This window comes from Carya illinoinensis, chromosome 12 (genome assembly GCF_018687715.1).
Source record: "Carya illinoinensis cultivar Pawnee chromosome 12, C.illinoinensisPawnee_v1, whole genome shotgun sequence".
Classification (NCBI taxonomy): Eukaryota; Viridiplantae; Streptophyta; class Magnoliopsida; order Fagales; family Juglandaceae; genus Carya; species Carya illinoinensis.
This window is the reverse complement of record NC_056763.1, coordinates 21,019,649-21,070,912: the sequence shown is the minus strand read 5'-3', so window position 1 is coordinate 21,070,912 and position 51,264 is coordinate 21,019,649. Positions and strand designations below refer to the sequence as shown.

Below are 51,264 nucleotides of genomic sequence, written 5' to 3'. Positions count from 1 at the left end.
GTAAAATTAAAAATTATAAAATAATAAAATAAAATTAATTGATTTAAAATAATTATAGGTATATTGTTAAATTTTCCGTCATTTTTTTAACTAACGTTAAGTTATATTATGTCCCCCAAATTAGAAAAGTTCCTTTAATTTGAAAAGTTTCTACAAATATATTTTTTTATAAAAAATTTTCTCTTACCATCTCAAATCTATTCCTCTAATTTTAAAAACTCTTTAAACAGTATAGAGAAAAAATAGATAATCATAAATTATTTAAAAGAAATAACTTTTTCCTCTCAAATAATCTGTTAATCTTAATTATTGGAGCCCACAAATTATTGTCCCACATATGGGTGTAACTAGTCCGGTTCGGTTTGATTTTAAACATATTTTAGAATTAAACCGATATACACCGGTTTGAAAAATTTAAAAGTTGATATAGATCGATTTATCACCAAAACTAAAATTTTTGATTTTTTGAGTTCAGTCTGATTCAATTCAGTTTTTTCGCTTCGACTAATATTAATAATTTGATATTAATATTTGTGTTCAAAATTAAAATTTTGTATCAAAGTTAGCATATAATATATATATAAAAAAAAAAGTATGGTTTAAACCGATTTTTAGAACGTAAAAATGGAACCAAATCAAAAGTGTTTTTTTTTTTTTTTTTTTCATCCCTAGTCCCACGATTTAGGGAAAGAAGAAAAAAGAGAATGACATGCACGCATGGTCCAAAGGTTCTTTTGCATGACTATATTTTTGTGCCTGCATCTTCTTGCGAGAAAGATCAAGACGAGACTTTTAACATACCAATAGGACATGGAAGTAAGTGAATTGTTCCTAAAAAGAATAAGCTGCTTCTTTGCCTCCTTGACAGTCCTTTAGTCCTACAACAGCTCTTTAATAGTAAAAGACCATCAATATTAACCTTAACCATAGAAAGAGTAATTTAAAGCAACCAATAGTGTAGATGCATATGACATTCTATTGAAAGTTTCAAAAAGATGTTCATATTATGAACATAGTATGATGGCGATCGGGAAAGTATGCCCCATCATCTAGCGATTTAGGCAGTTGGGATTCAAATTCTCCTGAAGATGACCTTATAGTACGCATGCTTTATCCCTGAATCAATTGAAGCCGAGCATGCAAATCGAGTCTAAGCATATTCAAATAATAATTATAATGTGAATGAATCTCTTTCATTTTTCACCTTTCAAGACAAACACAACCATGCTAAAGAAATGCCAATAGTTTAGCTTGGCTTATGAGTCCTAGAAAACATGACATCAACGGTAAAGCATGATAACACGTCATGGGCCAAACATTACATGGAGATATGCCTAACACCAAGTCATGTACCAAATGATTTTCATATATATGAGCCATAAACTCGATAATATATCGTGAGTTATGATCTGAATAAGAATATGAATGAAAATAATTTTACAAATTGACTTGATTTTATCTGATTTATTAAATTTATTTTATAATAAAAATAAATTTATAATCAGATAAACTACATAATCCATCTCTCATATCTTCTCTATTTTAAAATTTGAATAAAAATTTTGAGCATGTGAATCATAATTTCAAATAGAGTAATATTATATACAATTATTTTTACATATTTTTTACATATTTTATTAATATGATTAATTAAATTATTATTTTTTTAATACATAATTAATTATATTATTAAAATATATAAAAAAAATTTATAAAAATAATTTCACATAAAATTTTTGTTTCAAATAACACATGATACGAGGTAGAGGCCAATAAAATATGACGTGAGCCATGAGCATGTTGGAACATAAATGGCCCAATTTATCGACTACTTTTATCACATAAGTTGGTGCCACGTGGATACGAGTTCAAAACAATCAGCTGAAACAGTCCCAAGCAGCTATCCGTTGGCATCAAGGGAAGCAAACAAAATAATCAGCGTACAGTATGGGGCCCTGCAGAAATAATGATTAGGGTAGGCTTGGCCTCGCTCTCCACTCTCCACCAAAAGTCTTTGAGGCAAGCCGCAAGATTCCTTTTTAATAATTATAAATTGGTAAATAATATTTTATTAAAAAGATATTGTGCTCAAGAATTAAGAACTTGAAAAAATTTTACATAGATAATATATTTAATATGATAAAAATGTTTTTATTCAGAGAAATAGAAAAAGAAAAAAAAAAAAAAAAAGAGACATGACATGAAATGTGAAACACAATGTCACATGCTTTATCTTAAGCATCAAGCTCTTGTACTTTCCTTCTCCTGGCTCACAAAAGTTGAAAGCAACCAACTGGGTAGGCAGGCAGTCCCCCATTGGCCTTCTCTTCTCAACCCATTGTAGAAACAAACCCTAAGTTTGGAGAATAGAAAAAGAAAATACTAAAAAAGCTATAAAGTTAACTTAGAAAACCCAACAAATCTTAAGCTCCTCTTGGTCCCCCCCCCTCCCCTTCCCCCCATTGGAGCTCCTCACATACTTGATACTTCCTCACTACTGAGCTATTCTGCTTAATATGCACAGCCTCAGCTTGTACTAGCTACTTCATTGATTGTAAATGCTGCAATCCTTGTCAGTGAATGAGTGGCTGGAAAGAGCTAACTCTTCTTCTTTTGCTGTGATTGTCTGTAAGTATTCTCTGTCTTCTTTCTCTTGTTTCTTTATTCTAGTTCTTACCCTTGTTTGCAATTTTTCGTTTTTTTTAATTAAAACGAAACTCTCCGTTTCTGATATAGTTTCTTGTATTAAACTATTTTTTTGGCCTTTTATTTCAGCAAAAAATGGTGAAGTTTCAAAGATACCTTTTGCACTTCTAGTTTTGCGGCTCTATTTATAGTTGTTTTAGATTTTATTTGTTACTTTCTACTGTTGCTTTGTTTGAAATTTGACACAAGTTCAAGCTACCCCATAAAGATGTATGCAAATTCATTTTTGTCATATTTTTCGATTCTTTGGGTTCCTAAAACAATGCTTATTTCACAACTGATTTGCAATTCTTGACTTGTTGCTTTTGTTTCGATTTGATGCTGTTGTGTAATAATTTCTTCACAAGGCTGACTCAATTTCATAGTGGAAACAGAAGCTTTAAAGGTTGGGGAGATCAGGTGTGCGGAGAAGTAGAAGAAATCTAGAAGTGAGAGTTTGTATGGACTGGCACTTGAAAGCACCTTGGGGTTTGACAGAACTAGAACAAGAAACATTTCCCAACACACAAACGGTAGGCGGGTCAAGTAGCTTTGGTGGTCACAGGACCAGTAAAGTGGAGTTTTCAGTAGATTTGAAGCTTGGTCAGTTGGGTAATTCGGCCAACGAGCTACTGAATAAATGGAAGGAGCCCGAAGTCTCAAAAATATCATCTCCAGCTTCTGGGTCATCAAAGAGAGCAAGAGCAGCTAACAATGGTAATCAGCCAGTGTCATGCCTAGTTGATGGGTGCACTTCAGACCTCAATAATTGTAGGGACTACCATAGGCGCCACAAGGTCTGTGAGCTCCATTCGAAGACTCCGCAAGTAACCATTTGTGGCCATAAGCAACGGTTCTGCCAGCAGTGCAGCAGGTACTATACGAGTGATGGTATATGTGGTTCCAGCTTGTGTAAGTCACATCAGCTGTGCAGTTGATTAATTGAATTCTGTTTTAGGAATGTGTATTCCTTTGGCTAATGAGTTATAATCTGCTTTTTGCCAATTGGGTATTCTTCCTTTTATGGTAGCTTTTTTTGTCCTTGTCTATCATTCAGATCTAGAGTGTTTGCTAATTAAAAGCATCTGAACTTATCTAAGAACTTCGACCAGTTACTTGAGGCTTATTAAAAAAAGCATCGGAACTGCACCTTGCGGTCTCTTGCCATCAGGGATATCTGGTGTTACTTTCTTTGAGAGGTGTATCTTAAGCAACAAGAATTGGACAGAAGCATCCTTTCTGCATATAAGTGCTTGATAAAGAGTAGAGTAGTATATGGAGATTGCTAACTTAAAGAAAAATATATCTATATCATGTAAAAGAGTTAACCACTGAGGAGTTGAATTTATTTATATATATATATATATATTTTCCATATTCTATGTCTATGAGCACTCTCACATGGCCTTAAAACCTTCGTATTATATGGAAGCTGTGACTTCTCTTTAAGGCTCTTTATCTATCATGCCTATAGATGGCTCATCTAACAAAAGGTCATCCTCTAGCATAAATTATTATTCAATTTTATATGCTCAAAAGTAGAGGCAATGACAAAGGAAGCTGAAATTAATGAGAAACCAGAAACTTCCTATCAAAATTTTCATAAGATCTTTGCAGATGACTAGCCTGGATTCTTCCTGACAATGTTCCTCTCATGCAAATGTGATAAATATAAATTTTAGACGATATCTCAATGATGCTTCATTTCTTAAGTTATTATGCATAGAAACCTTCTAGACTGCTTAATTACTCCTTGCAAGCCTAGTTCCTGAGCTTCCACCACTCTTTTCATAGGTTCCATTCGCTGGAGGAATTCGATGAGGGAAAGAGAAGCTGTAGAAAACGTCTTGATGGACACAATCGAAGGCGGAGAAAGCCTCAGCCAGAACCCCTGTCTCGATCTGGCAACTTCTTGTCCAATTACCAAGGTTAGCTTTGACAATAGATGATTGAACCCATTGTCAGCACTGAAGTAGGGATGTGTGCCGGTATGCACGCACATACATACACAATTAAGCTTTTGGGACTAATATTTTCCTCTAGAACTCTTATGAAGGGGGGGGAAAAAAAATCCTCTAGAACTGTTTGTGTTGAACATCCACTCAGCTGAGTGCTTACTGATGGTAAGTTGATGAGCTAGTGGCCACTACAGTTATGTCTAAGGGCCTATTTCAATCTCTGCTAAGACAGCTATTGTTTTCCTTTTCTTGGTAGAGAAATTATGATTATTAATATGATTTTCAAACTGCACAGTAGCTCTTTTAAGCTACTTCTAAAGGCAAAAAGTTCCCCCATTTTGGAAATCATTTTAACTGCAAATATTCAGGAATTTATTCAATCCAGCATGACCATGAAATGCACATGGATATTTAGCATTTAACTTTGTTTTTATAGTTGGTTCCTCTTCAAAGTTGCTTCAAGTTCAGCTTACAAACGAAGGTAGTTCTAATCCCAAACTGATTTTGACCGGTGGTTTACAGTCTATCAGGAACCTATACTATAGTAATGTTGAGAAGAGCACCAAAAGACTGTAGATGATCTTAACAATATAAACTTATCTCAGTAAATATATTTATTCTTTTCTTTTTTCTTTAATTTTTTTTCAGGCATCCAGTTGATACCATTCTCCAGTTCACATGTATATCCCTCCACCACCATGGTGAGCCCAGCCTGGGCTGGAGTTCTCAATACTGCAGCAGATGCCAGACTTCAAAACCAGCAGCAACAATTATGGCTACTAGATAAAGAAAAACATTTTCTTGGATCCTCCCCCAGTACTTACAGCACCAATCATCTTGGAGGGAAGCAAATGTCTTTCTTGCAGGGTGGCAGCACCTTGCTAAACCACCATTCATCCCTTGAAGCTCCTGTCTGCCAGCCACTTCTGAAGACTATTGCTTTATCAGAAAGTGGTGGGGCTAGGAGCAAAATGTTTGGTGACAGGCTAACGACACAAGTCCATGATTCAGATTGTGCTCTCTCTCTTCTGTCATCACCTCAGGCACAATCATCTGGGCTTGCTTTGAACCGCGAAGTGCATCCTAACTCAGTCTCCCTGGTGCAGCCCCTAGGCTCAAGTTTACATGGAAACAGCTTAGACCCCATGAATTCAGTTCTGATGTCCAGTGGCAGTGACAGTAAGGTTCATTGCCGTGGAAGGTTTCACATGGGATCTGAGGAATCACAAGTGAATGAAACCCCTCAAACATTTCCCTTCAATTGGGAGTAAAGACATTATTCTGATTTTACCTTCTTGCAATATGATTCTGGATGCTTTTGTGGTCGATCAATTGCAGGTCTCTTCTCTCTAAATGTTAGATGTTTGTTTATTAAATTCCTTTGATCCGTGAAAGTAATTATACTATCCTTATGTTTATGTGAGTAAATACCATGGCTCTGCGTTTTGATGCTGAGCTGATTGTGTGGAAAGTTCAAGCTTCCTTTGTTTTGTTTTTCCCCTTTTTAAAGTTCCATGTTTACTCGCCCATGTCGGCAACATATTTGATCAAATCCTGTTAGTTGTATAATTCTATAGCTCCCTAATCCCATGTAACATGAGATTTTGACTTTTGAGTTTCCTTATATAAAAGAGTAATGCTACTCATCATTCTTTTTATCATCATCCTTTCATCATCTCATTATGTGGTATTAAACATTAGAGGCTATTTATTAAGTTTTACTTGTAGATCTATCATCTAGTACTACATTAAGGAATGTTGAGAGGATGGTGATAAAAAAGATGATGAATAGATTTTTCCTATATAAAATATTAATCTGCTAACAAGAATTCAAAGCAGTGCTATGATATGGAAAAACCTGTATGCTATCATATAAACATCATCCACAATGTTGATTCAAAACAGTTGCTTCAAAACAGTTGCTGGTACAAAAAGCTCAACTTTCTTGATATGTCCTATACTGTAGCTCATTTACCTAGTAATAAAAATGGCTTAAACAAGAAAGAAGAACGTAAAAAGAAAAAGCCAATATGTTGTGTTCTGATCTGAGCCACACTATTTAGGCATAAAAACTGCGGAATATTAAGATATGTTTCTTCTCTTTTTAGCATGTTCTTCATCACACCTTCATCCCCGAAAGCACCATTTAACTCATTTCTAGCCCTTCATAGTGGCATACAATTCCAACATCACATTCAAAGCAAGCTGTGTATTCCTTTCTGATGCTTTTCTGATTCTGTGCTAATCTTTTTCCTCATTCCAATACCCACTGTTGTAGCCTTTCTGAACCCAAGTTCGTGTTCAAGCTAGTTTAAATTGTGTGCAAGGTACAAACAAAGTGAATAATTGGTAAATGAGGATGCCAGGTGCTCAGACAAAGCAAAGAGAATTCGAAAGTCTTTTTGGCCAAAGAAAGCATCAAAAGCTAATCATTTCTGTTAAAAGCATAAAAAATCGAACAATAGGCCAAAAATGGATAATGAGTCATTATCGGCCTGCTATGATGATTCGGGTCTCGATCGATGTGGTTTGGAGTCCCCGGTAATGATTTAGTGCAATTGTATAATGTTGGTACGTACATTCATGGCAGAGAAAAGAAAATAAAGAGTGAGGAACATATGAATTTACATAGTTCGGCATATTGCCTACGTTCACGGGTATTTTCAGAGGGGAAATCCACTATAACATGAGTAGCTTACAGCTTCTCATAATCTGTCATTTCTCATTGTTCAATGGAAGTCGGAAATCTATTTACTAGAGAAGATGTTCTCGCTGTAGCTCTTTTCGTAAGGTTGAAAAAGCTACTGAAGAAGAAGGCCCTTTAGCCGTCTGGCTATCCCCTTTTATCTTATCCCTCTTTTCGCGTGCCTATTTGCAATGATAGGCATGATCACTATTTTCTTTACTTGTCTGATACCCTTTCCTCCTTTCTACTTTCTCCCTTACTTTTCCATCATTTTATCCTAACACCCTCATTTTCCTTATCCCCTCATTATCTTCCCTTTTTATCTCTTCCTTTGTCCTCTAATAATAGCTATTTGGTGGGCTTGGCACAGACTGCCTGGGCTTTGGATATTTTATCCCTTACAACTTCATAGAATGGAAAACTATGTGATGACATTATGCCATGGATAGTTTCTTAGAAATGTAGAAAAACTTCCACTTTTGAGCAGACAGACAAAAAAAAGAATGAGAACAAGGATGAACTAATAATTTCAATGAAAGAAACTGAGGACTTGCATGACAATATTTGTTAGGAACAATTTGACGTCTGATGAACTCGTTTATTGCCCATAAATGGGTTGGCTCTCCCCTTTCACCTTCGGATATGGAGGAAAAGTATGGGGTTTTTAATTAAAGGTAAACTGTTTAACTATTAGATTTTGATGTACAAAATCTAGTGTGTTAATACACCACTTATAGTAGAATTTATTATAATTTAAAAAAAAATAAAAACATCAATAATTTTTTAACATAATTAATGTCGAAAGTTTCCACATCAGTAGTGTACTGGATATGTAAAAAATAAGGTTTATAAATAAACTTTTCTATTAACCATTAGCTAATTCACGTGTGGTAAAGAAAAACGCTTCAATGACCCAAAAGCATGGAAAGAATTATGATAAAGGGAAAAGCTCACAACCAGTCAAGTGATTTCACCCTTTCTACACCGGTCACTAAGAATTTGCCATTTAAGAGACTCACCAAACTATACTTTACACCCACTTGTACTAGATCGCACTTTTAGGCCTCATTTGATTACATAGTTCAGATGAGATGAAATGTTTTGAATAGTAATGAGATGAGATGAGATGAGATGAGTTAAGATGATAAAAGATAGCTTATAAAAAAATATATGTTTTGATAGTAAGATGAAATGAGATAGTTTAACCTTTTGGAATTTGATAAAATTGTGGGTCCCACCAATGATTTAATAATTATTGATTATATAATAATGAATATATTAATAAAAAAAAGTAATATTGCTGAGTAATTAAAAAATAATGTATAAATATTCTGTTTAAATTTCAAAATGGCCCAAATTACTGTATAATCCAAAATATATATATATATCTTTTAAAATATATTAGCCTAATTATGACCTATTTATTGTTTTAAAATATAGGAAATTCGGATTTTTTTAATTATAAATTAGAATGTTATTATGACCTATTTATTTTTCTATATATAGGAAATTCGGAATTTTTTATTCTAATTATAAATTAGAATAATTTTGATTATTGTAATAGATAATTATATATATTAAAGTGTTGTAGATTTTTTTTCCCAAATAAATTAGTTTCGAATTTCCTAATAAAACTTCAAATTGCATAATTGAACAATAGTCACAAAAATATCAAATACATTGTACTAGGTGCAATCTTACGAAGTGCATATTCCACAAACAAAATTATCTACCTCCAATACAAACTACACTATTACATAAATTTTTTAATAACTAATGTTCAATTGTCACCCCTAGTTGCCCACATCAATAATGCAATATTATCCCTAATTGCACCCATGGATTGGGCTAATGTACTTGTTGTGTCTGGTTGGTGGGATGATGATGCTTCCTCCCTTGCCCAGTTGACTAGTTACGGCAGATCCACATTCTATCTGCGTCTGTGAACAACCAGTCCTATGGCGTTGTCATTCTAATGAAATTATGCAACGTACAACAAGCTATGATGATGTGTCCTTGCTCCCAACAGAGTAAGCAAGCATTAAACTTAAAATTCTGAACCCTTTTTTCATCACACCAATTGTGCGCTCAATAATAATACGCAGTAAAGAATGCCAATAATTAAAATAATCTCGATATCCACTGAATATACACTGACTATGCTAGTCACTTTTATGATACATTTCTCTTGGGTATGGTGACATATATCCAAGAGAAAGTGAAAATTCTGAATCCACAAGGTAATAGCAACCTATACATATTTGGCTGCAAAACAACAATGTAAAGAGGCAATGTAATAAACACTATTCTACATTTTAAAAAAATTTTGTATGTAAAAAAAAAATATTATTCTGGTTGGAAGTTTACTGGGGGGCGGCATTGGAAAATGAATATTGGACTGAGTCAACGCATTAATTAAGACACAGGCATCATGAGATATACCCTCTCATCCCTTGTACACAAATGTGAACTTCATGTTGAAGTCACATACACATAATACATTTTGTGCAACTTGTCATTTCCTGTTTCGGAATGCCTTAAGTAATTGGTACAATAGCATCAATCATCGTTCCGTCTATCGCCCCAATGCACTCTTGCAACACCACAAAATGTCAATCAAATGCCACGACTTTTTTTAACCCTTTATTTGTTTCATACACATACAAATCAATAACATGAAAGTATAAAAAACAAAAATGTGTTGCTTACCTCAAACCATGGCATATTCTGAGAGTTGCCCACAATATAGGAATGAGATTCACCTATGTATGTTGGCCTAATAATATGTCTCCCAAGCTCACATACTGCATTTATGACTGCACGCATATGGCGATTAATGGTTTCACTGTTATGCTGAAACTTGTCCTCGACAATGCGTTGCCTTTGTGCATGTTCCACCAAAATACAAAACATGAATACTTCTTTCTTTATGAAATTTCCTAGGTACCCTTGTAAAACTACAAAATTGTCTACCAATTTTTTTGAACAAATTGGTTAGATCTCAATATTATGATTATTAAACGAATCAAATACTTAAAGAAAATAAGTAAACTTGCATAACACAGCGATTAGTTACAAAGGGAAACTCTTTAATGAACTCTTTAAAGGTAAAACCCTATGGGATAGCCAAATTCAAGAAAGTCAAACTTATTATTTTAAAATCAATTACAAAACCTTTGTAATTTGACTCTCTTACTTGTCCAGACAAATGACTCATTTGTCTTCTACCGCAATAACAGTCAGAATCTCTGGCGATTTTCAAATATTGATTTTCCTCCTAAAACTCCAATAGTTGAAATCCAATTAACGATCATTCATAATTGAAGCACGATCATACTCAATGAGAAATAAATATATGAAATTTCTCTAAGGAATTTTCTCACCAAAATATGCACTAGAAAATACTCTAGAAAATATGTATATCTGAATCTCTACAACTCCTAACCAATATGATCTCTTAAATAGACAATCTAGAAAGAGTTCCAGTTAAAGTAGGATTTTGCTAACAGATAATATCTGTCACGAGAACATCTCCTGACAAATTAGTAACATTTTTCGATAACTTTTCACTGCAGTGACTAATTTCTGTTTAGCTTCTATTATGGATAAATGCAGATCCTTATAAACTCAAATTTTACTTAAATGGCTTATCTAAACAATTTTTAAGACTCTTAGATAAACTTAATATTGTTTAAAGATAAAGTCAATAATTATTTTATATTCATCCAAAAATTACAAATATAATAAGATAAACCTTATCAATAAGTCATCTAATCCTAACCAACTTTTGCATTTACATTTTACATTGACCTCACGTCTAGAATCCGCCAAAAATATTTGTCCACGCAAGGTCGAGCATAATGCCCAAAATGTGTCTACCTCTAATCGAAATAAATATTTACAATTTGTTAGATTACGATTTAAAATTTCGTAAACATATTAATGGACATGCAAGATAATAATGTATTTGGGCATTCCAAGATTAATGCACATTTCGCCACACACAAGTCGAATAAGCATGATGATCGAATACGTCTTATGCTTGAAGTCTGAACTACTAGAACTCATGGGTAAGTAAGAATTGACCACTTATCCATTAGTGTCGTCTTATACTATCGTCATCCGTTGACCAAGGATCCATTGACCGATCATCACTATCCATTGTCGAAGTGCTTCTTTACTGTGATGGAAAATATGTTACCAATTGCAAGGTAAAAATAAACTATAAAGGATGTTGTATGCCAAGTATAATCCAATGCAGAAATTTTCATATCAATGTCATGTTAGCTCCACCAACAGCTTCAAACTTGAGCTATTTTCAGATTAAGTACAAACAGTATCGACTCTCAACATCCCCACATATTTTTCCTGGCTACTAAAGGCTATGAAAAAATTTAAAAAAAAATGTCAATTTCTTGATAAATGTAGTAAATACTGAAAAAATTATCCATTTTAATGTGTTTATATTGTTTATATGAGATATTATTTTCTTTGATAATTAAGGATGCAATGTATCTAACATGTATCTAACAATATGTAATATTCACAGCAGATAATTTTTTTTTCTTTCAACAATAATATGTACTAAAAATAATATATCCCAAAACATAAATATGTTTCATAAAATTCACATGATAGCAAGTATCCAAAATGTTACAGTATTAGTCCAATAGGTTCGTAACATAAAGAGTATTGGATGTAGCGCTCCATAACCATAATCTGGGAATAAAAACTATTGTACTAATTCGCTAAGCCATTCACATAGCTCAACCATGATATTTAAATTGATGTCCAGAAAATGGGGGTTAGGCTCTATTAACTCTTTATCTGCTACACATTCTATTCGACCTCGTCCAATCTCTCATGTGTGGGTTCTCCAAATCCTGACACATTGTCTACCATTCAGGGACAAATAGTAGTTGGAACTACCAAATGAGATTTGATTATAAATCTTAGTAAGTTAACAAATAACTTAAACTAACAGTTTAAATATATATGCATGGCAGTAAAAATATTAATGTATATATGATCATAAATAAGTTTGACGTGACTTGACATTTAACAAAACGTGTACTAACATGACTTGAACTGACATGAACTAAACACGACATAAAGATGGACATGAAACTGAACATGAATTGAATTCGAACTAAAGGTGAACTAAAGTTAAGTTGAATATGAACTTAACTGAACTGAACTTGAAATGCTAGCTCGTGTAACTGAAATTATGCATTCTAATTAAGAAAATGGGATTACTTAGGTAGCTCCTACACCTTCACTATGAGTATTATTTTTATATCTATGACAGATTATATTCATTCACAGTAGTATCGGGCAGTACATATGTCTTGATCGTAATACCAGGAAGATCATATATTCCTTGATGGTAGTATAATTAACTGATAACAAGAATTCAAATTGAACGTGAATTAATAATGCATGAAACTGAAACTTGAAATTGACTTGACTGAGATGAAAATATTGTTTGCAAAACACTCTGTACTCGAGACATGATATGACATGAAGTGAAAGAATAGATGACCTGGCGTAAGATAACATGATATTTACATGAGATGAATGACATGACATAACATGAAACAGACAAACATTTCATCACATCACATAACATGTAACAAACAAATGTTTCATGATATGGCACAACATGCAACAGATAAATATTTAGTGACATGACATAATATGTAACAAATAACACTATATTATATGACATAACGTGTAATAGATAATATTATATGACATGACATAACATGTAATAAATAACATTACGTGATAAGTATATTGTATAACAGATAAATATTGCATGATAGAATATATTATGTGACAAAAAATATGTCGTGACAGAATATAACATGCATAATAGAATACATTAGCATGTCATATATGATAATACGTTCATAAATAGTAGTTTACTTACCAACATAAATGGTAGTTCTTACATAGTAATTTGACAGTAAATTAAAAACTAACTTATAGTGATTGTCGTGTTACAAGAAATTAAGCACGAAACACGAGAAACTATAAATATGAATTCTAAAAGTTAGAAATTTTATAACTAATAACTTAGTAGAACGAAAAATGCTAACTTAGAGTAAAATTGTCATTTTATCACTACATGTGAAAAAATAATCATTTTACACATAACTTAAGAATTTCATATTTTAGCTCCAAAAATATCAAAATTTACATTAATCATGTAAATTTTGTCCTAAACTTAAATATTAACTTAGAAAAATTAAAATCAAACACAACTATGATTAAAATCATAGGGCTGAAACTTCCAAATGCCATATCTCTTATTTTTGTTGAAATTTATTTCATAATTCATGATCAAATTTAAATATTGTAACAAATATCCTCCTATCTTAAGATTAAAAATATTCTTAAAATATCCAACCAAAATCTACTTCACGTAATTACAAAACTTTTTAGTAAAATGATTCAAATTTTTTAACTAAAATATAAACCTTTGAATTTCAAGGTCTTGATCTTTTTCAAAACATCTTCAAGAACTTTCAAAAATTTTAAACTTTCCTCTAACATGTTCATAACACAATCCAAGAATTATCATGCTTTGAATCAACGCATAAAAGTTACCAAAAATCACAAAATCTCACTGGAAGTACTAAGCTCCTACACTTTTAAAAATTGAATTTATTCTCAACTTTGATTTGATCAAATACTTGATCCGAGACATACCATGATAAAATCTTCAAACCAAAAAATCATATGATTTAAAAATGTCCTAAATTAGATCCAATTATTAAGCTTAAAATCACATGACTAAAAACAAACCAAAACATGGATCTAACTGAAATCGTCAAACTTTTAATCTAACTGAATATTCTCTTGCATTAAAATCATATCTTCAGAAATCAACAGCTAAAACCTTCGAACCAACATCCTAACATGTAAATAAAAAGCTTAAGATCATCAAGTAAAACAAAAACTATAAAAGATTAAACTATAAAATATCCTAATTTTCTTAAAGTAGAAATTGTTTTTCTCCTTCAAGTTTCTAGGTTTCTAGATTTGAGAAAGTTTTCATCAAAAGCTTTTATCAATTAACTAATAATTAAAAAATATTCATATAAACATGTTTAAAACAGTCCATAAAAATTTTGACCAAGATATATCCATTAGTTTGGTCAAAAATTTCAAAATATAACATACCATCCAGTTTATTGCCCAAAATGACCTCTTCATGGTTAAAACAACTTATAATCAAATGACAATGAAGTCAAACAAAAAATATACCTATAGAAACCAGACTCAAAGAAGAACAATTTTTATGAAGGAATCATTGTGTAAAAATACTTACGAATGTTTCCAAAATGGCATGCAAAAAGATTTCAAAACCTATCCAAGAGAGCTTCTAAGTGTTCTTTTCAAGAACAGAAATGAAAAAGGATGAAGTGAGTGAAAGGATGACTTTTACGCCTAATAAACTTCTGAGAAGTGAAGTATGGGCTTGAGAGACACCTTGATGGATGGTGATTAGGTCACAAAAAGGTGTAAATAGTGAGTAGTTTTCAGCCAACGAAACTTCCAAGAGAAGGGTGATGGTGATGTGGCCTTTGGCCTTCACATCATACACAACTTTGGGACTGTCATGAGCAATGGATGGTTAGCATTAAATGGGTAGAAACTTCCTCAAGAAGTTTTGCCAAGATGGCCAAAATTTGTGGGTTTTAAACAAGTGGACTTCATTTTGGGCTTAAAGAGGGTTTAGTTAGAGTTTAAGATGCTATCAAGTCCAAATACAATTTTTTATGGTCCAATCAAATTTTCAAGATTTAAAGGGTTAAATAATGATGTCATAACATGAATTTAAGAAATTAATAGCATGTAAAAGTGATTAATCAAGTGATTAAACACAATATTAGAAATCAAATCCAATAGAGTTTTGAAATCAAGTTTGGGGTTTGGGGTAACTATTTAGGGTTTCGAATTCAGCTAAGTTTTTGAGATTTTAATTAGATTTCAACTATTTAGGGTTGAAACCCTATTTGGTTTGAAACAATTTAGATGGTTGGATGCAATAGGATTTTACTTAAGTGGCATGACCTCACACCTTGATTTCTTTCACATTTCCATCTCATGGTGCCAAGTGTCCAATATTATTCATCAATTATAGCTAATATCTTCTCAAGTGTCTAATTAAAACTTCTCTAACCTCATATAGATATTTCACGCTATGATTTTGAAAACACTGCACTAGATGCTATTATTGAGATTACTATTCACACCAGGAAAAGCAAAAACAAACTTTGTACTATAAAATCCTAAACATACACGTTAACCTAACTATGTAATTCATTTATCAAAATTCAATTTCGAAATACCTCGAAATAAACAAAACGCGTTTTCGAACAAGTGTTTCATCCAAAAATTAAAAATGAGTTTATTGCGCCATAAAGTCCTAAATAATCGAGTCTATTGGCATAGATCATATTGCATCCTGACACTTCTAATTATCTTAAATAAATAAAATCGTACTTCTAACACCATAGTGAGTGGTAACATTGACTATGCTGGCAGATTAAAACCTACGCAATTGATCGATTTATAAAAACTTATGGAGTTTTCACTAAATTCCTAAAACCTATAGAAATCCCACTATTGAATTTCTAACAGACTGTTATATTGACCAAGACTCTTTGCAATCAGACTCAAGCTAGTGTTAAATGACATTATCCCAAATAACTAGAGTGTTTATATAATAGGGAGGCCGATCTCAAACAATGTAATAGCAACTTATGAGGCTTTGCACTCAATGAAAACAAGGTTCAAGAGTAGAGTGAAAACAAGGTTCAAGAGTAGAGTGAAAACAAGGTTCAAGAGTCGAGTGAGGAGTATGGCATTGTAGCTAAACATTTCAAAAGCCTATGATAGAGTTGAATGGGCTTACCTAGAAGCAGTAATGGAGAAGATGGGTTTGGAGTTAGGTAGATAAAGTTGGTTATGGATTGCATAGCTTTAGTTACATATGCTGTGTTGGTAAATGGGAGGCTTGCTGAGGATATATGTCCTTCAAGAGAATTAAGACAAGGGGATTCCTTATCCCTTATCTATTTCTTTTGTGTGCTAAAAGATTGAGTAGCTTAGTAAATATGGTGGAGGTAAAAGGAGAGATAAGAGTTGTTGTAGTTGTAAGGGGTGGGGTTAAAGTGACACACCTCCTGTTTGCTGATGATTGTATAATTTTTGAGAAAGTAAGTTAGAGTGAATAGAAAAAAAATAAGGCATATCTTGAAAGTATATGAACAAGCTTCAAGACAATGTCTGAATTTACAAAAGACAACTATTATGTTCAGCTCAAGTTCTAAAAGTGCTGACAAGAATCAGATAGTGCAAGACTTAGGAACAAGGGTGCAAAGCAATTGTGATAAGTATCTGGGATTATCTACAATGGTGGGAAGGTCTCGTTATAACACATTTAAAGGGATTAAAGATAGAATTTGGCACAAGATTAACAATTGAAAAATTCAGTTTTTATCCCTTGCTGGTAAAGAGATTCTACTCAAAGCTATTATTCAATCTATGCCCACATACCATATAAGTGTTTTCAAATTACCAAAGAGGTTATGCAAGGAGATATAAGGTGTAATGGATAGATTTTGGTGGAGGCACAGAAATAATGACAAAAAAAAAATATAGTGGACCAGTTGGTAGAAGATAGGGTATGCAAAAGCTGTTGGGGGTTTGGATTTTAGAAAGCTAAAGAGCTTAGTATAGCTCTTCTAGCAAAGCAATGTTGGATAGTTTTGACCAAGCCCAATTCTATTACTGCAATGATTCTAAAAAATAAGTATTTTAAGCACACTAATGTCCTTGATGCAAAACTGGGTAATGGCCCTTCAATGATTTTGAGAAGCTTGTGGATATCTTTAGATATATTAAAGGAGGAGCTTGTTTGGAGGGTGGGAAACGAGCTCAATATTAAAATATAGGAAGATAAATAGCTTCCAAGTCAATCCTCTCATAGAATCTAATCTCCAGTAAAAAATTTCAGTGCTAATGTCAGAGTGGTGGAATTGATTGATATGAATAGTGGAAGGTGGAATTTTGAAATGGTGAAGGAATCTTTCAATGAGGAGCTGAAGCAGTTTGCAGTATCCCACTCAGTCAAACAAATTTAAATGATTAAAGAATTTGGGCCTATACTAAGAATTGCATGTTCAATGTTAAAGGTGTCTATCATCTTGAGTTGAGCAGGAAAAAGAAGGTTAAAGGGGAATCCTCGGATGGGGGGAAGTTTAAAGAAGGGTGGAAAATTTTGTGGAACTTGAATGTTCCAAGGGTGGTCAAAACCTTCTTATGGAAAGCACTCAATAATTTCCTACCAACTAGAAGGAATCTGTATCAAAAGAGAGTGGTTGATACTCCTTATTGTCCTATATGTGTAAGGGAGGAAGAGACAATATGTTATGCACTCTGAAATTGCTCAGCTGCTATAAATGTGTGGGCAGAGAAGGAGAGCCTTATGTAGAAGTGGAAATTGAATGAAGTGGATGTGAATACAGTTTGGTTGAAGATGGTAGAAAAAATTTCAAATGAAGATTTAGAATTGGTATCTATTGTTATGAGAAAAACTTGGCTGAGAAGAAATAGATACATTTTTGAGAAATTTATTAGTCCTAGAGTGCTCTTTAACCAGGCTAGAACCAGAGTTATAGAATATCAACAAGTCCAGAGTAATATAAGTAAGAGCTTAAAGGCCAATATAGTAGAGATGAACATGATCCGATAGAAAGCTCCTATGGAGATATTTGTGAAGGTGAATTGAGATGCTGCTTTTAACTCAAATAATAAAAGAATGGGGGTAGGTGTGGTCATCAGAGATGAAGAAGGGGATGTGCAAGTCTCACTTTATATGTCAAAAGATCATATTAATTTATTTGTTATATTTGAGAGCACTACTTTATAAAAGGCCCTATAGCTGTGTGCAAAGCTTAATGTGAAAAAGGCAGTCTTTGAAAAGGATTCTTTAGGAATTGTCAAGGAAGTAAACATTATGGAAGACGACCGTGAATGGCATGGGCAGTTAGTCGAAGACATTAAAGGAAATCTTTGTTAAAAACCTAGTTGGACAATTCAACATACATATAGGGAAGGGAATAAGATAGCTCATTTTTTAGCAAAATTTGCTTATGATGTTAATGAAGAACGGGTATGGATAGAAGATGTGGTAGGACCCCATGAAGAGAAGGGTCAGCCTAGCCCACCCATGGGCTCATGCATGCCATAGATCAATTTGGCCCCTGTAAACTATGTTATTGCTTATTATTAATTTTAATTTAATTAGTTATTTTTCAAGGGACCTATTGAGGGTTTTCAAGTTATAATCCTTATAAATAGGACCCTTAGTTTTTGCATTTATATCTTTCGGCAAATTTCCTATAGGAGGATTATTTTGTTTAGGAGATCAACAATCGGTGTTAGGCACTTGGACTTTTTGGGCACAATTTGTGAATCCCAAAAAGGGGATCACACATTGCAATTCGTGAATATGTATGATTCATTTATTTTGATCTTGCAACTTTGTGTAATTTGTGAATTCAAGTTGTTGTTATCCTTATTTTTATCAAGTTATCAATTCATGAGGTTTATTTCAACTATTGTATAATCCGTGAATTATTAGTTGATTTGTTATTTTTTGTTCATTCAAGTTCTTAAGTATTTCACTTTGTTCTCGAGTGTTCATCATTTTGTTCTTGGTGTTCATTATTCCATTGCTCATTTGATCCTTCCATACCCTCATTCTCGACCACTAAAGTTTTTGCCAATTTCCATAAATTCTTTCCATTATTTCATACACCTCTTGCCTTAGTTGGCAACTCTATCCACCATTTATCTAGTCTCACAAACCCTAGCTGAAACCACCTAGATTCCCATAAGGTAATTCCTACATTTTAGGAATCCTCATCTCATCTTCCAAATCTCATCCTATCTCTTCATCTCCATCTTTGGCTAACCACTTTCCCAAATTTAAACTCAAATTTCAATCCCAACATTTTAGGAAATCAAATCCCTAAACTCACTCAATTCCTAGAATTACTCAAATCGACCAAGACACTCTCCACTTGCCAAAACCGAAACCCAATCTTTCCTTGATAGATTCCTACAACTTAGGTATTCTCTCTCAATTATATCCATCTTTTCAAATCCTACCAAAGATCCTCATCCTTTTACCATATTCAAATCCTATCATCTTCAAATCCCTAAATTTTAGGAACAACCCTAGACTTATTCAAACACCATCCAACCTCATCCTCTTACCATATCCAAATCCTACCTTCCACATCTTACCTTAGTCAATCCCTAAAGTCAATGAGCAATCTATCCTACACCCAACCCTAATCCATCACTTTTCAATTTCGTAATCCCCCTTAACTACCACCCAAAACCCTAGCTACACTTTACCATACCCACCCTAAGCATCATTCAAGTGGTGCCAACATCAAGGGCAACCGTCAAGTCATTCCACATGGCATCAAGCGCACCAAATCATCATTTAGATTACCCGACTACTACATCATCATCATTTTCTTCATTTCATCACCCTTTGTGGAAGGCCAAGCAAGTTGGCAATGTCACTCGATCATCATCCTCACCAAGGCAAGCTCGCGGTCCTTAGTGTTAGGGACAAGACTATGTCCCTAACATTAATTGGTACTTTCATTGAGAGAGCTACCTTGCTTGGCGATTTGGAGATGCTTAGATTTCTCTAAAGAAGTAAACGGCACATTAACCCAAACTTTGTGAATTGATTGGGAGAAAGCATCGTGGATCCTAAAATTTTTGTTGATTGAATTGTTGATTGCATGAAGTTTGGGAGTTGCGGAGGAGAATGGAGTAGTGTGATTGTAAGGATCAACCACACAAGTTGGTGGAAGATCCAAGGTTGGACCTTGTGTGCAAGAGGGTCGACCACCTTTGAAGGTGGGGGATCCAAGGTTGGATTTGTGAACTAAGAGCAAGCCCTACCCACCAAATTGTTAGCCATGAGTCGTGTGGTTCAAGAGAAGGAACAAGGTGATTCCAACCAGGAACTCATAGAGGCCATAGAAAGGCTAGGCTTAAGGCTTGATAACCTCATCAATGAGGTTAAGACTACCTTGGCCGAATTTACAATGTCCTTAAATGCTACCAACCGTACGGTTGAGGAGAGTAGAAGGGACATTGAGACCTTAAAGAGGGAGACTAATGCAAGCCTTGAGAGGCTTGAGTGGAAAATGGTGGAAACTAATGTGCAAAGACCACCACCAAATCCGAATAGGCAAGAGCACGAGGTCCTTATGGATGGGGCCAAGACAAGTGTCATGGACTCTTTATGTGAGCTACCACAAAATGAGTTTAGAATGGGTGATAGAATTAAAAACAATCAAGTTGTTGTTAAGAGATGGATCCACAATGTTGACCAACCCTCTAGAACTCATAGTGTGAGAAAAGAGTATCAAGATGTAAGGCTTGAGAGGCCACCAAGAGAAGAATTTTTTGAGGGCAGGTTTGAGCATGAGCATGGTTATGAGAGGCCTTATGGCTGTGGAGGCCATTATGAGAGAAGAAAAGACCATCATGAGAGAGGATATGACGTTGACCACTACGAAGATAAAAGGGAAAACCGGGCTTATGATTGAGGACCTAAGAGGCCAAAGGTGGATTTTTTCAGATTTAATAGGGGAGATCCATATGAATGGTTTGACAAGGTTGACCACTACTTCTATGTGTATGAGGTGCCTAGACATGAGAGGGTGTTGACGGCATGTTTTTATTTGGAGGGAAAAGCAGGTAAGTGGTGGAAGTGGATCCGGGACCAATATGAGCAGGAAATGAGAAGATTGAAAAAGAGTTCCGCATGCAATTTGGATCATCCCCTACCATTAATCACTATGGACAACTTGCCAAATTGAGTTAAGAAGGCAAAGTGCATAGTTACATTGAAGAGTTTAGGCAATTACAAACTCTTGTGAGAGGGTGGTCCAAGGAGGCCCATGTGGGCACGTTTGTGAATGGGTTGAAGTCTTGGATAGCCAAGGAAATTAAGTTGAAGCAACCCTCTAAGATTCAAGAAGATATAAGAATGGCAGAAATCCTAGAAGAGGGCACTAATATGGAGAGACATCAATCAAAAGAAATAGAGAGTACGGTTACTACACCCTTGCAAACCAATGTTCCTTTAAAAGGCAATGAGGAAATTGGGAGTGCTTCTAAATTTAAGCCACTTGAAGTAAAGCAGCTTTCAAGAGAAGAGATCTAATATAGTATAAAAAAAGGCATTTGTTTTAAGTGTGGAGAAAAATGGGGTATAGGGCACAAATATATATCGGGACAAGTGTACATGTTGGTTGATGAGAAAAGCGAGGAAGAGGATGATGGTTATTTTGTGGAATCCTCTAGCCAAGGTACAGCCAAGAGGAGACTAAAGTGAATAAAAATTATGATGAAGTCGAGTTGTCCCTTAATACCTTGATGGGGACCCAAAAACATACCTCCATGAGGGTAATGGCATGGATAGGAACAATTAAAATCCCTTTGTTGGTAGACAGTGGCTACACACACAACTTCATCAACTCCACCTTTGTTGCCAAGGTTGGGTTGAATCCGATTGCTATAGAGCCATTTGAGGTAAAGATGGCTAGTGGGGACAAGATGAAATGTGAAGGGCTAGTGAAAGAAGTAAAAATGAATGTGCAAGGAGTGCGAGTAGTGGTAGATTTACATATACTTCCTTTGGTAGAGCTTGATGTTGTATTGAGCAATCCATGGCTCAATGGCCTTGGACGGGTAGTGCTTGACTACAACAAAAGGATCATGGAATTCAAGTTAGGATCCAAGAAAAATATATGGGTAACTTTAGCATCCAAGGAGGCCAAGTCGGGTGAGGTCTCAATGTTAGAAAAGTTGGGCAAATGAGAGACATATTGATTTTCTATGGAGATGGCTAAGGAAGAGAATAATGAAAGGGTATGGACATTTTCAAATTTAATTCTTGAGGTAAAGGATGTTCTTGAAGAGATGGGGAATGGTAGGATCCCATAAAGAGAAGGGTCAACCTAGCCCACCCATGGGTTCATGCATGCCATAGGTCAACTTGGCCCATGCCAACTATGTTATTACTTATTATTTATTTTAATTTAATTAGTTATTTTTCAATAGACCTATTGAGGGTTTTCAAGTTGTAATTTTTATAAATATGACCCTTAGTCTTTGCATTTACATCGTTTGGCAAATTACCTAAAGGATGATTATTTTGTTTAGGAGATTAACAATCGATGCTAGGCACTTAGGCTTTTTAGTTGCAATTCGTAAATCTCAAAGAGGGGATCATACCTTGCAATTCGTGAATAGATGTGATTAATTTATCTTGATCTTGCAACTTGGTGCAATTCTTGAATCCAAGTTGTTGTTATCCTTATTTTTAATCAAGTTATCAATTCATGAGGTTTATTTCAACTATTGTGCAATCTGTTAATCATTAGTTGATTTGTTATCTTTTGTTCATTCAAGTTCTTAAGTATTTTATTTTGTTCTCGAGCGTTCATCATTTTGCTCTTGGTGTTCATTATTCAATTGCTCATTTGATCTTTCCATACCCTCATTCTCGACCACTAAAGTGTTTGCCAATTTTCATAAATTCTTCCCATCATTCCATAAACATCTTGCCTTAGTTGGCAACTCTAGCCACCCTTCATCTAGTCTCACAAACCCTAGCCGAAACCACCTAGATTCCCACAAGGAAATTCCTACCTTTTAGGAATTCTCATCTCATCTTCCAAATCCCATCCTATCCCTTTATCCATCTTCGGCCAACCACTTTTCCAAATTTAAACTCAAATTCCAATTCCAACATTTTAGGAAATCCAATCCCTAAACTCACTCAATTCCTAGAATTACTCAAGTCGACCAAGACCCTCTCCACTTGCCAAAACATAAACCCTATCTTTCCTTGATAGATTCGTACAACTTAGGAATTATCCCTCAATCATTTCCATCTTTTCAAATCCTACCAAAGATCCTCATCCGCTTGCCATATTCAAATCCTATCATCTCCAAATCCCTAAATTCTAGGAACAACCCTAGACTCATTTAAACACCATCCAACCTCATCCTCTTACCAAATCCAAATCTTACCTTCCCCGTCTTACCTTAACAAATCCCTAAAGTCAAGGAGCAATCTATCATACACTCCAACCCTAATCCATCACTTTCCAATTTCGTAATCCCCTTTAGCCACCACCCAAAACCCTAATTACACTTCACCATACCCACCCTAAGCATCATCCAAGTGGCGCCAATATCAAGGGCAACTATCAAGTCATTTCACATTGCATCAAACGCACCAAATCATCATTTAGATTACCCGACTACTACATCATCATCATCTTCATCATTTCATCACCCAAACACCAACCCTTTGTGGAAGGCCAAGCAAGTTGGTAAGGTCACTCAATCATCATCCTCACCAAGGCAAGCCCATGGTCCTTAGTGTTAGGGACAAGACTAGGGTCCTTAACAAGACGGCCCTGTTTTAAGTATGTTATACAAGACAAATTAGGTATTGATTAATTCTTGATGAATACAAAGGTTTGGATGTTAAGATGAGAATTTTCAGTTTGAGATAAAAGTTAAAAATTGAATAAAATATTATTTTTTAACATTATTATTGTTTTAGAATTTGAAAAAGTTTAATTGTGTATTATATTTTGTGTAAAAATTTAAAAAAAAAATTATAATGATGAAATAAGAATTTTGAATTTCATCTTACTTCCAAACCTATTTTAATGTGAACTCAGCAATTTGATTAGCAACCTCTCTTGATGCTTTCTTCTGTCAAATTTTTGTTTGTTTTTATCAATTTAATATATTTACTCATTAGCTCAAATGATCCGTTTTGTTTCCCTTTTGGAAAATGATAGACATACATTTCTTTTTACAATATTTTATACAACTATATTTTAAATTAGGGGGCATTTTTGTAAAGTAACTTATAAAAGTAACATCTTTACATAAATACTCTTATTTTAAAATGTGGTTGTATAAAAGGTTATAAAAATAGGTGTACGTATATCGTTGCTTTTGTTCTTTTCTATTAATTTATGCGGGCCAATAAGTTGGTGTAAGAATAAGAATATTAACCAGTGTAATTGTACCTCTTTTTGCCACCACAAGAGAACAGCACCCTCGTTGCTCAAAAGTGTCTACAACAACTTCTTTATATGTAGATTTCATATTTATTTCATTTTTTTTAAGTATATGTTTTCATTTGCAATTTGTCATTACTGCAAAATATATTTATATATATATATATATATATATATATTTAAGTCTTTATTTTTTAAGCAAGTGATATTTTATATATCAAACTAAGCGGTTACAGGATACAAAATTTCAAAGGGGTGGGAGTCTCCAACAATCATCCCAAAACAAACAAAAGTAACGAAACAAAAAAAAAAAAAGGATTTCAGAGCCAAAAACTTGGCTCCCACCCAACCCACTAAAGGGGATGCTGGTTAAAGCGGTTTTTAAACTATAACGTAAAGTTGTAGTAGTTGAGAAAGATGTGTTGTTTTTTGTTGATCCGGTCCGACTGAAGGAGATTTTCACGACCACTTCATCTTGATATTTGGTTAGGAAAAATGAAAATATAGGGATGTAGCAACTAAATGATGTGCCAATACACCGACGAAAGACCATGACCGGAGGTGGTGGCGCGTGAGGTATATGCGCCACCCTATGTAGAGAAAAGGTAACCAGTTCTAAAAGAACCAGGGCCGCTAAACCAAATGGAGCTACGCGTGGCAGCAGGGGACTCGCCCTTTCACGGCCGCTCTTGGGTTTCACGCGCATAGACAAAAGTGCATGAGAAGAACGTGCCACACTAATTGGCAAAAATCTCCTACCTTCCAACAGATTGGCGGCTGGGGAGTCCAGAGGTAGGGCGCGTGTTGGTCTTCGAAGTCCGACGAGCAGTAAATCAGAACACCATTATGCTATTGGCAAAAGCTTGAAAAAACCACAAAAAAAGACTGTATAAACACAGCCTGAGGAGGCTAGACAGGTGGAGGGGGGAAGGAGTCGAAGCTCCACCCGCATGGGCGGAGCGGTTATGGCTGGTTGACTAGTTACTGGACGGAGAACGCTTCCTTTCTTCGGACTGAGCAGAGCGCTTGGGAGTCGTCCTAGAGATATATATGTAAGTCTAATTGATCATGATGAAGCTGAGTTTTTCCAATCATGTGATAATTGAACCCTTATCCCGTTTGGTTGTTAGATTCAACTTAAATCAATTCAGTTCAGTCTAATTTTAAGTTGAGTCTAACATCCAAACACCCAACTCTCAAATTACTAAACCCATCTCAATTCAAAACCCCTTTACATGTAGGACCCATAACCTTTTTCAACTTAATACATTTTTATATGTGGGACCCACAACTTTTTTCAACTTCTCATAAATATCTCTAAATTCATCTTAACATCTAAACACATCTAAATTCATCTTGGGTGAACCCCACAAAATCCACTCTACCCTCTCAACTCACTACTATTCATAAAAAAAATTTAACGCATCTCAACTTAACTCAACATCCAAATGGAGCCTTAAAAGTTGCAAATAAAATAAGTATAGCAACTTGAAGTTGCCAATAAGGTAATCAGTTTTCTTAGGTCTCAAAGTGCACAGTGAATTAAACACAAAGTTTTATGGTAAGAAAGGAGCATCAACTCCTTGACAGCATGGCCCCATCGCCCCACTATCCGATCAAATTGAGTTGGATCTCAAACCGCCCTACCTATCAAGTCTTATTTTCGGAATTCAGTATCTTGACCTTGTGACAGCATGAGCCGCCCTTAATATCTCTCTTTCTCACTCAGAGAAAGACAAAGTGAAAGAATAATTATATGAATTTTGACTTCTCCTTTCGATTTGAATTTCAAAACATTATCGTCTTCCATTTAACACCGAGTTGTAAGAAAGTTATGTATTTATCCTTCTCTGAATAGGTTAGAAGCACACCAGAAAAGGGGAAATGGTGCTAGAGGATGCACTTTGCAGTTGACTGCATTCCCCCCATGTAGTATGTATATACGATATGGATTATAATTCTAGTTTTCTACACACTATAGAAAGAAAAGAAAAAATGAGGGAAAAAACTCAAAAAATGTGACAGTTGTTCTGAAGCAGCTTCGTTAAAGGAAGAATGACTTTGAAAATGAAGGATATTAAAAATGAGAGACACATATACTGCTGGAACTGGAACTATATGCACTACTTTCACAGAGTATAGTTTTCAGAGACTGAAAAAGGTATTTGGGAATGCTTAATTCTGGGACCTTGATCCTTCTGCTTTGATCTAAAAGAATTAGCATAAGCTAGCTTTTCCTAGAGATCAGACACACACATGCATGCATGCTTGGATGTATGTATGTATTTGTGTGTGTGTACGTGTGTGTGTAAGTCATTCTTAAGGGGCATGGTAAAGCAAAGGATGATATTGGCACGGCTCAATCAGATTAAAGGACCCAAAACCCTTATTTGGGAGATTTGATTTGATTGAGCCGTTCCAACATCCCCATGTGTTTTCTCCTTACTTACCTGGTCAAGAAGATGAGTACTGATGAATGATGAAACAAACAACATGTTCATGATCTCTATCATGTTTCCGATCATTTGAAACTCCTCCATGTTCGAATTCATGCCTGTTGCAATATACCCATGACAGCAAACTGGGGCCAGAAAAAGAAAGAAGAAGAAAGTGGGAGAAATAGATGAATGGATTAGCAATAAAATTTGGATGGGCGAGCCGTCATAATCTTTGGTTTAATTACAAAAGATTCAATTGATAGGAGATGTTTCCCCATTACGTCTTCTACAAGACATATATAGTGGTTGATGACATTCAAAGAAGGTTCCTTTTCAAGTCTAGAAGTGTTTCTAGTGGTTTAAAATTACTGCATAATTTCTTTTCTCATGCATAATTGCCATCATCCTCAATACTAGTATGTTATAATTAACTATATTATAACCCTATGCATGTCATCATCTATGCACTCCAACTTTTAAAATCAAAGTAAAAACAATAAAAAAAAAAGGAGAGAGAGAGAGAGAGAGAAGATATCTTTGAGAAGATATCTTTACATCAACAATATTGATTGACATTTGAATCAAGATCCCTCCACAAGTTTTTACTCGAATTTGCGGGTCTCAGATGAAGAGAAAGATAGACACATGAATGGGGTCTGCAAAATTTATTGAACTTACAATGATGTCTTAAAAATTTACACGAGTAGCAATAAATGATGTATGACTCACTCAATATGTCAACTCTCGTACTTGAGACCCTTAGGCAAGAACGTGTGCAAATCATTTTCTATTATATTTAGGCATAACACTAATTGAAACAAATCGAAATTAAATGCATATATATAAGTATGGTATATTTGTCTTAGTTACAAAATGCACTAGAACATTGAGAGGTAGAACTTCCAACTGATCATGAAGGCATGAACTGGCCCATATTCTAGACCATCAAAATTTAGTAATTTCACACATTATGGATTTCTGACCACATTTTCCATGGGGCCCTCCAGCTTTTAAATGAATGAAGAGGTACCAGCTTTTAAATGAATGAAGAGATAACAAAACAATTCATTAGATAACAAAACAATTCATTCATTTCTATTATGAAATGTTAGTTCATGATGCAGAACTCTTTTAGTTCATCCTGAAAGTGATGCTTAAAGGTTGGAATCTGGATGATGGCATTGTCCACATCATGTTTGGTGGGGTGGACCATTGGTAATAAAATAACAGTGACAGCAGTATAAATTCTAACAAAAATAGTAACTTAGAAATAATAGGGCCCTATTTCCTTGCCTCTAAATTGTCCCAAGCATTTTGATCCTAATCAAATACAATGACTACTCTTGTTGGTGGTGTCATACCAAGAGATAGGGTTATTGAAAAGGGTTTAATATTATATAATTAACACCTAATATGGTGCAAATTGCTAAAATTATATTACAATTATTGCTAGATTTTATGGGTGGGGGAGGATTCTTAATGGTCCGTCCATTCTCTCCACTAATGCACAAAGAACAATCTGCCAACCCATAAACACATACCTAATCTCTTGTCCCATCCTCTCCACCATATAGCTCATGGTTTAATAGAGAAAATGAAGGTACATGACTGTGAAAATGAAATTAGGTTTGACCCTAGAGTAGTAGAATCTCAGCCGTTTTGCCTGTGAAGATTTGCCAAGTGATCAACTGCCAAAGAACCACCTAGATTTACAAACGTTATAACAAAGTTTGGTTGAATACTTTTAAGTTTAAATAAAATCTGCATTTGATTTTATTTGGTCTCAAACCCCACACGGGAGACCTGTTTGTCTTTACTGCAATCATCTATTGAAAAAGTTAAATAGTTCTCAGTTATGATTTATGTCCTGTTTGAGTTAATAAGGTAAAGAATTTGGTAATATTGATCTTGAATCTGAATGTGCTCCATAAAAACAAAGAACTTGGTAAGGAATGCCATCAATCATGCCAGAAAATGGCCAGCAGGCCGAGTGATGAATTCATAACGAGCTTAAAGAGATTAGGGAAAAGGCATAAACAAAAAATTTCTTAATAAGTGACTTCAATCACTGATGTAACATCTTTGGAATCAGACTTCCAAACAACTCTTTAAACAGCTAGCAAAGCCAAATACACAGGGAATTTAAAAGCTTGTTTCATGTCTTGGACCTGCTTATTTTCGTCACAGGGAAACTTCAAAAATTCGATGCATGAAAAAATGACAACAAACATGATCAAATGGATATCCCCAAAGACTTCTTCAACTTCTCAACCTCCAAATAAACAGTAGAGTATGGAAGGAACTCCGAGGAATGTTCTTTGCTCAGATCGTTAATTGCAACGGCAAGTTTAGGGATTTCTAAGGTCTCTTCATGGGTCAGATTCCTGACAAATCTTGCCGGATTTCCTGCCCAAAGTTCACCAGTTGGAATTCTTCTCCCTGGGGGAACCACAGACCCAGCTTCAAGGATAGAGTGGGTTTCCACCAAGGAACCTTCCATAAGAATGGAGTGCTGCCCAATAATGCACTCTGGTTCAATTGTGCAGGATCGCAGAAGACTGTATGCACCAACGGTCACATATCTGTCAACAGATGTCTCCGCTGGCAAGCCTGATACATGAGAAACAGTTTCACATGTTATGAAGATATTTGGCAGGTCTGTGATAAGGGATTTACTATTTCCTCCCAATTCTACCTCCAATAAGAAAAGGTGCTATACATGTTAATAAAAAAATCAGTCCCAGGAAAACAATGGCGCACAAAATAACTCATATTACCAGCAGAATTTGACAATATTCTCATTATTTAACAATGGCATATTAAAAAAAGGGGGCCTGCAGAACTTTTCACTTGCCCCGCCGGGGGGGGGGGGGGGGGACACCTGATTGGATCAACTGAAGAAACCAGCCTTTTTCATTTATTTTTTGGATAAGTATTAACCTACCAGCTAGGCTGCTAATAATTCCTGTTGGGACCTAGGATCAAATGACACCTTCATCAAGTTTATAGTTGTTTATGAGTTGCGTGATGATTGTTTCCTGTCGATAAAGAAGAATCTAACCAAAGGCAGTCTCAAATTAGGAGAATACGAGTAATTTTTTTTTTGATAGGTAAGGAGAATACGAGTAATAAACTTTCGAAACTTAAGAAGTTGACTTTAGTACGTATAAAAGTGAGAGAATCAGCTACGAGTGCCAGCTCCAGGGCAAGTTGATGACTAAGGATAAAACAACAGCAAACACAATGGAGAACTTTAATAGTTCCATGATTGTGATGTGCATCAAGAAAACTAAACCACGACACAACCATGAGTCAACTCCAGGACTCACCGATGGGTCTAGCACAGATCATATCAAGTACAGGTACCAATCAAGCCCTCAAACACATGATTTTTTTGGGAAATAGAAAGCCCAAATTGAATTGAGTTCTAGTGGCGAGATATATTACCTACATACTTGGCTAATAGTGAAGAATTGGCCACTCCATGAAGGTGAGTGGGAGCATAAATGTGTGTGTGTGTGTGTGTGTGTGTGTGTGTGTGTGTGTGTGTGAGAGAGAGAGAGAGAGAGAGACTCTTGGTGTTAGAGATCTTTCAGTAATGAAGGTAATCAACACACTTTGACAGAAATTGTGCATACCAATGCTCTAATCTACTATGCATAATTCACATCCCATCCATTAAGCAACAATTATTTTGGGTGCCAGAGACTTTCAGTAATCTAAGGTAATCAATCGACTTTCAAAGAAACAGCACCTGCTTCTGTTCCAATTTATCATTCATCATTCATATCCCTTTTTTTCACATCCTGCCCTACTCTAATGGTAATGGAAACCTTCTTTTGGGTGTTACAGATCTTTCAAAAAGCTAAGGTAATCGACTGACTTAATGAAAACAACACCAATTAATGATCTAATCTATCACATATGCAAAAGCATCCAAAGAAAACTGTCCACGATCTGTAAGAATCGTGAAGAAACATTGTCAACATCAAATATGTTTTAACACCAACAACCAACCAATATATCCATCTAATTTCCAAAGAATGACATATAAAAAATAAAAAAATAAAAAGAATGAGCCCAATAGGTCCTGGCATTGATTACAAACCTCTGAGAGGCTAAGAGAAAGAGACAATAAAAATTATCACACGGATCAACAAATGTTCCAGTGCGTATGTTTAACAAAATACACACCCCTTTAGAGATAGCCCTACATACCACTCACAGCAAAAAGTGACCCATATATTACTAACCAGCATCTCATTACTTCAACAGAAAGTTTCAGTCTTTCAACATGACAATATAAACCCTAACTCAATTGTCAGAGAAGCTATGAAATTTTAAACAACGTTGGAACAACACGCTCACTTAATCCACAAATTTACACTCTGACAGAACTCAAGAATTATACATCCTTGACCTCAAAATTCAATGTAAAACATTCTTTCTTTTCTCTATTCATCTACTTTAGGCCAACAATCATGAATTAGACAAAAAAAAATTTCCATTTTTTCTTTTCTTTTCCAACCAGTTAACAATCGGCCGTTTCTAATACGAGTCCAGGAAGCTGTGCTACTATAAATTCCAGTTAAAGTTACATTGTCGACAAAGGTATGAAATAGTAAACCGCATTGGACCTAATCCTCAGCTTGACAGATTCAGTAAATTCACAAACTTTATGCTACGACCCGTCAACAAAATCCTTAAATCCCAACAAACATACATCCTCAACCTAAGAATTCAAGACAAAAGTACACGCCTTAACCAAGAAAGATGCACTTTTTCCCTCAACAATTTCTCAGCTACCAAACAACAGAGCCAAAGAGAATGGACTGGAACCTGTTGGAGAGGACCAGGCGGCGTGAAGGACGCAGCGTTCCTGGATATTGGAGCAGAATCCAACAGTAATCTTGTTGAGATCACCGCGGAGGACGGAGCCAGCCCAAACGGAGGCTCCATCATAGACGGTAACCTGGCCGGCCAGAACCACGTTCGGTGCCACGTAGGCATCAACGGCGACCTTCGGGAGCCACTGACCAAGCGGTATTATCTTCCTCTGCCCTCTGTAGTCCCACCACACGCGATCTGGCGACTCCGTGATCCTATTCGGTGCCGCCGATGGTGATGGCGATGCTGCTTCCGCAGCGGTGGCGAGGGTACGCTGTATAAGGAGATTGGCGTGGGTTGCGCGCAGGGCTTTCCTCGAGACTCGAGCTAGAGCCGCTGCCATGGTTTCGCTTCGACTTGGAGCCTTGGAGGTAGCTGAAAATTGCAGTGGAGACTGATACGAGTCCGAGTGGGTGGACTGGGAGAAAGTAGTTGCTTTGGGCCAGCAGATGGGTTTTGTTTGAAGTTTGGCGGCCCTATTTTTTGGCCCAATTCCAACGATTACATTTTTTTGGTAATTACAAGTTTGCGCAAAGAATAGTTAGAGAAATGAGTTTCGTTATGTATAAATAAAGTCACATATTAATCTATTTATTAATATTAATTTTTTTATATTTAAAATTTAAATTAACATTATTTTTAATAAAATTTACTTTTTGATCAATCATATTAAATTAGTACACATATTAGTGCAGAGTTATACTTGTTACTAAATTTTTCCTAGAGAAATATATCATACTTATTCGTACACAGTTTAAATATTAAATTAAAATTAAAATTTTATAATTTTATTAAAAATTTAATTTTCTTTTATTTTTTTATCGAATTAAAACTTTTTTTATAACTGATATACTTTCATTCCATGAAACATAACAATTGGCTTTCAGCCATTACAAGGGACTGGATACAAAGATTAACATTGTTAATGTCTATTATCTCATTACAAAGCACAATAGCTTCTTTTGCTAGTGTATCTGCTACAGTATTAGCTTGCCTTTTGACATGTTTTATTTTCCATCTTGTATCAGCAAGTATGTTGTGAACGTCCTTCATGCAATAAGCATCCAAACTTCTCATTTTGCTTGCCTTGATTTAAGATAGCATTAACAACCTGATTAAAGTCACATTCAAACATTACATACATTTTATAAACCAAGTTCCTTACAAAAGAAAGTAGCTGAAATTAGTCCTCTTGCTTCTGCTACTATAGGATGTGTACAAAATTTTAGTGGCTGCATTAAAGTAGAAATTACTTCCCCTTCTTGATCCCTTATCACTATTCTAACACCAATCTTATTAGCTTCAGGTCTACAGCAACATTCTAATTTAGTTTAACCTAATTTGTTGGTGGAGTTTCCCATTGTATAACCATCTGTTGATTTGAATAAGAAGATACTATTTCATTTGACTATTTGTTTGCTTCTAGGAAATCTTTATATGCCTGTCTAGCTCTATTAAAAAGGGTAGAGGGATGCAAAAAAGTACCTTCGAATACCAGTTTATTTCTCCTAAACCATAAGTTCCTTGCTATTTCTGCAAGCGAAGCTATTTCCTTATGATCAACTCTGTGATAAAGGCTTTTTGGATTTTCCTGATGCTTAGCATCCAAACATCATGTGCTGATCCCTTATCGCTATTTCAACACCAATCTTATTAGCGCAACATCCCAATTTAGTTTAAGCCAATTTGATGGTGGAGTTTCCTATTGTATAACCAATTGTTGATTTGAATAAGATGATACTGTTTCATTTGATTATTTGTTTGCTTCTTGAAAATTTTCTTATGCCTGTCTAGCTCTATTGAAAAGGGTAGAAGGATGCAAAAAGGTACCTTTGAATACCAATTTATTTCTCCTAAACCATAAGTTCCTTGTTATTTCTGCAAACGGAGCTATTTCCTAATGATCAACTTTGTGGTAGAGGCTTTTAAGATTTTCCTGCTGCTTAGCATCCAAACATCTTGTGTAGATGGACATATCCATAGAAAATGGCTAGGAGTTTCATCTATTTTCATACATATGGGACACACAAAATCTTTAACAATTTTCCTCTTGTATAAGTTTATTTTAATAGGCAAAGCATCTGAACATGAACGCCAAATAAACACTTTAACAACATGGGTTGTATTCATCATCCATATTTCTTTCCAAGCTCACTATGAATACCTTTTACTGAAGATTCCCCCTTGTTGTCTTGCTATTGGTGTTTGTGTAGATGGTAAGTACTTTTTACAGAGAAACAGCCATTAGGAGTAGCCTTCCATATCATTTTATCCTCAACAAATGTTACACTAACAGGTAACTTAAAGATTTCCAATATATCTTCCTCAATAAAGATCTCTTTTAGTAGATTTATGTTTCACCATCATGTTTGTTGATCTATTAAGTCTACCACAACTTCAAAAGTTGGCATGAATTTCTATGATGTAAAGATCTGTTGTCTTGCTCTTGGTATCCATTTTCTTACCATATATGTATCTTTTTCCCATTCCCAACACGCCATATTAGACCCTTTTTAATAATATCAATAGCTGACCTGATACTTTTCCAAGTGTACTAAGAAGGTCTTGACCCTAATTGAGCTTGAAGAATGGAATTGTAAGGAAAGTATTTGGCTTTGTAGATTCTGGCAATCAAAGAATTTGGATTGGTGAGCATCCTTCAAACTTGTTTGGCTTGTAGAGCTGAGTTGAAACTCACTAAATCCCTAAAACTAAGACCACCATCTGTTTTGCCATAACTTATATATTTCCAGCTTTTCCATTGTAGTTTGGAGTTGTTATCTTGAGATATCCACCAAAAATTTGACTTTATACTGTTAAGATTTTTGCACCCTTTGGCAGTAAAAAGATGCTTATGGTATATGTAGGAATGACTTGGAGAACAGCCTTGATCATGATTTCTTTCCCAGCCTGTGAGAGAAATTTAATTTTTCAATTTTCAATCCTCTGATTCACCTTTTCAATAATTCCTTGAAAATGTGATACTTTTTATCTACCAATAAGAGATGGAAGGCCAAGATATTTTTCCAGATTTGAAGAAGCTCGTACACCAGCAACTTGCATGATATAATGCCTTGTTTGTTGCTTAGTGTTCTTGCTGAAAAATAATGAGGTTTTCTCCTAGTTTTTGTCTTAAAGCTTCCTCATAGGTCCCCAAAATGTTGTTTAACCATGCCCACTAATGCATATTTTCTTGGCAAAATAATAGGCTATCATCAACAAAAAATAGATGGTTCATTCTTAACTCACCTCTTGCTAGTGGAATACATGAAATGAGACCCTATTTTTCTGCATTATAAAGTTGTGCAGTCAACACTTCAGCACAAATGATAAACAAAAAATGTGATAATGGGCAGTCTTGTCTCAGAACTCTTGTTGGCTGGAATATTTCTTGAGGAATACCATTTAGTAAAAGAGAGAAAGATGAAGATGTAATACATTTTAATATTAACCCAGTCCATCTGGAATGAAAACCCAGCTTGAGCATGACAACTTTGAGGAAATTCTATTTTATTCTATCATATGCCTTACTCATATCCAATTTTAGAGCCATATAACCCTTTTGTCCATGTAACTGTGTATTCATTGTGTGAAAGATCTCATAAGCTGCTAAATTGTTACCAGTAATTCAATGTCCAGGGACGAAGGCACACTGATTATGTGAAATAACTTAAGGGAGTATCAACTTCAATCTGTTGGCCAGCATCTTTGTGATAATTTTGTAAATAACATTGCACAAACTTATAGGTCTACAATCAGTATTCTTCACAGGATTGTTGATCTTTAGAATCATGACCCAAGTATGTAAAGTTAATATCTTCAATACTATCGTTTTAATTCAAAAGAGAGAGAACAACCCCACATGCCTCATCTCCCACAATAGGCTAATAGTCTTGATAAAAATATACCCCATATCCACAAGGACCAAAAGCCTTGCATGGACCCATTTGAAAAACAGCATTATAAACCTCAGCTTTTGCGAAAGGCTTTAGAAGGTTGTGATTCATTTCTTTAGTAAACTTTTAATCAAGAGCATCAAGAGAAGCCTCTATATTTTTAGGTTCAGATGTTGCAAACAAACTTTCGTAGTATTGAGTAAAAGCCTTTCCTATGTCACTAGGAACATAAATATTAACCCATTCTCGTCCATAATCCTAGTAATTATATTCCTCTTCTTGTGTTGGCTTGAACAAAGGTGATAATATTTTGTATTTATGTCTCCTTGTTGAAGCCATGTCAACTTAGCTCTTTGTTTTCATTTCAGATGCTCTCTTTCTGGAATGTTATCAATGATCATTTTTACCTTTTTTACTTCCTCCACTGAATCAGCAGTCATTGATTGTTGTGTATCTTCCAATTTCTTTGTTTCCATCTGCAATATTCTTTCTGAATCATATTTTTTCATATTGCTTCAGTTTTTAACTCTTTCATGCAATAATCAAGTTTATGTTTAAATATTGTCAAACCCTTATTTGTAGCCCCTGGTTGATGTCATATCTATTTAATAACATTTCCACATTCTTGAAAAGTTGACCAACTAGCTTCATATCTACATAAGGGTCTGATATCTTTAGGATCTTGATTCCATCTTCCCATTAACAGTAGAATTAGGCAATGATCAAATGTGGAGGAAGCTAAAATTTGAACATCTCCCGCCCCCCCTCAAAAAAAAATCTTCACACCAATCTGGTGTGGCTACGGCTCGATCTGATCTTTCCTTAGTGAATGTATGATCTTTCATATTGTTGGACTAAATAAATTTGCCTTTTGAAAATCCCAAATCACTGAGATAGTAATCTTTCAACACAGTTCGAAATGATTCCATTTGTTTTTCATCTCTTTGAGCCCCTTCATGTTTCTTACTATGAAATAAGATTTCATTAAAGTCTCCTAAGCAAAGCTACATTTTGGGTTTCTGATTCTTGAGGTGTCTCAATATGTTCCATCCCTCATATCTTTTTTCTGTTTTTGAATTACCATAAAAACATATGAGCATCCAAGTTGAGTTTGTGCATTCAACCCAAGAATTAATATGTCTTTGAGAATAGGTACTTATATTAAGGTTAACATCTTTATTCTACAATAAAGCTAATCCACCACTTTTGCCAACAGCCTCGACACAAAACAAATAACTAAAACCCAAACTTTGTTTTATTCCTTCAAGGTTGCTCTTATGCATTTTAGCCTCCATAAGAAACAAAATGCTAGGTTTTTTAACCTTAACCATAAAGTTAATATTTCGAACTATCCGATGGTTGCCAAGCCCTATGCAATTTCAGCTTAAAAGCCTCATTTTTTCCGGTGGGGCTAATTAACAGCCTCCATCTATACATGTGTGGGGGATCACGAAGATCTTTTTTACCCCATTGTCTCTGGTTTTGTCCTCCTTATTAGAGAGATTGCTTTGACCTTCTGATTTTTTCTTTCTGATAGAATAAGAGTTAGTTGGCCTCTGCACAGTTGTATTGGTCTCTCCCCTTGCTCTTCTTTTCCATTTAGTTAAGCTTGCTCCTGAAGTTCCTTGAAGACTATTTTGGTTGTTCCCCTCATCATCCAGATCAGTCTTAGCACATATATAAGTAGTAACCAAAGTTGTAGTAGCGGCAAATTTTGGTTTATCCAAATATACATATTGAGTTTCCTATGGCAAAATAGATTGTGCATTCAAAATATTAACTTCTGCTCTTTCATTTCCTTCCAGAATCATCACCTCCTTGGAAAAGACTTTATCGGTTTCTTCCCCTATTGTGTCATGCCTCATAGCTCTAAACTTCTCTATTGAATCAGATTTGTTTGAACAACTATCATTGGTAACTGGCTTTCCAGTCCACGGTTGGTTCATTCTTATAATCTAATTACCTAAGTTGTGAGCAAATTCAAAATTTGGACCAGAGCTAGAAGCCCTTAACCATGATCCATATTGTTTTGTTTTGGCCATCCCAGTTGACTCCAAACTACTATGTCCTACACAACCACCTTTAGCATATTTAATAACACCATACTTAAAGCACAAACGAGGTAGCCTTTTACATTTAAACTGCACAAACGTAAGTTGGCCAAACAAATCCATCATTTTTCCTCTTGCTATTGGTTTCATAAGATCAACTTCAATCAAAACTCTTATAAATCTCCCCCAAAAATTACCATTACCATTAGAGTCAACTTGTGTAACTCTTCCAATAGAATTTCCTATACGAGTTCCAACCTTCTTATTCATGCACCCAAATGGTAAATTATAAAATTGTACCCATAAGTTAGTATGAGTAAAGGATAACTCTGCTGGTGGAGTAAGACCATCAAACATCTTTAAGCATAAGAGGTTCATATCAAACATCCACGGCTGGCCCTCCCACACCTTACACATATCTTTATCAGATTTAAATTCAAACAGGAATAAGTTTTCCCCTACGTCAAAAATTCTAATACTTGTCGTGGCTTTCCATTTCATCATAGTGCTCTTAAAAGCATCACGGTTTACCCTTTTGTCAGCAATAAATTTTCTCACTAAGCATAATTTTCTTTTTTCAGTTGTTACTTGTACATCTTGCTCTGTTATAACAAGTTCATACCTTTCTTCCTTAGTAAGAGACAATTTGTTCCATAGCTTAGCTAAGTCCTCTTCCATCTTGTACCCAACTGATTCAAACTTGTAGCAGAACGTATGTGAAAATATACCAACTAGCTTGCCCTAAGCAAATAAAGCCTTCCACCGAAAATGAATGAGTACTTCCTCCTCGCAAGAAAAGCTAGAAACAAGAGGAAACTGGAAACTGGCTTTTTGCATCGAGTTATATATTAGAATGACTCTTTAGGATATTTCTTCTATATATTTTGTTAGTATATAGATTGATAAAAAAAAAATGTATAAATTTGATTTTAATATGAAAATAACAACCGATTATAGATATAATAAGTGTATTTAAAAAATACATGAATCTCCAAAAATTCTTATAGGAGCTCATGACCCAAAAATAAGAAAGAAGAAATTCTAGGAAGGGTTGATTCCAAAAGTTTTGTAAACAATGCTGTCCACAATAATGAAAAGTGAAACATTATTAATTTTCTTGATTCTTTTAAGATAATAAAGTGAACATAATTTGTCTATATATACCCTTTAGAAGCAACTTGAGAGAGCAATTGATTTGCAAGTTGTGTACACTTTATTAACATAGGGTACCACAATTTGCGCACATAATGGATTCTTGCTTTTCTCTTTTTTCTTTTTCTTTTTTGTCCTTTTTTTTTTTTAGTATTCCAGATTCTTGGCAGAAGGATGATTGAAGAAGACATTGAAATTATCTGTGCTCGTTATATTCTACTATTTCTTTAGATGATTTGGTCCGTGTCATGGACTCTAGCTCTAAATAAACATGGAATATTATTATGTATAAAACCCATTCAAGAAGCTAAAAGCATGCTTGATTAGATAATTGAAATGTATAAGTAAATTATATGATTGGATTTGGAGGCCTAGTACTGACACATATCATATAGCCCGGCCCGTTTAGATTCGAAAAGTATTTCATCTCATCTCATCTCATCATTATAATTTTCTTGAATTCTCATGTAAAATATAATAAACAATTCAACTTTTTCAATTTTCAAAATAATAATAACTATATTTTATTCAACTATTATCTTTTATCTAAAATTATCTCATCTCATCTCATCTTATCTCAAACCAGCCTTTGAATATTTAACAGAAAAACTTATCAAGTGCAAATTTCGGGTAATTCTTTTTAAAAAAAATGAACTATACGTAAATGTCAAGGTTTTTTTACCTTTACATATATAATAGGGTTTTTTATATTTTTTTTCAAAAGAATTACGTGAGGTTTACAAGCCCTAAGCCTACATAAATTATTTTCCTATTGAGAAATGCTTTAGCTATAAAGAGTTTACACAAAAGTAAATTTATAAATTAACGTGACTTAATGTAATACGTATGATTACATACATTAGATTGTAAAGTTATTTTTTATTGTAAAATAGATCTAATATATTATATAAAATTATATTAATTCATAAATTTATTTTTGTAAAATCTCTTTATGGTTATATCCCTTCTGGATATTACTGCATGCACCCAACATTGTCCTGCCAAATGCCAAGATTAATTTGTGTTCCCGTACGACAAAAACATGTTTACAGCAACGAATATAATCAAAAATCATATCAGAGACTCCTAACTTTTTGGATTCAGAAGCAGTATGCACTGGAATCTGATCTAAATGTTTCGAGATATGGAAGCATCGCATCTTTCATGCACATATCATTTCAGAGCTAGCTTTCAGTACTAAAAAAGGAGATCAACTTTTGAATATATATATATCTTAATCTATAGGACTGCTGACTATTGAGTGCTGACCCATATCCCTCCAAGTTACTGATCCATTGCATGGGATTTGATTTCTCAACATATCTATCCTTTTACTTTACAAAGCTATCCCACAATTATGCTAAGGATCGGATATGTAAAATGCTTATCTGGAAAGGATCTTTCTACAAAGATATTTCATGAAGTACAGTCAGTGCAGAGTCTGTTCTTATCCCCATACTTCTGAAGAACTAGGCATGCATGCAGGAATTGCTATATATATAGATCAGGAATTAGACACAGACATTCACATACCATCTCAGTAAACCAGCAAGGCAAAACCTTAGTATTATTAAAGAAATCGAGAAAATGGCGTCAAGCAGTCACAAGCAAGAACGATTCAGCAGCAAATTAGGCAAGACAAGGGTTGCATCCTTGTATCAAGCAGCACCAGTTCCATCATCATCGCTGTATTCTGTAATTTGCAACATGAAACACAGCCCATCTCATGCTTCTGCTGCTTTATTTGAAGCTGATCATTCATATCACCATGTAGATATCCTATGCAGCAGTACCAGTGATCATGAAAGCATTGATGCCAGGGCTGAGAGGTACATCTCCTGTGTTCAAGCGCGTTTCCGATCGGCTTGAAAGAGCTACTGCTTGAATATTCTACGTACTGTTAATTATATCCATATAAATGCATGGTTTCTATGCAGCACAGCATCTCTCTAATTATTGATCGATATAAAAATTAGGGTTCTGTTCAGTATCCCACAATGAATTTAACTTGTAATATCGTTCGACGTACGATCGATGATCAGTCTTTATGGAAGGTAGAAATACATGATGGCAACTTTTCTATTTTAACATGGCAAGGAGTTCATCCTTCTACTTCATGTTGAACTGATCCTTTAAACTTTTTCGACATTATTTCGTAGACCCTGTTGAATTAATCGTGCTGCAATGAATGACGTACGTTCATGATCATGTTGATCTCAAGCCTGATCACTGGCCTCCTTTTTTTTTTTTTTTTTTTTTCCAAATTTATCAACTTTCTTTTTAAAAAATTATGCAAAATTTACACTCTATAACCACAAATATCATTTCTCATTGACAAGACAATGAGAAGATAAGAGTCCAAACATCAACTTTGGCTAAAAAGAATAAATTAAATTGAATTAATTTATATAAAAACTGGTAGAATTTATTTTCCTTATATGTACATACTTTCTTCTTATAAGGCGAAAATGCAAACCCCACTGTGGAATCAAAATCCACATGAAAGCATTGGATACCAATGCAAGTAAAATAGGATAGACCCACCTAATCCCATTAATCTAAGGTCCAAATCAACTTTTGAACGTTGTAGGCTCCAAATTCTTCGTCCAGAAATGCTAAAGCCACACATGGGTTTTTCTGGGGATCCCGACGGTGGTTTATTTTTTTTTTTGTTTTTCTTAATGATGAAGGAAATATTTTATAATGATGTTGTAAATTTTTTATTTAAAAAATATTTAAAATCATTAAAAAAAATACATGAAAAAGATAAATTTAAAAAAAAAAAAATGTTTTTGAAGTTGGGATCCCCACGTGAGGCTGTAGAGCCACTCACACATCTCCATCACAAGGTTAAGCCCTTCAATTTTCATTAACTTTCATGAAGAGATGAGAAATGTTGGTCAAGTTCAAACGCAACATGTCTTCTAGGGAAAACAAAAGTAAATTTGAACCTCAAACGCAAAGACATCATCGACCATCCTACCACCAATCCAATACCCTTCCAATTAAGTCAATCCAAAGGGACCACGTTTACTTTTAGTCCATGAGAAAAAGAAAATCCCCATTCACACTGATAATGCCACGGATGGATGCCTTCACAACAATGTTTTTTTGAAAAAACTAAGGAAATATCTGGCATTATTGCTTACTATTTGCCTTTACCAACCAAGAAAGCATGGCGTCCAAAAGCCCCTTTATCACTTCAAAAAGTGTCAATTTCCCACCCTATCATTGGACGAAAATAAAAAAAGCCAGGGGGAAAAAGGCAAAATCAAATACAACTGATTGTGCACCATCTTCATATTCATATTCATCTACATTATTGATACAAATACCATCTTAATCAGTACCAATACCATCATATTCATAAGTTGCAAATCCGAGACATGAAAGGCATTTTTTTTTTCAACAGTACTGTCATGATTCCACATCCTCATATCTATATATTCATTACAAAGCAAGAAGAATCAAAGCCAGCTATCCTTGATCCAAACAGGAAAAGAGAGACAGAGAGAGAGATCAGAGAAAGATGGAAACCAAAACCAACAGATCTATGATAAACAAAACCAGAAAATGAGGGAATGAAGTTTATTAAGATTAACCAGTATAGATGTGGACCCCAATGGCAATAAGGAGGATGGTGATGACGCCAAAGTAAATGATGGCATGGACCAAAATAGAAGCACCACTTGTCTGCATGTTCCCAAACTCCACCACCCTTCCTTTCGCCGGTATCTGAAACAACAATCCCGGACTCAACAGCACGAACAACAGCACTGCTATCAACACTGGCCCCCAGTCCGCCATGATTTAACCTCCTTCAAAGTTGCAGAGACACAGAAACTTTTGCACACAGAGAGAGAGATCAGAGAGGGAGAGGAAAGCAGAAATACCGTAGGAAAGTGAGGGGTGGTGCGACAAGATGTGAGAAAGAGCAATGCGTTTGTCTAGATAGGCGGGGGCCGGGGACACAAAAAGACGAGCATTTACGTGATGCTTCTCGTAACGTATGAACGAAGTGCGTATGGTTAAACGTGTCAACGCCTTGGTTTCGGGTGCTTAGCCTTTCAACGGCTGCGATCCTCTTGGGATAAAGCATGGGATAAATTATTAAATTGGGGTTCTTGTTGGGGTGTCACATCTTGATCATCAATCAACCATGGTTAAGCTTCTCCTCTTCGGTTTGGTTGACCCATCACCCATGTAAAAAGTTTTGAGTGTTTTGACTGTTTGACACCGCGTTAATGCAAGGATTTTCTTATATATAAGTAAAATCGTATAGTAGTACGTGTATAAATATTAATTAATATATAGATTAGTGTATAATTATATTTGTAATTATATTTTTTTTTAATGTAAATGAGAGTTATCAGTTAAAAAAGTAATACTTTGGCACCGCTGGTCTTTTTTAATGATTAAAAAAATTAATATTATTTTAAATTTTTTATATTTTTTTAAAATATTAAAAAATAATTTTAAAAAAAAAAAAAAAACTTTTTTTTGCCTAGTGGTGGAGCTGCTGGGAGCCACCAGCAATGGCTCTAGTTGTACTCTTATTTAAATTTCTCGGTTATTTTTTAGAATAATTAAGGCCGCTTTGCACATATTTTTTCCAAGGGGCGCGCAGAGTTGTGTTTAGTTGGGTTGAATTAAATTTTTTATAAATAATAAATTTAAATAATTGAATGAGTTTAATATAACTAATTTAAGATAAATTTAAATGTGTTTAGATATTAAAATAAATTTAAATATATTTATAAAAAATTAAAAATAATTATAGATTTTGTATATAAAAATGTATTAAATTGAAAAAGATTACAAATTCTACCTAGTCAAATTTCGGTACCTTGTTAAATTTTGGCTAACTTGAATAAAAGTAATTTGCATTGAAGTAGTCAAAATTTTATGATTTCAGTATTTTCATATCTTTTTATAAATTTGGCCAATCACTATTCATCTCTAAAATAATATTTTATTCCAAAAATATTATGTTGAATAATTAGGTTAAAGAAAAAAAATATTTGTGAAACAATAATTTTCAATAAAAATTAAATCCTTAATTCATATTTGGAGTGTATTTGTAAAATATAAAAAAAAATATTAAAAATATTATTATTAAAATATATAATATTATATTATTATTTTAATTTTTAGATAAATAGTCCAATATAGATTAGTCTCTTTGATCGCTTTGGCTTTAACCAAAATATCTATTTTTATCTAAATTTTAGACATCACAATGACTAAACATTATTAATACTCTTTAGATTTAATTTAATATTAGATTCGATTCAATTCAAATTTAGGTCCAAGTATTATATATGAATGGCCACGTGAATCCATGGTGATAGTCACACCGCCATTAATGTAGCCATGAAGGGTGGCCTAGGACAATGACATCCACGTGCTCAATGCAAGTTACCGTCATGGTGATCATGGAGGTGAATCAAGCCAACCTAAGCATTGGCTATGGTGTATGTTATGCGGACACATATTTACATAATAAATATATTTTTTATACTGCATTGAATTAGTCATGTGCAGATATTTAACTTACTATGAGCAGTATCACTGGCTATTTACTGATCTTGTATTCACCCTTCATCTTTTATTTTTGTGTATATTTATATATATATTTACATATTTACCATTCACCTTCGATACAATTGGTGTATATATTTAGATCTTATATAGTGGGTTTAATTGCAAAATATATAAAAATAATAATTTTAGGAAAAATAATTATTAATAATAATAAATAATATTTTTATTATTATTTTAGCTTAAAGATGTATATTCCAATATAAGATTTTTTCTTGAATGGCAAATGCAATATCTAAATCATGTGGTATTGCATTTGCATATGGATACGCCGATGACAATGAGCTAAAAGTACATGCTTTTTATAAATTCAAAATCATTCAAACCATAACCTCACATTGGATTAATAAAAATAATAATATTGTTAACATCATATTTTGTACGCTTTAGGGTCGGGTCCTTAGCAGCTTGAGTCTTCAAATTTGGAGTCTGAAAACACAAAGAAAGCCTCAGGAATAGTGGCTTTGGTGGTGGCCGGGGAACCCTCCTATACCTAAGTTAGTGATGTTTCTTAGGGGAAATTGTAACAACCCGCTAGAAATTCAATTGTGGAATTTCTTTTGACCTTAAGAACCTCGTGAAAATTCCGTAAGTTTACACGAATCGACTAATCGCATAGGTTTTAGCCTGTCAACATAGTTAGTGTTATCACTCACTATGGTGCCAGAAATGCGATTTTAATTATTTGAGGTAGTTAAAAGTGTCAGAATACATTATAGTCTACACCACTAGGCTTAATTGAATATTTAGGATTTTTCAGTACTAAGTTTATTACGTTTATTTTTGGAGTGAATAGTAATCTCGGTAAACGTACTAAACGCAGTGTTTTCAAAATCACAGTGTGAAATGTCCAAATTAGGTTAGCGAAATTTTATTTGGATACTTGGCAAGATCTTAACCACACATAACAAATAGTATTAGATACTTAGCACAAAGAGAAACCATTAGATGGAATTGTGAAGGAAATCAAGGTGTGAGATCATGACACCTAAGCAAAATACACATTTGGAAAATATCTTAAGAACATAGATTTAAAATACACATGAAAAGATTTTAACCACCTTACTCTTCCAAGTCTACTCCACATTTAGAAAATATTTTAAACTAATTTCGTGGATATTATTGGGTAAAAATATTTTGAGTTGATTTTTGTAGATATTATTAGGTAAGAGAGTCCTACACTCCACTCTCACTCCGGTAAGAGAGTCCTACACTTAACTCTCACTTCGGGTAAGAGAGTCCTACACTTAACTCTCACTCCAGCCTCATCTCTTCCATATCTTATCCACAAGTATCTCCAGCCACCCCTCCCCACGAAATTATCTTCATTTATGCTTTCCATTGAAAGAATACCAAACACTCTCTCTCGGACAGCTTTTAGGAGTTCTTTTACACACCCATTTCAAAGCTTTTGTAAGTGTTTTATCATAAAATCTCCTTCATATAAGTTGTTCCTCTTTGAGTCTAGTTTCCGTAGATGTATTTTTTGTATCATTCCATGGTCATTTGGTCAGTCAAAAGTATTTTTAACCATGGAAAGGTCATTCTGGGCGTGAATCTGGAGAGTAAGTTATAGTTTGGAGTTTTTGACCAAGCTAATGGATAGATATTGGTTCGAAATTTTTATGGAGTATTGTTAACATGTATATATGACTATTGGTTGAGGATTTTTGCATGATTAAAGGTTTTGATGAAATATTTTCTTAGATTTAGAAACTTAGAAACTGGAAGAGGAAAAACAGTTTCTGTTTTGAGAAAGTTTAACTCTTTGGTGGTCTAAACCTATTCTAATGACTTTAATAATTTTATTGGAGGATACTAAGTATCTTATATACATGTTATATTATTATTTTGAAGATATTTGATATTAGTTTCAAAGATATGAAATTTTATGCAAAGAGATATTCAAATAAGCCAAAGTGTGGATATTCTTGGCTAAATTTATGTTTTGGTTAATTTCTAACCATGTGATCTTGAATTAGAAGCTTATATATGTTTTAGGACATCTTTTTAAACCATGTGATGGTTTGGTTTGAAGATCATATAATTATAAGTCATAGATCAAGAGATTTATCAAAACTAGTTGAGGAAAAAGTTTATGTTTTTGGACTAAGTGTAAAACCAAAAACTCCAAATGTTATTTTGTGATTTTGGTGACTTTAGTTCGATGATTTAAAGCATGGTTGATGTTAGGATGATATTATTAATATGTTAGAAGTAAGATTTGATTTTTGAAATTCTTGGAGATGTTTTGATTTAAGGTCAAAACTTGTGATTCAAGTGCTTGGATCTTTTTACAAAAAAGTTTGGTGTTAATTATTAGCTTTTTCTAAATGGATGTTTTAAGTATGGTTTTGAACTTAGAATTGGAAGATGTTTGTTGCAAAATTTTGGTTTAAGCATGAGTTTTGAAGTTGGAAGGAATTGCAACAAAAATCAAGGGAAATGGCCTATGGATGTTTCGGCCATAGTGTGTTTTCCATAGTTGTGTTTTGTTTTAAATTTTTCTGAGTTGATATTTAAGTTTAGAACAAAATTTACATGAGGAATGTAAATTTTGGAAATTTTTGGAATTAGTATACAAAATCCTTAAGTTATGGGTAAAACGGTCATTTTCCCACATGTAGAGAGTAAAATGAAAATTTTACTCTTTAAGTTAGTATTTTCCATATTTCAAATTATTAGTGATTTAGTTCTAACTTTTAGAATCACTAATTACAGTTCCTCGTGATCGCACTTGAAGTTTTATAAGAAACGCAGAGATCGAGGTAAGTTAGCTTTTAACTTACTAGCAGTCTATTGTGTATGTGTGCTAAGTAAAGGAACTACAGTGTATGTATGTGTGTTATCATATATGTCATGCCATGCCAAGTTATCACTTAATTGTCTATTATACAGAATTTATTCTGTCATCAATTTTTATCTGTTACATAATATATTCTGTTATGTATTACTGTACATGATAAGTACGTCATGCTAAGTATGTCATCTATTACATGCAAGTCAAGTCATGTAATATTCACTGTTGCAAGTATGTCATGTTAAATATGTTATCTATTATATGTTATGCCATGTTACGAAATGTTTCTATCTCAAGTTGGTCATGTATTCTAAGTTATGTTCAAGTCACGTTATGTTACGTCAGGACTTCAGTCCTTTCGTATTCCAGTCACATTTCATCTTGAGTACATTATGATATGTAGAATACATGGTGCCACAACAACTGTGGAGTATGTATTTAACTACAATTGTGATGCGTAAAATACATGGGGCCACAACAACTGTGGAGTATGTATTTTTTCATGTTAAGTCAAGTTTGTGTAGAATACATGGGGCCACAACAACTGTGGAGTATGTATTTTTAATGTTAAGTCAAGTTTGTGTAGAATACATGGGGCCACAACAACTGTGGAGTATGTATTTAACTACAATTATGATGCGTCAAATACATGGGGCCACAACAACTGTGGAGTATGTATTTTTAATGTTAAGTCAAGTTTGTGTAGAATACATGGGGCCACAACAACTGTGGAGTATGTATTTACACGTAGAATACATGGGGCCACAACGACTGTGGAGTATGTATTTTTCATGTTAATTCAAGTTTCAGAGCAAGTTCATGCTAAGTCAAGTTTCAGATCAAGTTCATGTCAAGTCAAGTTCAGTTCATGATTCAATTTAAGCTATGTCAATTATGCTATGTTGTACGCTAAGTTATGCTTTAATTACTTATGAATTTGATTATGCATTTATGCTTTTACTGTCATACATGTATTATTAGTTTGTATGGAAGTTTTTTGTTAACTTGTTGAGATTTGTAATCAAATCTCACTTTGGTAGTCCCAACTACCATTCCCCCCGAATGGTAGATCTTGTTACAGGACCTGAAGGAGGATCAGGAGCTGACCAACTAGACACAGTCGATTGAACGACGGTGCGTCGTTAATGTTAATATAGTAGTTAAATTACTACTTGTACGATGGAGTTGCATCTCCAGTACTATTGGATCATAACTATTTTGGAATAGTGCTGTGATCTTAGTTATTCAATGGATCTTTATGTATGAAGTATGTTTTAAGTATTGGGATATTTTCAGTTTGGTGCATAGTATTGCTAAAGAAAAAAATTATCCGTTGCGAATATTGCATAATGTTAGATGCATGTTAGGATTATTGCATCTTATATGTCATAAACGGGGGCAGGTAACCTTGTGTTGCATGTCTCGACGCTTCAAATATCCGTCCGATCCCAAACGGAATTTGGGGGCGTCACAGAAACGTTGTAGAAAGAGTATAGAGAATCTAACATTTTGGTGTCTGTAAGCCATTTTTATATTTGCGTTTGGGATCAAAGATTCATGTCATGTGCTCGTGGTAGCGTGTTCTCTGTTATTTTCTATCTATACCCATTTAATGTGGTGTGGTCTCAGTCTTGTCTAATTATCGAAGGCGTGATGCGTTAGGTTGCCCCTCTCCTCTTTGCTTGTTGTTAGAGGATTATGATTTTTCTGTTCTGTACGGGTCATTTGTCAATCTCACTTATTTGGGGTCAGGTGGCACGACAAGGACCCAAGCATCTACTATTCCTTTATTTTTAGGCTCAAAGGACCTCCTTGGACCAGGGTTTACCTGGTTTCTGGACCCTAAAGCTTAAGAAAAATCCTTCTACAAATATAAAATTATTTTTTTAACAATAATATTTTTATTTTTTTTATATTTTACAACTACACTAACCACATGTTAATTAGTAATTTAATTTTTATTTAAATTATTGTGAAAAACGTGGGTTTGATATTTTTGAATAAATATCACTTTTGAATGAGTTTTACTATTCATCGTCTCATACACCACACGTTACATTTTTTAAAAAATTTTTAATTTTTTTTTAGATTTATTTTTCTTAAATTAATTGAATTCTTTTATTTATTATCTATATTCTAAAAATTTGATAAAAAAATAAAAAATAAAAAATGTGGTGTATGATGTATTAGCTTATGTTTAGATTTTTTTTTTTTTGTTTGAATATATCACTTTTAAAGATGAAAAACGTGAGAAATGTTACGGAGCAGTTGGTAAGATATTTTGAAATAAAATATTACTTTTGAAAATATTGTAACTCATATTTAAGGTTTTCACTATTTGACTATTTCAAAAAAATTCATTTCATCTATATTCTTTTAACAGAACCGCTTTGGAGCGATCCATCTGCTATTCACCTATAAACAACCCTCAATTAAGTTTTGACACATCACTTATTTCACATAAAACTAATAGAGTGCATTACACTAGATAATTCATCTACCCCAGACCCTCAAGTTCCTTGTTCTCAGTCCTTTCATCTTCTCCTGCCACAGTAGCCAATCATCTCCGCCGCCCATCATCTGCTCCGTCGACCATCTTTATCGCCAATCTCGTTCTTCAATCCTAGGCTAGTCTTCCACGTTCTTACTTCAAATCAGTCTTCTCCTTCTTCTGTTTAAGCCTTGTACACAATGAAAGTTCACTTGCAGACCCATGTGCAAACCCAAGCGTTCCCACCGGGAGGGGTTTGTTTTCCATCTAGGTTCCATGGGAGAGAATGGAGACTCGGAGAGGGTGAGTGTGTGATGTCCTGCGATGGGTGCACATGATAGATAAAGTGAGGAGCCTATGCGGAGGTCACCCATTGGAGGGTTGATATTTGAAGTAAAAAGATGGACCGATTTTAAGATTAACCATTCTTTTAAATTTTGAAGATGTACTGGCAGTACTCCGAGCCATGAGGTTGGGTGCCATCCGGGTCCCCTGTGACCATTTGAAATGGCTTGCTGTAACTTTGTAAGAGCATTCTCATTAGATTATTTAAATGTAAATATGTAATTTGCATAATATGAAATAATTTTACATTTAGTTATTTTATTCAAAATTTATTTTCATATTAGATTATCTATTTATTAGTCAAAATAATAATAAAATATTATAAATTTAATAATTTTTTTAAAAATTCTTTTCTATTAATTTTTTTTCTAAATTAAGAGCTTATATGAAAATACATTATTATTTTTTATTAAATAATATGAAGAAATAATGTAGAAGAAAGAATGAGAATGATGAGAAAATAGAGAGAAGAGAGAGAGTGTATAAAGATATTATTTTCTATTTATTTGGATATGAAATAATAACAATTAAATTTGGTTGTAAACCTTAATTTTACTGTAGTTAAAAGTCAAAAATTTTAAAATTAGATAATCCAATATAAAGTATTTTCAAGTCCTATTATCCAAATTTCTCATTGGATTTGCATTTGCATAATCCAGTGAGAATGCTATGGCCACAAGAGTGGATTGATGGTGGCCCAAGCTGGCTAAGGGATGGCTGAGCGGGTTGTGGGCCCACCATTTCTTTTAATTATTTTCAAACATATTTTTTATTTTCTTTTAATGTGGTACTTATATGTTATAGAAGTTTATTCCAACTCTAATTAAACATTTATGTTTCATCACTAAATAAAAGTAAAAAAAAATGAGCATTTTTATTTGTGAAAATAGATATTCCTATTCCTTTAGAAACAAGAATGTTTATTTTGCAAACTAAACGTGTCTTGAGTGTGTGAGATTGAACATTTCGATTGATAATACTCGAAAATTCTATAAAACATTTATTTTAAGAAAAATAATAAGAAGGAAATGGGTAGATTCTTCTAACTCTCAGTCACCACAAAGGATTAGGAGAATAAGAGATTGAGATTAAGGCATAAATTATTTTATAAG

The 51,264-nt window shown here is 34.2% G+C and overlaps 4 protein-coding genes across 8 annotated transcripts; 1 reads left to right on the top strand and 3 right to left on the bottom strand.

Annotated features, from left to right (window-relative positions):
- The first annotated feature begins 2,264 nt into the window (after positions 1-2,264).
- On the top strand, positions 2,265-6,114 carry LOC122290432 (squamosa promoter-binding-like protein 13A). Of its 5 annotated transcripts, none has more exons than XM_043098106.1 (4): positions 2,265-2,628; positions 3,081-3,559; positions 4,480-4,613; positions 5,292-6,114. In XM_043098106.1, exons 2-4 carry the CDS (start codon positions 3,147-3,149, stop codon positions 5,912-5,914), a joined length of 1,170 nt encoding a protein of 389 aa, XP_042954040.1. In that variant the 5' UTR covers positions 2,265-2,628; positions 3,081-3,146; the 3' UTR covers positions 5,915-6,114. The 5 variants fall into 5 exon arrangements, with proteins under 5 accessions (XP_042954040.1, XP_042954039.1, XP_042954043.1 ...); XM_043098105.1 differs by having other exon boundaries at positions 3,072-3,559; XM_043098109.1 differs by lacking the exon at positions 2,265-2,628 and adding an exon at positions 2,764-2,784.
- A 22,848-nt stretch (positions 6,115-28,962) lies between these two features.
- Positions 28,963-32,232, bottom strand: LOC122290309 (gamma carbonic anhydrase-like 2, mitochondrial). Its single transcript, XM_043097944.1, has 2 exons — positions 31,769-32,232; positions 28,963-29,539 (listed from the first exon to the last, which is right to left on the bottom strand). Exons 1-2 carry the CDS (start codon positions 32,157-32,159, stop codon positions 29,163-29,165), a joined length of 768 nt encoding a protein of 255 aa, XP_042953878.1. The 5' UTR covers positions 32,160-32,232; the 3' UTR covers positions 28,963-29,162.
- A 5,435-nt stretch (positions 32,233-37,667) lies between these two features.
- LOC122289336 lies at positions 37,668-38,441 on the bottom strand. The gene has a single exon (XM_043096316.1). The coding sequence runs from the start codon at positions 38,439-38,441 to the stop codon at positions 37,668-37,670; it is 774 nt and encodes a 257-aa protein (XP_042952250.1).
- Positions 38,442-42,183: 3,742 nt separating this feature from the next.
- LOC122289004 lies at positions 42,184-42,935 on the bottom strand. Its single transcript, XM_043095869.1, has one exon. The coding sequence runs from the start codon at positions 42,720-42,722 to the stop codon at positions 42,513-42,515; it is 210 nt and encodes a 69-aa protein (XP_042951803.1). The 5' UTR covers positions 42,723-42,935; the 3' UTR covers positions 42,184-42,512.
- Positions 42,936-51,264: the final 8,329 nt, after the last annotated feature.

Bases quoted from the DNA above. Each gene is read 5' to 3' on its own strand.
- LOC122290432 (XM_043098106.1), top strand. From the start codon at position 3,147: ATGGACTGGCACTTGAAAGCACCTTGGGGTTTGACAGAACTAGAACAA. The intron at 3,560-4,479 runs GTACTATACGAG...CTCTTTTCATAG, and splicing joins TTCTGCCAGCAGTGCAGCAG to GTTCCATTCGCTGGAGGAAT. The intron at 4,614-5,291 runs GTTAGCTTTGAC...ATTTTTTTTCAG, and splicing joins CTTCTTGTCCAATTACCAAG to GCATCCAGTTGATACCATTC.
- LOC122290309 (XM_043097944.1), bottom strand. From the start codon at position 32,159: ATGGCAGCGGCTCTAGCTCGAGTCTCGAGGAAAGCCCTGCGCGCAACC. The intron at 29,540-31,768 runs GTTCCAGTCCAT...CTCATGTATCAG, and splicing joins CGCCTGGTCCTCTCCAACAG to GCTTGCCAGCGGAGACATCT.
- LOC122289336 (XM_043096316.1), bottom strand. From the start codon at position 38,441: ATGGAAGAGGACTTAGCTAAGCTATGGAACAAATTGTCTCTTACTAAG.
- LOC122289004 (XM_043095869.1), bottom strand. From the start codon at position 42,722: ATGGCGGACTGGGGGCCAGTGTTGATAGCAGTGCTGTTGTTCGTGCTG.